This window comes from Arachis hypogaea, chromosome 15 (genome assembly GCF_003086295.3).
Source record: "Arachis hypogaea cultivar Tifrunner chromosome 15, arahy.Tifrunner.gnm2.J5K5, whole genome shotgun sequence".
NCBI lineage: Eukaryota > Viridiplantae > Streptophyta > Magnoliopsida > Fabales > Fabaceae > Arachis > Arachis hypogaea.
Window position 1 is genome coordinate 74,974,585 of NC_092050.1, and position 69,994 is coordinate 75,044,578.

Genomic DNA, 69,994 nt, shown 5'->3' on the forward strand with positions numbered 1-69,994 from the left:
AGCACTTTGAGGGGGCACGTTGCGGAAGACGGTTACCTGTTCGTGTCCACTCCCGAGGGGCAACGTGTCGTGCTCGCCCTACGTCTAGGGTCGACGTACGACGGTGCCCGATGCGGTGTGGGTTGGGCGTGTTGCTTAAGACGGTGCGACTGCTCGGCTATCGCCCGAAGCACCTCACGCATCTGGCTGTCCCTTGAATGTTCTTCGTCGCTTCCCCCGAACCCTGCCCAGCGGCGCTGACTCGGCTACCTCGTGCGCTTCCGCTTGCCTGCACGCGCCTAGGCGTGCGGGGCGCGGTTCGTCCGGGCGTACTGTGTTTGCGGACCGTGGTGGCGGATGAGCGGTGTGTGGGTTATGCGTGTGGCTTGATCTAGACGGTGCAGCTGTTCGGTTATTGTCCGAAGCGCCTGACGCTTCGGGCTGTCCCTCGAGTCTCCTTCGTCCCTTCCTTTGAAACCTACCCAGCAGCGTTGGCTCGGCCCTCCCGTATGCTTCCGCTTGCCTGCATGCGCCTAGGCGTGCGGGGCGCGGTTCGTCCGAGCGTGCTGTGTTTGCGGACCGTGGTGGTGGATGAGCGGTGTGTGGGTTGTGCGTGTGGCTTTATCTAGACGGTGCAGCTGTTCGGTTATCGTCCGAAGCACCTTAAGCTTCGGGCTGTCCCTCGAGTCTCTTTTGTCTCTTCCTTTGAAACCTGCCCAGCGGCGTTGGCTCGGCCCTCCCGTATGCTTCCGCTTTCCTGCACGCGTCTTGGCGTGCGGGGCGCGGTTTGATGGTATTTTTGTGGGAAAACGAATTTTCCAAAACACCTAAAACTAACCGGCAAGTGTACCGGGTCGTATCAAGTAGTAAAACTCACTTAGAGTGAGGTCGATCCCACAGGGATTGATGGATCAAGCAACTTTAGTGGGTGATTAGTTTAGTCAAGCTAACATTGAGTGAATTGTGTGAATTTGTAGCCAACAGAATGTAAATGACAAGGAATTTAAAATTGCAAAAAGTAAATTGGACAGAAACTTAAAGAGCAAGAAAGGTAAATTGACAGAATCTTAAATAGCAAGAAATGTAAATTGCAAGAATCTTAAATGACAAGAAATGTAAATTGCATAAATTGTAAAGGGAGTTGGGTGCAGAATATTTAAAGAGAGCAACAGATCAAATTCAAAACAATTACAGTAAAGGTAAATGTGCAGGAAAGTAAATTGAGAGTTGCAGCAAATCTAAACAGAAAGGAAAATTTTAGTGAAGGATCAAAACAGAAAAGCAGTGCTTAATTTGCAGCAATTTAAAAGAAGGTTGAAGATCTCAGGAGTGGAAGAGACTAGAAAACAAGTCTAGATCTCAAATCCTTCCTTGATCCAACAAGAAAACAATATTACAGAAGAAAAAGAAGATGAAAGCAATAAAGGAAACTCAGATTTTATGCAGAAGAGGAACAAAGAGATTTCAGATCAAGTGAAACAGAATTCCTTCAATTCTTGATCCAAAATTTAAAACAGAAATGAAAACTAAGAAAGAAAGCAAAATGAAAACTAAAGAGTGCACAACTCCCTATTGGAGCTAGCCTCTTTTCTAATCGAGCTCCCTAGTGAATTGAAGCAGATGCCTTTTTATATGCTTTTCACAAAATGAAAATGAAAAATGAAATTCTAAACAAATTACAATTAAAAATAAATTCCTAAGCTAACTTGTTCTTGTGCCTTGAAGTGATGGTGTGGGCTTTGCTTGCTTTGGATTTGAGGAGAAATGGGTTTGGTTGGCCTTGATTCAATTTGGTGAGGAATTGAATTTAAATGGAATTTTGGTTGAATTTTTAGCCCATGGGTGTTGCTCCCAGGGCAAAGCTCGGCTCTTGGCAAGAGCTTTGGCCAAGAGCTTTGGTTCCCTTCCTTGCCAAAGAGTGCGCACGTTCCTTCCTTGTGACAAGAGAACAAAGCTCTTTGCAAGAGCTTGAAAGCTCTTGGCAAGGGCTTTACTTGTCCTTGAGGTCCTTGGTTCAAGTCTTGGGTGGAGCACTTTGTGGAGCAAATTTCCTTGGCACAAGAGTAGCGCCTAGTGTCTTCCCTTGGTATCCCTCTTCGAATCCTGGTGGAAGCACTTTGATTCATTTTTGCTTGTTTTTGGCCCTTAAAGATGCCTTTCACCCGTGCCTCAATTCTATGTCAAATATGGATTGCCATATATCGCTGGAAAGCTCTGAATGTCAGCTTTCCAATGCAACTGGAAGCACATCAATCGGATATCTGTAGCTCAAGTTATAGCCCTTTGAAGGAGGCATGGTCATGCTGTGAGCGCCCAAGTTTAACTTAGCCAAAATTTTTGCTTCCAAGCTCATTTCCCTTGATTTTAACTTGAAGAAGCCCGAAAAAGCTCTTGGCAAGAGCTTGGCTTTTGATTATTTGAAGTAAAGCTCTCCACAAGAGCTCTAAAGCTCTCGGCAAGAGCTTTGTTCTCTTGCTCCTTGTTTTGAGCCACGCTTTTCTTCCTTTGGGCCACACTTTTAAAAGCATGGCCTAAGCCTCCAAAGTGTGCTCCAACTTCAAAGTGTGCCCAAAATTCCTCTTTTCTTCTTTTTAGCTTATTTTGTGCTCTTTTTTGCTTCTTTTTCTTCTTATTTCCTACAAAGTTTATCAAATCAAAAGATCAAAGAAATATACCATTTAAGCACCAAAGAATGCAATATTTAAGCACTAATCATATAAATTTCTTGTATAAAAAGGCATAGAAAAACATGACATGGTGACATGTCATCACAACACCAAACTTAAACCTTGCTTGTCCCCAAGCAAGAAAAGAATCATGCAATTAAGATTGACAATCCAAGGTAAGAAGAATAGCAAGTTAATGTTCATGGTAGGCTAGTTTTCTAAGCATGCTACAATCATAAAAGAGATGTAAATGATTGATGCTTCTATCTAGCTCAATTTATGAAATCTTTTCCTTATTTTTCTTCCTTGAAACAAGCTTTTGATTTTCTTATTAGCTTCTCCTTTTGGGTGCTTTGCCCCATGAGTTAATAACAAAGCTACGATTCTAAATGCTTTGTTTTCAAGTATTACCACTTGATACATAAGCACCACAAGCATTTGAATTAGAGGACTTCATTAAGCTCATTTTTCTTTTCTTTTCTTGACTCTCTAATCATTGATGCTCAGAACCTTGAGCTTTGAGGAAGTGCTTTTGCACTTGAGCCTAGCCTTGACTTCTAAGTGTTTTGTTTTCAAGCATTTGGCTTGATACATAAACACCACAAGTACTTAACATATTGTCATTGGTACTCAGAGCCTTCAGCTTTCTCATTCTTTCCCTTTTTCTTTTTTGCCTTAATTTATATTTGCTTCTTCAAGGTTTTCATGATTTTCAAAAGATTTCACAAAATGTACTAGATAAAAACTTCAATTAAATAAAATCCAATGCAATTGAGCAACAATTAATCATACTAGCTTTCCAATACTTGTATGCACATGCTAAGTTCTTCTTTAATGCCTTGTTTGTTTATGATCATGATGCTTTACTGCTTTAAGCTTTACAAAACTCAAGTTGGTAGTCGTAATGGCATGACAACATGTTACAAATCAATATTCAAGCTATGCTTATTCATACCACACATGCATACAGAGAATATAAAGACAATCATGCATTTTAAGTGTTGGAAACAAATGAGGAGAAAAGGAACTCTACAACCTTGTAGTTCATCTTCATTATTGTTGTCCTTTTTCCTCTATTCTTCCTCCTTCCCTTGCCAAACTCAGAATGCTTGCTCATTCTCAAGCAACAATTAGAACAATGGCTATGGGGCTAAGATGGATCATGAATGTCTTACACAATGAAAAGTTAGTAGTACATGTGTTCTAAGCAAGCAAAATTAAAGATAATAATCAAGGCACAAGAGACAGAGACATTGTGATTGCAAACTTAGGAAGGTGAGCATAATACTTTGCATAAAGAATAAGTGGCACACCAAACTTAGTGTCAACTTTCACTTGGAATTGATAATAATCTTGTAAGGATGGAAACCAAATTTTTGTTGCATAGCAACACCAAACTTAGAATGCAATCCTATGTCAATTTATTTGAATTAAAACTAAATGAAAAAAACTGTTATATGTTAAATACAATCACCAAGTCAAAAATCTGTCATGAATAAAGCTCTCTTGGTAATGTATTAACAAACACAGTAAATAAAAGAAAGCATTTAAAACAAGGAAATGACTAAAAACAAAGAGAAAACTAAATTTGTCTAACTAAAAGAAAGATAACAGTGAAAAGAACATTATGATTATGCAAACAAGTGGTGTTGCTGAATGATTCTAAATCTTGGTGTGTCACTTTCATTTTTTGATTTGATGCAATCATCCAAAAAGATTGAAAACAATTTGTTGCAAGGCAACACCAAACTTAGAATGTAACCATATGCCAATTTATTGAATTTAAACAAAGCAAAAAAGAAAACAAAGCAGAGAAGAAATGTTACCTACTGTTGGCATGTTGTTCTTTACCTTCTTCCTCTTCTTCCAGTTTGTTAAGAGGAATGACCTCAAGGGAGGAGAAGATTCAGCTATTGCCCCCTGTCTTGGTCTCTCCTCAGCAAGCTTCCTTTTGCAAATGGCTTGATTAATCTTGCTTGCTGGATCAGGGATAGGATTGGTGTTCTTGCTAATTGCCTTCACTCCTTTGAGTTTAAAACTTGGTTGATGTGTGATTATTGGAGTTATTTCTTCATCAAGAGCTTCTTGCATTGGTGGTTCCTTGAGCTCTTCCTTCATGTACTTCTCTGCCACACTTGAGTGTGAATTTTCTTGAATGACTTCCTCACCTTCTTGCTCCTTCACTCCTTTCTTTGCACCCAATATTTGACTTAATAGTTCTTTTATGGAGGAGGTTTGTTGTTCTTCCCAAGATTTCTTCATTTCCTCTTCATATTTTTCGATCACAGATTCAAGGAAAGTTTGTGAGGGTTGTGAATGTCCATGTTCCTTTGTCACCTCAAGTGCAGTTTCATTTTCAACCACCTCATTCTTCATTGAAAGTTTACTTGATGCAGTAGCCTCCTCATCTTGCTCTTCCACTTTATCCTTCACATCCATCAATTTGTCTTCATTTTCCTTGCTTCGTAGTTCTAAGTGTTTCTCCGTGTCCTCCAATTGCTCATCTGTCTCCTGAGAAATGATTTCTAGTTCTCTCCAGAATTGTTGTTGTTTCTCCACAAGTCTGTTGAACCTGGACTCAAACATTGAGAATCTTTGGCTCGTGGAAGTTTGTGTTGGTTGTGAGTCTTGGGATGGTTTTTGTGTTGAGGCATAGTCAAGTGATGAAGAATTTTCAGATGAAAAACTGGAAGGTGAGGTTGGACAATTTTGTATAAGTGAATTGAAGGCACGTTCAAGTGAAGATGGCTCTTGATAAGTGGAATATGGGCTCTAAAATGTTTTTTGGTTTTGCTCCTCCCAGCCACCATTAGAATAGCAGCTTGCATCATTTTGTGGTGGAGGAAGATATCCCATATGATTCTCTTGCTCATCTTGTGTTTCTGAAACAAATCTCCATGGATTGGAGTGCTCAGACTTTGTATTTTCTTGGTGATATTCCCAGCCACCATTAGAGATTGGTGGTGGTGGGTAATATCCCATAAAATTTGTTTGATCATACGATGAGTTGAACTCCATTTGAATTTTGGAACACACAACACCAAGGAAAATTGAAATTACTCATATCAGATATGAGAATTTCTTAGTGAGGCAAAAACTCAAAACACCTTGGTTTCAATCTAAAATAGAAAACAAAAATAAAGAAAATGCTTGTTCTAGACTTCTCACCCACTTAATCATTGTTGATCTAAATCAATCCCCGGCAACGGCGCCAAAAACTTGATGGTATTTTTGTGGGAAAACGAATTTTTCAAAACACCTAAAACTAACCGGCAAGTGTACCGGGTCGTATCAAGTAGTAAAACTCACTTAGAGTGAGGTCGATCCCACAGGGATTGATGGATCAAGCAACTTTAGTGGGTGATTAGTTTAGTCAAGCTAACATTGAGTGAATTGTGTGAATTTGTAGCCAACAGAATGTAAATGACAAGGAATTTAAAATTGCAAAAAGTAAATTGGACAGAAACTTAAAGAGCAAGAAAGGTAAATTGACAGAATCTTAAATAGCAAGAAATGTAAATTGCAAGAATCTTAAATGACAAGAAATATAAATTGCATAAATTGTAAAGGGAGTTGGGTGCAGAATATTTAAAGAGAGCAACAGATCAAATTCAGAACAATTACAGTAAAGGTAAATGTGCAGGAAAGTAAATTGAGAGTTGCAGCAAATCTAAACAGAAAGGGAAATTTCAATGAAGGATCAAAACAGAAAAGCAGTGCTTAATTTGCAGCAATTTAAAAGAAGGTTGAAGATCTCAGGAGTGGAAGAGACTAGAAAACAAGTCTAGATCTCAAATCCTTCCTTGATCCAACAAGAAAACAATATTGCAGAAGAAAAAGAAGATGAAAGCAACAAAGGAAACTCAGATTTTATGCAGAAGAGGAACAAAGAGATTTTAGATCAAGTGAAACAGAATTCCTTCAATTCTTGATCCAAAATTTAAAACAGAAATGAAAACTAATAAAAAAAGCAAAATGAAAACTAAAGAGTGCACAACTCCCTATTGGAGCTAGCCTCTTTTCTAATCGAGCTCCCTAGTGAATTGAAGCATATGCCTTTTTATAGGCTTTTCACAAAATGAAAATAAAAAATGAAATTCTAAACAAATTACAATTAAAAATAAATTCCTAAGCTAACTTGTTCTTGTGCCTTGAAGTGATGGTGTGGGCTTTGCTTGCTTTGGATTTGAGGAGAAATGGGTTTGGTTGGCCTTGATTCAATTTGGTGAGGAATTGAATTTAAATGGAATTTTGGTTGAATTTTTAGCCCATGGGTGTTGCTCCCAGGGCAAAGCTCGGCTCTTGGCAAGAGCTTTGGCCAAGAGCTTTGGTTCCCTTCCTTGCCAAAGCGTGCGCACGTTCCTTCCTTGTGACAAGAGAACAAAGCTCTTTGCAAGAGCTTGAAAGCTCTTGGAAAGGGCTTTACTTGTCCTTGAGGTCCTTGGTTCAAGTCTTGGATGGAACACTTTGTGGAGCAAATTTCCTTGGCACAAGAGTAGCGCCTAGTGTCTTCCCTTGGTATCCTCTTCGAATCCTGGTGGAAGCACTTTGATTCATTTTTGCTTGTTTTTGGCCCTTAAAGATGCCTTTCATCCGTGCCTCAATTCTATGTCAAATATGGATTGCCATATATCGTTGGAAAGCTCTGAATGTCAGCTTTCCAATGCAACTGGAAGCACATCAATCGGATATCTGTAGCTCAAGTTATAGCCCTTTGAAGGAGGCATGGTCATGCTGTGAGCGCCCAAGTTTAACTTAGCCAAAATTTTTGCTTCCAAGCTCATTTCCCTTGATTTTAACTTGAAGAAGCCCGAAAAAGCTCTTGGCAAGAGCTTGGCTTTTGATTATTTGAAGTAAAGCTCTCCACAAGAGCTCTAAAGCTCTCGGCAAGAGCTTTGTGCTCTTGCTCCTTGTTTTGAGCCACGCTTTTCTTCCTTTGGGCCACACTTATCTTCCTTGATTTGGTCATGGGCCATGCTTTTAAAAGCATGGCCTAAGCCTCCAAAGTGTGCTCCAACTTCAAAGTGTGCCCAAAATTCCTCTTTTCTTCTTTTTAGCTTATTTTGTGCTCTTTTTTGCTTCTTTTTCTTCTTATTTCCTACAAAGTTTATCAAATCAAAAGATCAAAGAAATATACCATTTAAGCACCAAAGAATGCAATATTTAAGCACTAATCATATAAATTTCTTGTATGAAAAGGCATAGAAAAACATGACATGGTGACATGTCATCACAACACCAAACTTAAACCTTGCTTGTCCCCAAGCAAGAAAAGAATCATGCAATTAAGATTGACAATCCAAGGTAAGAAGAATAGCAAGTTAATGTTCATGGTAGGCTAGTTTTCTAAGCATGCTACAATCATAAAAGAGATGTAAATGATTGATGCTTCTATCTAGCTCAATTTATGAAATCTTTTCCTTATTTTTCTTCCTTGAAACAAGCTTTTGATTTTCTTATTAGCTTCTCCTTTTGGGTGCTTTGCCCCATGAGTTAATAACAAAGCTACGATTCTAAATGCTTTGTTTTCAAGTATTACCACTTGATACATAAGCACCACAAGCATTTGAATTAGAGGACTTCATTAAGCTCATTTTTCTTTTCTTTTCTTGACTCTCTAATCATTGATGCTCAGAACCTTGAGCTTTGAGGAAGTGCTTTTGCACTTGAGCCTAGCCTTGACTTCTAAGTGTTTTGTTTTCAAGCATTTGGCTTGATACATAAACACCACAAGTACTTAACATATTGTCATTGGTACTCAGAGCCTTCAGCTTTCTCATTCTTTCCCTTTTTCTTTTTTGCCTTAATTTATATTTGCTTCTTCAAGGTTTTCATGATTTTCAAAAGATTTCACAAAATGTACTAGATAAAAACTTCAATTAAATAAAATCCAATGCAATTGAGCAACAATTAATCATACTAGCTTTCCAATACTTGTATGCACATGCTAAGTTCTTCTTTAATGCCTTGTTTGTTTATGATCATGATGCTTTACTGCTTTAAGCTTTACAAAACTCAAGTTGGTAGTCATAATGGCATGACAACATGTTACAAATCAATATTCAAGCTATGCTTATTCATACCACACATGCATACAGAGAATATAAAGACAATCATGCATTTTAAGTGTTGGAAACAAATGAGGAGAAAAGGAACTCTACAACCTTGTAGTTCATCTTCATTATTGTTGTCCTTTTTCCTCTATTCTTCCTCCTTCCCTTGCCAAACTCAGAATGCTTGCTCATTCTCAAGCAACAATTAGAACAATGGCTATGGGGCTAAGATGGATCATGAATGTCTTACACAATGAAAAGTTAGTAGTACATGTGTTCTAAGCAAGCAAAATTAAAGATAATAATCAAGGCACAAGAGACAGAGACATTGTGATTGCAAACTTAGGAAGGTGAGCATAATACTTTGCATAAAGAATAAGTGGCACACCAAACTTAGTGTGACACTTTCACTTGGAATTGATGCAAGTATCTTGTAAGGATGGAAACCAAATTTTTGTTGCATAGCAACACCAAACTTAGAATGCAATCCTATGTCAATTTATTTGAATTAAAACTAAATGAAAGAAACTGTTATATGTTAAATACAATCACCAAGTCAAAAATCTGTCATGAATAAAGCTCTCTTGGTAATGTATTAACAAACACAGTAAATAAAAGAAAGCATTTAAAACAAGAAAATGACTAAAAACAAAAAGAAAACTAAATTTGTCTAACTAAAAGAAAGATAACAGTGAAAAGAACATTATGATTATGCAAACAAGTGGTGTTGCTGAATGATTTGCATAGAAAAATAAGTGGCACACCAAACTTAGAATCTTGGTGTGTCACTTTCATTTTTTGATTTGATGCAATCATCCAAAAAGATTGAAAATAATTTGTTGCAAGGCAACACCAAACTTAGAATGTAACCATATGCCAATTTATTGAATTTAAACAAAGCAAAAAAGAAAACAAAGCAGAGAAGAAATGTTACCTACTGTTGGCATGTTGTTCTTTACCTTCTTCCTCTTCTTCCAGTTTGTTAAGAGGAATGACCTCAAGGGAGGAGAAGATTCAGCTATTGCCCCCTGTCTTGGTCTCTCCTCAGCAAGCTTCCTTTTGCAAATGGCTTGATTAATCTTGCTTGCTGGATCAGGGACAGGATTGGTGTTCTTGCTAATTGCCTTCACTCCTTTGACTTTAAAACTTGGTTGATGTGTGATTATTGGAGTTATTTCTTCATCAAGAGCTTCTTGCAGTGGTGGTTCCTTGAGCTCTTCCTTCATGTACTTCTCTGCCACACTTGAGTGTGAATTTTCTTGAATGACTTCCTCACCTTCTTGCTCCTCCACTCCTTTCTTTGCACCCAATATTTGACTTAATAGTTCTTTTATGGAGGAGGTTTGTTGTTCTTCCCAAGATTTCTTCATTTCCTCTTCATATTTTTCGATCACAGATTCAAGGAAAGTTTGTGAGGGTTGTGAATGTCCATGTTCCTTTGTCACCTCAAGTGCAGTTTCATTTTCAACCACCTCATTCTTCATTGAAAGTTTACTTGATGCAGTAGCCTCCTCATCTTGCTCTTCCTCTTTATCCTTCACATCCATCAATTGGTCTTCATTTTTCTTGCTTCGTAGTTCTAAGTGTTTCTCCGTGTCCTCCAATTGCTCATCCGTCTCCTGAGAAATGATTTCTAGTTCTCTCCAGAATTGTTGTTGTTTCTCCACAAGTGTTGAACCTGGACTCAAACATTGAGAATCTTTGGCTCGTGGAAGTTTGTGTTGGTTGTGAGTCTTGGGATGATTTTTGTGTTGAGGCATAGTCAAGTGATGAAGAATTTTCAGATGAAAAACTGGAAGGTGAGGTTGGACAATTTTGTATAAGTGAATTGAAGGCACGTTCAAGTGAAGATGGCTCTTGATAAGTGGAATATGGGCTCTAAAATGTTTTTTGGTTTTGCTCCTCCCAGCCACCATTAGAATAGCAGCTTGCATCATTTTGTGGTGGAGGAAGATATCCCATATATCCTCTTGCTCATCTTGTGTTTCTGAAACAAATCTCCATGGATTGGAGTGCTCAGACTTTGTATTTTCTTGGTGATATTCCCAGCCACCATTAGAGATTGGTGGTGGTGGGTAATATCCCATAAAATTTGTTTGATCATACGATGAGTTAAACTCCATTTGAATTTTGGAAGACACAACACCAAGGAAAATTGAAATTACTCATATCAGAGATGAGAATTTCTTAGTGAGGCAAAAACTCAAACACCTTGGTTTCAATCTAAAATAGAAAACAAAAATAAAGAAAATGCTTGACCTAGACTTCTCACCCACTTAATCATTGTTGATCTAAATCAATCACAGGCAACGGCGCCAAAAACTTGATGGTATTTTTGTGGGAAAACAAATTTTTCAAAACACCTAAAACTAACCGGCAAGTGTACCGGGTCGTATCAAGTAGTAAAACTCACTTAGAGTGAGGTCGATCTCACAGGGATTGATGGATCAAGCAACTTTAGTGGGTGATTAGTTTAGTCAAGCTAACATTGAGTGAATTGTGTGAATTTGTAGCCAACAGAATGTAAATGACAAGGAATTTAAAATTGCAAAAAGTAAATTGGACAGAAACTTAAAGAGCAAGAAAGGTAAATTGACAGAATCTTAAATAGCAAGAAATGTAAATTGCAAGAATCTTAAATGACAAGAAATATAAATTGCATAAATTGTAAAGGGAGTTGGGTGCAGAATATTTAAAGAGAGCAACAGATCAAATTCAGAACAATTACAGTAAAGGTAAATGTGCAGGAAAGTAAATTGAGAGTTGCAGCAAATCTAAACAGAAAGGGAAATTTCAGTGAAGGATCAAAACAGAAAAGCAGTGCTTAATTTGCAGCAATTTAAAAGAAGGTTGAAGATCTCAGGAGTGGAAGAGACTAGAAAACAAGTCTAGATCTCAAATCCTTCCTTGATGGAACAAGAAAACAATATTGCAGAAGAAAAAGAAGATGAAAGCAATAAAGGAAACTCAGATTTTATGCAGAAGAGGAACAAAGAGATTTCAGATCAAGTGAAATAGAATTCCTTCAATTCTTGATCCAAAATTTAAAACAGAAATGAAAACTAAGAAAGAAAGCAAAATGAAAACTAAAGAGTGCACAACTCCCTATTGGAGCTAGCCTCTTTTCTAATCGAGCTCCCTAGTGAATTGAAGCAGATGCCTTTTTATAGGCTTTTCACAAAATAAAAATGAAAAATGAAATTCTAAACAAATTACAATTAAAAATAAATTCCTAAGCTAACTTGTTCTTGTGCCTTGAAGTGATGGTGTGGGCTTTGCTTGCTTTGGATTTGAGGAGAAATGGGTTTGGTTGGCCTTGATTCAATTTGGTGAGGAATTGAATTTAAATGGAATTTTGGTTGAATTTTTAGCCCATGGGTGTTGCTCCCAGGGCAAAGCTCGGCTCTTGGCAAGAGCTTTGGCCAAGAGCTTTGGTTCCCTTCCTTGCCAAAGCGTGCGCACGTTCCTTCCTTGTGACGAGAGAACGCAAGAGCTTGAAAGCTCTTGGCAAGGGCTTTACTTGTCCTTGAGGTCCTTGGTTCAAGTCTTGGATGGAGCACTTTGTGGAGCAAATTTCCTTGGCACAAGAGTAGCGCCTAGTGTCTTCCCTTGGTATCCCTCTTCGAATCCTGGTGGAAGCACTTTGATTCATTTTTGCTTGTTTTTTGCCCTTAAAGATGCCTTTCACCCGTGCCTCAATTCTATGTCAAATATGGATTGCCATATATCGTTGAAAAGCTCTGAATGTCAGCTTTCCAATGCAACTGGAAGCACATCAATCGGATATCTGTAGCTCAAGTTATAGCCCTTTGAAGGAGGCATGGTCATGCTGTGAGCGCCCAAGTTTAACTTAGCCAAAATTTTTGCTTCCAAACTCATTTCCCTTGATTTTTCCTTGAAGAAGCCCGAAAAAGCTCTTGGGTAAGAGCTTTTAAGCTCTTGGCAAGAGCTTGGCTTTTGATTATTTGAAGTAAAGCTCTCCACAAGAGCTCTAAAGCTCTCGGCAAGAGCTTTGTGCTCTTGCTCCTTGTTTTGAGCCACGCTTTTCTTCCTTTGGGCCACACTTATCTTCCTTGATTTGGTCAGGGGCCATGCTTTTAAAAGCGTGGCCTAAGCCTCCAAAGTGTGCTCCAACTTCAAAGTGTGCCCAAAATTCCTCTTTTCTTCTTTTTAGCTTATTTTGTGCTCTTTTTTGCTTCTTTTTCTTCTTATTTCCTACAAAGTTTATCAAATCAAAAGATCAAAGAAATATACCATTTAAGCACCAAAGAATGCAATATTTAAGCACTAATCATAAATTTCTTGTATGAAAAAGCATAGAAAAACATGACATGGTGACATGTCATCACGGTTCGTCTGGCAGTGCTGGGTTTGCGGACCGTTTTGTAAGAAATAATATTGTTTGTCGTTCTGGATCATCACGAGCAATCATGAGTGATTAATTGGAATGAGCTCATTCTGGATTATTTATGGCAAAGCTTGTCATTGTTTACTGAAAATAGAATACAAGGTCTATTGGACGGTGAAACAGTGCAATATGGACTTAAAAAAGGTGGACATTGAGAGGAAGCTTCAATGGAAGGAATTGGCATGCCTAAGGCTAGAAGCTTATAAGAATGCTAGACTTTACAAAGACAAAGATCTTAACATCCGGAGAAAAAATTTCTCGGTTAGTGATGGAGTGTTGCTCTATGATTTAAGACTTTGGTTGAGGCCGAGCAAATTGAGATCAAGATGGGACAGGCCATATAAGGTAGAGAAGGTCATGCCTTATGGAGTAATAGAATTGAAACACCTTCAAGCGGAACAACAACTTTCTTAGTCATGGACTTCTAGTAAAACTCTACTACAAGCAAACATCACAATAAGGAAGTTGAGGTGTTTTTCTTGAAAAATACATCTAAGGAGATGCATTGAAATTTATGGATGTCCAACTTAAGAACAATAAATAAGCAAAAGTGTTAGGTGGAAGACATCTCATCATGGTAATATGGGCTATTACAGGATTTTTAGGAATTTTTAGGATTTACTAGGACTTTTTTGAATTTTCTAGAGTTTTTTTAGGGCTTTTTAGAATTTTTTAGAGTTTTTTAGAGTTTTTAGTACTTTCTAGGGTTTTTATGATTTTTTAGAATTTATTACGACTTTTTTGGATTTTCTAGAGTTTTTTTAGGACTTTTTAAAATTTTTAGGATTTTTTAAGGCTTTCTAGTGTTTTTAGAGTTTTTTAGGATTTTCTAAGATTTTTTTGGGTTTTGTAGAATTTTCTAGAATTTTTTAGGGTTTTTAGGGTTTTTTAGTTTTTTAGCGTTTTTAGGATTTTTAGGGTTTACTAGGAATTTTTTGGATTTTCTAGAGTTTTTTAGAGTTTTTAGGGTTTTTTGGGGTCTAGGATTTTTTTTTGGGTTTTCTAGAGTTTTTTTAGTGTTTTCTAGGGCTTTAAAGGGTTTTTTGATTTTCTAGAATGTTTTAGAGTTTTTTAGGTTTTTTAGGGTTTTAGGGTTTTCTAGGGTTTTTTAGGGTTTTCTACGGTTTTTTAAGGTTTTCTAGGGTTTTTAGGATTTTTTAGGATTACTAGGATTTTTTTGGGTTTTCTAGAGTTTTTTAGGATTTTCTCTGGTTTTTTAAGGTTTTTAGGATTTTCTCTGGTTTTTTAAGGTTTTTAGGATTTTCTAGGGTTTTCTAGGAATAGGATTTTCTTTAGTTTTCTAGAATTTTTAGGGCTTTCTAGGATTTTTAAGATTTTTTTTTTAGGGTTTTCTAGAGTTTTTTAAAGTTTTCTACGGTTTTTTAGGGTTTTTAGGATTTTTTAGGGCTTTCTAGGATTTTTAGAATTCTTTAGGATTTTTTAAGATTTTTATGATTTTCTAGGGTTTCTAGGGTGTTTTAGGATTTACTAGATTTTTTTTGGATTTTCTAAAATTCCTAATTTTCTTGAATTTTTTTAGAGTTTTCTATGGTTTTTAGCTTTTTAGGGTTTTCTAGAGTTTTTTAGACTTTTCTAAGGTTTTAGGATTTTTTTAGGGTTTTCTAAGGTATTCTAAAGTTTTCTCGGGTTTTTATGGTTTTCTAAAGGTTTTTTTATGGCTTTCTAGGATTTTTATGGTTTTCTAGGGTTTTTTAGTGTTTTTAGGATTTTTTAGCATTTACTAGAATTTTTTGGGTTTTCTATTTTTTAAAGTTTTCTCGAATTTTTTAGAATTTTTAGGATTTTTAGGGTTTTTAGGATTTTTTTAGGCTTTTCTAGGATTTTCAAAGTTTTTTAGAGATTTCTAGGGTTTTCTAGGATTCTTTTGGATTTTCTAGGCTTTTTATTTGGATTTTCTAGAGTTTTTCAGAATTTTTTAAGGTTTTCTAGGGTTTTATGGTTTTTAGGGTTTTCTATGGTTTTCTAGGGTTTTTAGGATTTTCTAGGGTTTTCTAAAGTTTTTTAGAGTTTTAGTTTTTAGAGTTTTTTAGGGTTTTCTAGTATTTTTTTATGATTTTGTAGGATTTTTTTATGATTTTCTAGGATTTTTTGAGTTTTCTAGGGTAAGCATTTTTTAGGATTTACTAGGTTTTCATGGATTTTCTAGAGTTTTTAAAGATTTTTTAGGGTTTTCTTGGATTTTTAGGGTTTTTTGGGGTTTTCTAGGGTTTTATAGGGTTTTTAGGATTTACTAGGATTTTTTAGGGTTTCGTAGAGTTTTCTAGGGTTTTAGGATTTTTTAAGATTTTATAGGATTTTTTAGGGTTTTCTAGGGTTTTTAGGATTTTTTAGGGTATTATAGAGTTTTTTAAATTTTTCTTGGATTTTTAAGATTTTCTAGGATTTTTAATGGTTTTCTAGGATTTTTATGCATTTTTATGGTTTTTTGGATTTTCGAGAGTTTTTTAGAGTTTTCTAAGATTTTTTAGAGTTTTCTAGAGTTTCTAGGGTTTTTTAGGGTTTTTAGGATTTTTTAAGGGTTTTTTTAGGGGTTTTTAGGGTTTCTAGGCTTGTTAGAGTTTTTCTAGGGGTTTCTAGGATTTTTTTTTTGTTTTCTAGCATTTTTTGGATTTTCTAGCGTTTTTCAGAATTTTTTTAGGAATTTCTAGAGTTTTTAAGTTTTTTACGGTTGTCTAGGATTTTTTAGAGTTTTCTAGGATTTTTAGGGTTTTTAGGATTATTTAGGGTTTTTTTAGGATTTTTAGGATTTTCTAGGCTTTTTAGTGTTTTTTCGGGGTTTCTAGGATTTTTTTTGGGTTTTCTAGCGTTTTTTGGGTTTTCTAGAAATTTCTAGAATTTTTAGGGTTTGTTAGGACCGTCTAGGATTTTTTAGAGTTTTTAAAGTTTTCAAGAATTTTTATGGTTTTTTAGGACTTTTTATATATTTTTTGGGGTTTTTTTTATAGTTTTTTTAATGGTTTTTTATGATTTTCTAGAGTTCTCTAGCATACGGAGAAAAAATTTCTCGGTTAGTGATGGAGTGTTGCTCTATGATTTAAGAGACTTTGGTTGAGGCCGAGCAAATTGAGATCAAGATGGGACATGCCATATAAGGTGGAGAAGGACATGCCTTATGGAGTAATAGAATTGAACCACCTTCAAGCGGAACAACAACTTTCTTAGTCATTGGACTTCTAGTAAAAAACTCTACTATAAGCAACATCACAATAAGGAAAATACCCCAAGGAGATGCATTGAAATTTATGGATGTCCAACTTAAGAACAATTAACAAAAGTGTTAGGTGGAACACATCTCATCATGGTAATAGTTTTTATAGGATTTTTCAGGATTTTCTAGGATTTTCTAGAGTTTTTTAAAATTTTCTCGGGTTTTTAGGGTTTTCTAGAGTCTTCTACGGTTTTTTATGGTTTTTGGGATTTTTAAGGATTTACTAGGACTTTTTTTATTTTCTAGAGTTTTTTTAGGGTTTTTTAGAATTTTTTTAGAGTTTTTAGGAGTTTCTAGAGTTTTTAGGATTTTTTAGGATTTACTAGGAATTTCTTGGATTTTCTAGAGGTTTTTTAGGGTTTTTTAGAATTTGTTAGAGTTTTTTAGTTTTTAGGACTTTCTAGGATTTTTAGAATTTTTTAAGGCTTTCTAGAGTTTTTAGGAATTTTTATGATTTTCTAGGATTTTTAGGGTTTTTTAGCATTTTCTAGGATTTTTTTGGATTTTGTAGAGGTTTTTAGAGTTTTTTTAGGGTTTTTAGGGGTTTTTAGGGTTTTCTAGCATTTTTAGGATTTTTAGGGTTTACTAGGAATTTTTTGGATTTTCTAGAGTTTTTTAGAGTTTTCTAGGATTTTTTAGGGTAAAGGGTATAGGGTTTTCTAGGGTTTTTAGGGTTTTCTGGGGTCTAGGATTTTTTTGAATTTTCTAGAGTTTTTCAAGGTTTTTAGAGTTTTCTAGGATTTAGGGTTTAGAGTTTTCTAGAATTTTTTAGGGTTTTTTAAGGTTTAGGGTTTTCTAGGGTTTTTAGGGTTTTCTAGGGTTTTTTAGGGTTTTCTACGATTTTTTATGGCTTTCTAGGGTTTTTTTCACTAGAATTTTTTTGGGTTTTCTAGAATTTTTTAGGATTTTCTCGAATTTTTCAAGGTTTTTAGGGTTTTTTAGGAATAGGGTTTTCTTTTAGTTTTCTAGAGTTTTAGGGCTTTCTAGGATTTTCTCTGTTTTTAGGGTTTTATACAGTTTAAGGGTTTAGGGTGAAAGGATTAACTATGATTTTTTTAGATTTTCTAGAGTTTTTTTAGGGTTTTCTAGGGTTTTTAGGATTTTTTAGAGCTTTCAAGGATTTTTAGAATTTTTTAGAGCTTTCAAGGATTTTTAGAATTTTTTTAGGGCTTTTATGATTTTCTAGGATTTCTAGGGTGTCTTAGGATTTACTAGAATTTTTTTAGAGTTTTCTAGAGTTTCTTAGGATTTTTTTAGGATTTTCTAGGGTATTAAAGAGTTTTTTAAAGTTTTCTCGGGTTTTTATGGTTTTCTAGGGGTTTTTTATGGCTTTTTAGGACTTTTTTAGCATTTACTAGGATTTTCTTGGGTTTTCTGTTTTTTAAAGTTTTCTCGAATTTTTTAGGATTTTAGGGATTTTTAGGATTTTTTAGGCTTTTCTAGGGTTTTTAGAGATTTCTAGGGTTTTTCAGGAATTTTTTAGGGTTTTCTAGGGTTTTTATTGTTTTTTAGGGTTTTTAGGATTTTTTAAGATTTTCTAGGCTATTCTAGGGTTTTCTAAATTTTTTAGAGATTTCTAGGGTTTTCCAGGATTTTTTAGGGTTTTCTAGGGTTTTTATTGTTTTTTAGGATTTTTAGGATTTTTTATGGTTTTCTAGATTTTCTATGCTTTTCTAGAGTTTTTCAGGGTTTTAGTTTTTGGAGTTTTTTAGGGTTTTCTATGATTTTTTGGGTTTTCTAGGGTAGTGTTTTTTTGGGTTTTCTAGAGTTTTTAAAGATTTTTTACGGTTTTCTTGGGTTTTTAGGGTTTTTTTGGGTTTTCAAAGGTTTTAGGGCTTTCTAGGATTTTTAGGATTTTCTAGAGTTTTTTAAAGTTTTCTCGGATCTTTATGGTTTTCTAGGGTTTTCTTGAGTTTTTAAGGATTCTTTAGGATTTTTTTGGGTTTTCTAGAGTTTTTTAGAGTTTTTTAGGGTTCTTTAGGGTTTTTAGGATTTACTAGAATTTTTTGGGTTTCATAGAGTTTTCTACGATTTTTAAGGTTTTTAGGATTTTCTAGGATTTTTAGGGTTTTTTAGGATTCTATAGGATTTTTTAGGGTTTTTAAGATTTTTTTGGGGCTTTTTAGGATTTTTAAGGTTTTTTTAGGCTTATTAGAATTTTCTAGGGGTTTCTAGGATTTTTTTATTTTCTAGCATTTTTTGGGTTTTCTATTTTCAAGATTTTTTAGGAATTTCTAGAATTTTTAGGTTTTTTACGGTTGTCTAGGGTTGTCATTATTGAGAGAAAGCTTCAATGTAAAGGAATTGGCATGCGTGAGGCTAGAAGCTTATAAGAATACTAGACTTTTTACAAAGACAAAGCCAAGATATTTTATTATCTTAACATCCGGAGAAAAAATTTCTCGGTTAGTGATGGAGTGTTGCTCTATGATTTAAGACATTGGTTGAGGCCGAGCAAATTGAGATCAAGATGGGACAGGCCATATAAGGTGAAAAAGGTCATGCCTTTTGGAATAATAGAATTGAACCACCTTCAAGCGGAACAACAACTTTCTTAGTCATTCGACTTCTGGTAAAACTTTACTACAAGCAACATCACAATAAGGAAGTTGAGGTGTTTTTCTTGAAAAATACAACCAAGGAGATGCATCGAAATTTATGGATGTCCAACTTAAGAACAATAAATTAACAAAAGTGTTAGGTGGAAGATATCTCATCATGGTAATATGGGCTTTTACAGTGTTTTTAAAATTTTTTAGGGTTTTTTATGATTTTCTAGAGTTTTTTAAAGGTTTCTCGGGTTTTATGGTTTTCTCGGGTTTTCTAGAGTTTTCTACGGTATTTTAGGGTTTTAAGGATTTTTTAGCATTTACTAGGACTTTTTTTATTTTCTAGAGTTTTTTTAGGGCTTTTTAGAGTTTTTTAGTGTTTTTTTAGAGTTTTTAAGATTTCTAGGATTTTTTAGGATTTACTAGGACTTTTTTGGATTTTCTAGAGTTTTTTTAGGACTTTTTAGAATTTTTTAGAGTTTTTAGGACTTTCTAGGATTTTTAGGATTTTTTAAGGCTTTCTAGGGTTTTTAGGGATTTTTAGGATTTTCTAGAATTTTTTAAGATTTTCTAGGATTGTTTGGGTTTTGTAGAATTTTTTAGAGGTTTCTAGAATTTTTTAGAGTTTTTAAGATTTTTAGGGTTTTCTCGAGTATTCTAGAGTTTTTTGGGTTTTTAGGGTTTACTAGGAATTTTTTGCGTTTTCTAGATTTTTTAGAGTTTTCTAGAATTTTTTAGGGTTTTTAAGGTTTTCTAGGGTTTTTCTAGAGTTTTTTAGGGTTTTCTGGGGTCTAGAATTTTTTTGGATTTTATAGAGTTTTTTAGTGTTTTCTAGTTTTTCAGGGTTTTTAGAATTTTCTAGGGCTTTAAAGGGTTTTTTAAGATTTTTTATTTTCTAGAATTTTTTAGAGTTTTTTAGGGTTTTCTAGGGTTTTTAGGAATTTTTAGGGTTTTAGGGTTTTTTTATGGTTTTTTATGATTTTCTACGGTTTTTTAGGGTTACTAGGATTTTTTTAGGTTTTCTAGAGTTTTTTACGGTTTTTTAGGGTTTTTAGGGTTTTCTTTAGTTTTCTAGGGTTTTAGGGCATTCTAGGATTTTTAGGATTTTTTTAGGATTTTCTAGAGTTTTCTAGAGTTTTTAGGGTTTTATACGGTTTAGGGTTTAGGGTTTAGGATTAACTATGATGTTTTTGGGTTTTCTAGAGTTTTTTAGAATTTTCTAGGGTTTTTAGGGTTTATTAGGGCTTTTCTAGGATTTTTAGGATTTTTTTAACATTTTCTAGGGTTTTCTAGAGTTTTTAGGGTTTTATACGGTTTAGGGTTTAGGGTTTAGGATTAACTATGATGTTTGGGTTTTCTAGAGTTTTTTAGAATTTTCTAGGGTTTTTAGGGTTTATTAGGGCTTTTTAGGATTTTTAGAATTTTTTAGAGTTTTTATGGTTTTCTAGGGTTTCTATGGTGTTTTAGGATTTACTAGAATTTTTTTGGGTTTTCTAGAATTTCTAGTTTTCTAGAATTTTTTTAGAGTTTTCTATGGTTTTTAGCTTTTTAGGGTTTTCTAGAGGTTTTTAGAGTTTTCTAGGGTTTCTTAGGATTTTTTAGGGTTTTTTAAGGTTTTTAGGATTTTTAGGGTTTTTTAGGGTATTCAAGAGTTTTTAGTGTTTTTAGGATTTTTTTAGCATTTACTAGGATTTTTAGGGTTTTTTTAGGGTTTTCTAGGGTTTTCTAAGTTTTTTTATAGATTTCTAGGGTTTTCTAGGATTCTTTTAAATTTTCTAGGCTTTTTTTGGATTTTCTAGAGTTTTTCAAGATTTTTTAGGGTTTTCTAGTTTTTTAAAGTTTTCTTGGATTTTTATGATTTCTAGGGTTTTTTATGGTTTTCTAGGATTTTTTAGAATTTTTTAGGTTTTCTAAGATTTTTTAGGATTTCTTTTTGTTTTCTAGCTTTTTTTTTATTCTTTAGCATTTTTCAGGGTTTTTTAGAAATTTCTAGAGTTTTTAGGGTTTTTTACGCTTGTTTAGGATTTTTTTAATTTTTCTAGGATTTTTAGGGTTTTTAGGATTATTTAGGGTTTTTTTATTATTTTTAGAATTTTCTAGGCTTTTTAGTGTTTTCTCGGAGTTTCTAGGATTTTTTTGAGGTTTTTTGGGTTTTTTTAGGAATTTTTAGAGTTTTTAGGGTTTTTTAAGGACCGTCTAGGAATTTTTAGAGTTTTTAAAATTTTCTATGATTTAGGGTTTAGGGTTTAGAGTTTTTAAAATTTTCTATGATTTTTATGGTTTTTTAGGATTTTGTGGGGTTTTTTATGATTTTTTTATGGTTTTTTATGGTTTTCTAGGATTCTCTAGAATTTTCTAGGATTTTTTTGGATTTTCTAAAGTTTTTTAGGCTTTTCTAGATTTTTTTAAGGGTTTTTTGGGATTTGTAGGATTTTTATGGTATTTTATGGTTTTTTATGGTTTTTTATGGGATATAATAGGATTTTTTTTCTAGAATTTTTTTAGAGTTTTCTAGAATTTTTTAGGGTTTTCTAGAGATTTAGGATTTTCTACGATTTTCGGGGATTTTTTTAGGATTTTTTAGGATATTTTAGATTTTTTTAGGGCTTTTTCTAGGGTTTTTAGAGTTTTAGGATTTTCTTCTATTTTTGGATTTTTTAAAGTTTTTTAAGATTTTCTAGAGTTTTCAGGGTTTTTTAGAAATTTCTAGGGTTTTTATGGTTTTTTAGAATTATTTAGGGATTTTGAGAGTTTTTTTAGGGTCTTCTATGGTTTTCTAGGTTTTTTATGGTTTTCTAGAATTTTTTCGAGTTTTCTAGGATTTTCTAGGGTTTTTATGGTATTTTAGGGTATTTTAGGGTTTTCTAGAATTTTTAGGGTTTTCTAGGATTTTTAGGAATTTTTAGGATTTACTAAGATTTTTTTTGTTTTCAAGATCTTTTTAGAGTTTTCTAGGATTTTTAGGGTTTTTTAGGGTTTCTCCATCTACGATTTTCTAGGGCTTTTTCTAGGATTTTCTAGAGTTTTTATGGTTTTCTCATATTTTTATGGTTTTCTTGGGTTTTTTAGGGTTTTCTAGGATTTTTAGGGTTTTCTAGGGTTTTTTAGAGTTTTTATGGTTTTCTTTTTCTCGGGTTTTCTAGGATTTTTTTTTATTTTCTAGAGTTTTTAGGTTTTTTCTAGGGTTTTCTCCATCTACGATTTTTTAGGGCTTTTCTAGGATTTTAGGGTATTTTATGGTTTTCTATAATTTTTAGGATTTTCTAGGGTTTTTAGGGTTTTTTAGGATTTACTAGGATTTTTTTTGTTTTCAAGATCTTTTTAGAGTTTTCTAGGATTTTTAGGGTTTTTTAGGGTTTTCTAGGGATTTTAGGTTTTTTCTAGGGTTTCTTAGGGTTATCTACGATTTTTTAGCACTTTTTCTAGGGTTTTTAGGATTTTTTAGGGTTTCTCGTTTTTATGGTTTTCTCGGGTTTTTATGGTTTTCTTGTATTTATCCGTTTTCTAGGATTTTAAGGGTTTTCTTGGATTTTTAAGGTTTTTTAGGATTTTATAGGATTTTTTTGTCTAGAGTTTTTAAGAGTTTTCTAGTATTTCTTAGGGCTTTTAGGTTTTTCTCGGGTTTTTAGCATTCTTTTAGGGTTTATAGGTTTTTAAGATTTTGTTAAAGTTTTCTCGTGTTTTATGGTTTTCTTGGATTTTTATGGTTTTTTAGGGTTTTTAGGATTTTTTAGGGTTTTTTAGGGTATTCTAGAGTTTTTAAAGTTTTCTCGAGTTTTATGGTTTTAGTTTTTATGGCTTTCTAGAATTTTTATGGTTTTTTAGAATTTTTTATGGTTTTCTAGTATTTTTATGATTTTTTGGGAATTTACCTTTTTTGGGTTTTCTAGTTTTTTTAGAATTTTTTAGGGTTTTTTAGGGTTTTTAGGATTTTTGTATGGTTTTTTTTTATGGTTTTTTAGGGATTTTTTAGGTTTTTTTTTATGGTTTCTTAGGGTTTTTAGGGTGAACGCGGATCGGATCAAAATTTTGCAATATTCGCAGTTTTAAGGTTTAAGGTTTTTTAGGGTGAACGCGGATCGGATCAAAATTTTTTTATGTTTACTCTTAAAAATAATATTAAACATATTTTTTTATTAAATAATAAATTAGAATAATACCAACATATATATGATAATTATTAGTTGAAATAAAATATAAAAAGAATAATTACTTATTATTTTTTTATTTTTGCGGATACGCGAATATGCGGATGCCAACACAAAATTCGCAATTCGATTCGATTAGTATGCAGATATCCGATCTGATCTGATCCGAAAGCTTTGCGGATCGGATCTATATCCACTGCAATTTTCATATCGAATTCGGATAAATACCGCAGATATGCGAATCGGATCCGATCCATGAATAGTGTTTCTAGAGTTATAAGAAACAAATTTACAGTGAATGAAAGATACATGTGACAATAAAATAAAGGGAAATAAAATACATATACCTGCTTGCTTGGAATTTTCTCGTACATAGGATGATGTCGAACCCATGGAATAGTCCGAAGAGGCCCAAGATTCTCTCCTACAGTGCTTCTTGCGCTATGATCTTCTCATCCGACTGGTTTGGGATGAAACCCTGCTGAAAGCTGCTCATTTCTGAAGGGCAATATGCTCTTCAAGTTCAAGCACGTCCATTTCTGTGGGTCCATTCCTGAGAGATGACTTCTCTGGAGAAATTTGCTTTTTGTTCAGAGTTTGCAATGAAGTTGTTGGCATGCAACTCCTTACCAATCAAAGGTTGCTCCACAGATCTGGTCCTTTTGCTTCCGATTTTACCTTTCCTTGAAAAGTTGAAAGATACAAAGAGTAAATAGGTGCACCTCCACAGAGCAGCAAATATAGCATTGATACGTGGAGTTATGTCAGTTGTTTCAGATCTCCTTTCATTCCTGGTGATTGCAGCATGAATTTTTTCAACTTTTGAGCCTAAACCCTAACAACTTGGTACTGATTAACCACAACATCCGGCACAATGGTCAAGTTGTAGGATTGCAACTGGGCCAAACTATGAATTTGTAGTCCTCTAACTTTGGATTCCACTCTGAGCTAAAACAATCGAATTTTGCTTTTTGCAAACTGGGTGAATTGATCAAAGTTGGCCCTTGCAAAATCTGAAAGTTGAGACGCTTCATAAGCCTCATACATGTATGATGAACCACCGGAGAATTGATGACTGAGATGGAGAGAACAGCAAATGAGAGGAGAATAATCAGACCAAAGCCAATTATTTCATAGAGAAGCGGCGCTTAGGGTTGGCTTCAATGGTTCCCTCTGCAGGACTTGGTTCATCAGAACTTTGGCTTTCCTTCCTCCATAACTGCCTCATCCGAAGAGACCTCCTCTGCTTCTTTCTGTGAAGCTTCTTCGGACTGAGAATCCTCAGAGAAGCTACCAGATATGATGATACTCTCACTGCAAAGTTCCGTCCTTGGTCTAGGTTTGTAATGAAGAGACTGCGGTCTAGGGAAGAGATAGTTTGTTTTAGGATCGTAAGGTGGCATCAAGAGGAGCTAAGATGGTTGCTGTAGACGAAGCTGGAGGTGGGGTAGGACTAAGCTTGATAGTTTCAAATGAAGGTTCTGTCTCAATTTTATCATCCTCTAGAACCAAAGGAACATTCAGATCATGTTCAGCCTCAAATGACAAATCAGTGTCATTATTTGGAACCAAAGGAACACTGATATCATGGACAGTTTCACTTTCATCACTCAAATCTTCCTCAGATGTCAAACTAGAGCGGCTACTAAGTGATTCCTCAAAATCTGGAACCCCATCAAATATAGAATCAGGTTTTCTCTCTTCTAGATCAAGGTGGTCTGATTGCAAGCCACCACATTCCAAGGGTTCTGCAAAAGTTACCTTGCGAACGTTGTTTTTGGCCTCTGCAGATGGAACAGAATCTGGAACTGGCCCATTCCTCTCAATCAGCACTTTTTTCCTCGGAGATTCAATAATCTTGCAGGAAGCAGAGATGGTCGGAGATATGAAATTCTTTGAGCCCTTCAAGCAAGCAGCTGGTGATCGAACCTTCCCGGGCTTCAATGTCTGATCTTTCCCATTTTCTTTGTCATCAACGTACCGCAAAGACCCCCCCCCCCCCTTTTCTCTGCCCGCAACACTGTTCCTTACCTGAAAATCTACAGGATACCAAAAGTCCAAAACCACAAATTGAAAATTAAGTAGTGAATCGGAAACCCTAAACTATTTTGACTTTTGAGAAAGCTAAAAATCTTTTGAACATAAATCTAAGCACATTTCAAACAACCAGTAATAAGTAAATAGGAGGGGAAAAAAATTAAAAGAGGGAAAGGAAAAAGGAAAGGAACCTGAAGGACTGTTGGCGGGAGTGTTGGGGAAAACGGATCTAGAACTAGTAGGGTTTGCGACTAGGGAGGGCATAGAGAATGGGTTTCCGGTAAAAACTCTTCCTCATAGGGTTGCTGATTTCTGAACTTCTTCTAGGGCTGGGCTAGGGTTTGAATTTGATGCCACTGATGGCAAGGACTTGTTGTTAGAAGGCATGGCCACGAATTGAGCAGGAACAGAATGATAGTGACGAAGAAGAAGGAGGAGGAAGATTTGAGAAATTCTGGACTGGGATATAATTTGTAACGTATATATTTTCCAAAGGAGAATTTAAATTTGAGTCTGGGAATTTAAACGGTCAACAAATCTTAACGGTTGGAATAAGCTAGCCGTTGGAGGAATAGAGGTGTTACGGTGGGTAACCGGAGATTAATGGGTTGGATGGCGTTGGTTGGCCCAAACGTATGAAGGAGGTGGCTTTCGAGTGGATTTGTTACTCGGTGCTCTCCTCCGTCCGACTTGTGCGTGTGAAAGAATGGGGAGTGGTACCTGCGAAGACACTCCGATGCCTAAGTTAGCAAGAGTGTGAGCAGGTTAGAGAATATTGGGACCTAGAGATACCTGAATGGTGTCAGTGTATTTATAGTGGTGAACCAATAACCACCGCTGAAGTAGTGCCACCTTTTTAGGTGGATAACCGTTCCCATATCTTAGGGAGGTTAAGATATGGCTCTATGAAATGGTTAGAGAGTTTCTAGGGGCAGTTACTCATTCGAATGAGTGTTATCTGCCAGCTAACCCTCGTGTCCGACTTCTTTGGAGCAGGTCGTGTTTAGTACCGACTTCTTGGGAGTAAGGCTGGTACTGGATGAAGGCCAACCCTTTGGGTTAGGCTTCTTTGCTTGGATCCTGGACCTTTATTATTGGGCCAGGGTATGAACAGTGCCCCTACTCGAACCCAATTTCTTTTTAGGATTTGGGTTCGAGTATTCAGCTCGGGGTCGTAGCCGATTTGTAAGAGGACCGACGTGATGATTTAAAAACCGACGTGATTTTTCGTGACCTTCTGATTCTGACAGTTACGTCTAATCAAGCGTCGTGTCCGTTAGGGGTGTGCATAGGGATTTAATGGCCTTGGTAACGGTGCATCTTCATTAATGATTGCCCCAATTTTACTATTATTCCCCTAACGTTCTTATAAATACTTTCCCTCTCTTTCGTTGTTTCGTTTCTGCGATCTTTCAAATTTCCCTTGCATTCGTTCGTGTTGCATTCTTGCGTTTTCGAAGGCTTTTGCTTCCAACCCTTATTTCCGGGTAAAGGTTAGTTCTTTAATATGCCCTTGTAGATAAATTTGATTTGCAGACTTTAGTTTCGCATCCTCCTCCCTTTAGAGACCGTGTTGGTGATTTTTCTTTTTCCCCTTGTAGGTTTTGTTACCCCCTTTTTTATAAAAAGAAATTGCTTCTGTAGATGCTCTCTCTCACTGGGTTGATGTCACGGTCTTAGGGGAGGAGCCCTCAGTCGATTCTGAATTCATTACCAACCTTCGCACTCATCATAGAATTTGTACTTCTGAGGATGACGAACCAAAATATGAATTGGTAGTCCCGGGTCCTGAAGACCGGGTTTGTTTTGGAAGAGTCAATGAGGCGGCCCCTCATTTTTTCTTTATGTATGAGTGCATGATCACCTGTTTGGGTGTTTTTCTTCCTTTTTCAAATTTTGAGATATCTGTTTTGCGTCACTGTCGAGTCGCTCCCACCCAGCTTCACCCCAACTCTTGAGGTTTTTTGAAAATTTATCAATTCATTAGCCAGGCTTTAGAGTTCCCGACTTCTTTAAAGATTTTTTTCCATCTTTTTCATATGACAAAACCCTTCAGTGGGCTAAACAATAAACAACAGTGGGTGTCGTTCCGAGCCATACAAGGTCGGAGAATCTTCACCCTTTTTGACGAATCCTTTCACGACTTCAAGAACTACTTTTTCAAAGTGCAAGTTGTAGAGGGTCACCACCCCTTTTTTCTGGATGATGATTCTTCTCCCCGATTTCCTTTATATTGGCTGGAGGCCTCCCCCTGCGAGAAATATGGTCTGGATGACCTAAATGAGGTAGAAGCAGCCATTGTGGAGTTCCTCCGAGAAGTGTGGGGGAGGGCCCCATACTTGGACACAAAAAAGTTTCTCCAGGGGTCTCCGACCTTTGTCCAGGCACAGCTAGGTAGCTTTTATTTGTTTGCTAGATTTCCGACTTGTCTTATCCGACTTGTCTAATCTATCATTTGTTGCTTTTTTCAGAGATGGTAAAGGCAAACGCTCAGGAATCTTACCAAAGGGTCCAGGAGGCTAAAGCAAGGTCTCGCGCCAGGACTGGTGGCGCCAGGGCAGTTATCTCTCCTCCTCCTCCTCCTCGGAATGTTGGGACTCCCTCTCAGCCCATTGTAATTTCTTCTTCAACTTTCTCTCAGCCACCCCCTGCTCGACCTTCTTCTGAACCAGATAATAAGAAGCGCAAGACCTTAGAGTCTGGCTCTTCTGGTGAGGCGAAGGCGGATGCTCTTGCATTCGTCCGAAAGAACATCTATCCCAACGTTCGCATAAACATGGATGATGTTTCTGTTCGGCGCCACCTTACCACTCTGGTTGAGGAGAGCCTGAAGGCGGCGGGGGTTTGTGGCAAACTCTTGGATATTTTCGAGAAGGCCCCTCTCAGCTCTTTAGGTATGACCTCGAGGGTCGAAGAGCTGGAAGGAAGGCTTCTCATATATCAGGAGCATGAGGGGAAGCTGAAGGAGGAAGTCGCCAAGCTGAGGGAGGAGAGAGATAATCTCCGGGAGAGTGGGAGGAAGTTGCAAGCCCAATGCAACATGGAGGTGGATTTGAGGAAGGCAGCGCAAGCCAGCTACAACAGTTTATTTGATGATCTTGTGTCTGTAAAGAATGACTTGCTGAATGCCCGGAAGGCCTATACCGAGTTAGAGGACTCTATTGCAGATGGTGCTGATGAGGCTTGGAGGGTTTTTAAGGAGCAGGTCGGAGTCATTGCTCCTGACTTGGACCTTTCTCCTTTGGACCCTGATAAGATTGTTATTGATGGTGCCATCGTGGATCCTCCTGTCCCCATGGTGGAGTCCGAGTCCGATTTGAAGACTCGGGGGCAGAGGATCATAGAGTCCCCTCCTCGCTCTAAGGACGCTCCGGGTTCTTCTACTGCTCCTCCGACTTCCTCTCCAGCCCTTGCTCCTGGCGTTCCTTCCGACTCTGCTGGTGGTGCTCCTTCTATTCCTCTTGCTAAGAAGTGATTTTGGCTATTGGGCCCGGCCTGTGGGCCCCTCTTTTTAAACTCTTTTATATTTATTTGTTGATGTTTGCAACAATTTTTTGGCCTTTTAGGGCCGTAAACAAAACAAATTTTCGATACCCTTTTTAATAAGGGTTTAATTTAGCGTTTAAATAAATGCTCTTTTTTGGATAAGGGTTTTGAGTTACCTTATGCGCGCATGCTTTCCTATTCGTGGTTCTTTTGACTTTTTGATCTTTTCTGGAAAAAACCTTTTCTTTTTGGGGCTTGCCTGCTTTTCTGAATCTTTTTTGATCTTCAAGGCAGCCTTATAACTTTTTCTTAGTTTTTCTTATCTCTTTTTGTTATTCCTAGTACTCAATTTTGTTTCTGTTACAGTGGGTAACCGGAGATTAATGGGCTGGATGGCGTTGGTTGGCCCAAACGTATGAAGGAGGTGGCTTTCGAGTAGATTTGCTACTCGGTGCTCCTCCGTCCGACTTGTGCGTGTGAAAGAATGGGGGGTGGTACCTGCGAAGACACTCTGATGCCTAAGTTAGCAAGAGTGTGAGCAGGTTAGAGAATATTGGGACCTAGAGATACCTAAATGGTGTCAGTGTATTTATAGTGGTGAACCAATAACCACCGCTGAAGTAGTGCCACCTTTTTAGGTGGATAACCGTTCCCATATCTTAGGGAGGTTAAGATATGGCTCTATGAAGTGGTTAGAGAGTTTCTAGGGGCAGTTACTCATTCGAATGAGTATTATCTGCCAGCTAACCCTCGTGTCCGACTTCTTTGGAGCAGGTCGTGTTTAGTACCGACTTCTTGGGATGAAGGCTGGTACTGGATGAAGGCCAACCCTTTGGGTTGGGCCTCTTTGCTTGGATCCTGGACCTTTATTATTGGGCCAGGGTATGAACAGTGCCCCTACTCGAGCCCAATTTCTTTTTAGGATTTGGGTTCAAGTATTCAGCTTGGGGTCGTAGCCGATTTGTAAGAGGACCGACGTGATGGTTTAAAAACCGACGTGATTTTTCGTGACCTTTTGGTTCTGACAGTTACGTCTAATCAAGCGTCGTGTCCGTTAGGGGTGTGCGTAGGGATTTAATGGCCTTGGTAACGGTGCATCTTCATTAATGATTGCCCCAATTTTACCATTATGCCCCTAACGTTCTTATAAATACTTTCCCTCTCTTTCGTTGTTTCGTTTCTGCGATCTTTCAAATTTCCCTTGCATTCGTTCGTGCTGCATTCTTGCGTTTTCGAAGGCTTTTGCTTCCAACCCTTATTTTCGGATAAAGGTTAGTTCTTTAATATGCCCTTGTAGATAAATTTGATTTGCAGACTTTAGTTTCGCATCCTCCTCCCTTTAGAGACCGTGTTGGTGATTTTTCTTTTCCCCTTGTAGGTTTTGTTACCCCCTTTTTATAAAAAGAAATGGCTTCTGTAGATGCTCTCTCTCACTGGGTTGATGTCACGGTCTTAGGGGAGGAGCCCTCAGTCGATTCTGAATTCATTACCAACCTTCGCACTCATCACAGAATTTGTACTTCTGAGGATGACGAACCAAAATATGAATTGGTAGTCCCGGGTCCTGAAGACCGGGTTTGTTTTGGAAGAGTCAATGAGGCGGCCCCTCATTTTTTTTTAAGTATGAGTGCATGATCACCCGTTTGGGTGTTTTTCTTCCTTTTTCAAATTTTGAGATATCTGTTTTGCGTCACTGTCGAGTCGCTCCCACCCAGCTTCACCCCAACTCTTGGGGTTTTTTGAAAATTTATCAATTCATTAGCCAGGCTTTAGAGTTCCCGACTTCTTTAAAGATTTTTTTCCATCTTTTTCATATGACAAAACCCTTCAGTGGGCTAAAAAATAAACAACAGTGGGTGTCGTTCCGAGCTATACAAGGTCGGAGAATCTTCACCCTTTTTGACGAATCCTTTCACGACTTCAAGAACTACTTTTTCAAAGTGCAAGCTGTAGAGGGTCACCACCCCTTTTTCCTGGATGATGATTCTTCTCCCCGATTTCCTTTATATTGGCTGGAGGCCTCCCCCTGCGAGAAATATGGTCTGCTTGACCTAAATGAGGTAGAAGCAGCCATTGTGGGGTTCCTCCGAGAAGTGTGGGGGAGGGCCCCATACTTGGACACAAAAAAGTTTCTCCAGGGGTCTTCGACCTTTGTCCAGGCACAGCTAGGTAGCTTTTATTTGTTTGCTAGATTTCCGACTTGTCTTATCCGACTTGTCTAATCTATCATTTGTTGCTTTTTTCAGAGATGGTAAAGGCAAACGCTCAGGAATCTTACCAAAGGGTCCAGGAGGCTAAAGCAAGGTCTCGCGCCAGAACTGGTGGCGCCAGGGCAGTTATCTCTCCTCCTCCTCCTCCTCGGAATGTTGGGACTCCCTCTCAGCCCATTGTAATTTCTTCTTCAACTTTCTCTCAGCCACCCCCCCTGCTCGACCTTCTTCTGAACCAGATAATAAAAAGCGCAAGACCTTAGAGGCTGGCTCTTCTGGTGAGGCGAAGGCGGATGCTCTTGCATTCGTCCGAAAGAACATCTATCCCAACGTTTGCATAAACATGGATGATGTTTCTGTTCGGCGCCACCTTACCACTCTGGTTGAGGAGAGCCTGAAGGCGGCGGGGGTTTGTGGCAAACTCTTGGATATTCTCGAGAAGGCCCCCTCTCAGCTCTTTAGGGATGACCTCGAGGGTCGAAGAGCTGGAAGGAAGGCTTCTCATATATCAGAAGCATGAGGGGAAGTTGAAGGAGGAAGTCGCCAAGCTGAGGGAGGAGAGGGATAATCTCCGGGAGAGTGGGAGGAAGTTGCAAGCCCAATGCAACATGGAGGTGGATTTGAGGAAGGCAGCGCAAGCCAGCTACAACATTTTATTTGATGATCTTGTGTCTGTAAAGAATGACTTGCTGAATGCCCGGAAGGCCTATACCGAGTTAGAGGACTCTATTGCAGATGGTGCTGATGAGGCTTGGAGGGTTTTTAAGGAGCAGGTCGGAGTCATTGCTCCTGACTTGGACCTTTCTCCTTTGGACCCTGATAAGATTGTTATTGATGGTGCCATCGTGGATCCTCCTGTCCCCGTGGTGGAGTCCGAGTCCGATTTGAAGACTCCGGGGCAGAGGATCATAGAGTCCCCTCCTCGCTCTAAGGACGCTCCGGGTTCTTCTACTGCTCCTCCGACTTCCTCTCCAGCCCTTGCTTCTGGCGTTCCTTCCGACTCTGCTGGTGGTGCTCCTTCTATTCCTCTTGCTAAGAAGTGATTTTGGCTATTGGGGCCCGGCCTGTGGGCCCCTCTTTTTAAACTCTTTTATATTTATTTGTTGATGTTTGCAACAATTTTTTTGGCCTTTTAGGGCCGTAAACAAAACAAATTTTCGATACCCTTTTTAATAAGGGTTTAATTTAGCGTTTAAATAAATGCCCTTTTTTGGATAAGGGTTTTGAGTTACCTTATGCGCGCATGCTTTCCTATTCGTGGTTCTTTTGACTTTTTGATCTTTTCTGGAAAAAACCTTTTCTTTGGGGCTTGCCTGCTTTTCTGAATCTTTTTTGATCTTCAAGGCAGTCTTATAACTTTTTCTTAGTTTTTCCTATCTCTTTTTGTTATTCCTAGTACTCAATTTTGTTTCATTGAGTTTTTCGTGACTTAGGCTACTTTTGCGATTCATTTTAATTTTACTCGGCTTCGCTTTCCGACTTATGAGTCGGACTGCTCCCGAGTTTATCATGATCGACTTCTATAGCATCTTTACGCCGACTTGTACCTCGTCGTTTTATCCTGACGACCATCTAGGTCGGTTCATGGGATTTTCACGTTTTGTCGAGCTTAAATCGGCGCGTTTCGTAGAAAGAGAATAAAAAGGGAATTTAAAAGAGATATTTAAAATGAAAGAGATCTTTATTAATTGAGGAGGTACCTTATTGCTACTAAGGGCTTTTGATAATTTATTTTCCCTTAGCCCCTACTATGATGCCTCGTTAAAAACCCTTCTCCAGAAAAAACCCTTTAATTTTGGGAAAAAATCATGAAGTTAGGAAAAGAGTACATCAGGGAGTAGGGTTCGCTTTTTAGCTGTAGTACCTTTTCATATTAAAAGCATGCCATTATCTTGGTAACTCGTTGCCGTCAAAGTTGGTTACCCTATAATAGCCTTTTCCTAAGACCTCGTTGATCTTGTATGGTCCTTTCCAATTTTCAGCGAGCTTTCCTTCCCCAGATTTGTTGACTCCAATGTCGTTTCTGATTAAGACCAAGTCGTCTGGGGTGAAACTCCTTCGAATGACTTTTTTGTTGTATCTGGTAGTCATCCTTTGCTTCAACGCTGCTTCTCTTATCTGTGCTTCTTCTCGGGCTTCGGGGAGCAAGTCAAGCTCTTCTTTGTGCCCCTGTATATTTCCGATCTCGTCGTGGAAAATCACTCTTGGACTTTGCTCATTAACCTCTATTGGGATCATGGCCTCTACACCATAAACTAGTCGGAAGGGTGTTTCTCCAGTGGCGGATTGGGGGGTTGTTCTGTAAGCCCATAGTACTTGTGAGAGCTCTTCTGCCCAAGCTCCTTTTGCATCTTGTAATCTTTTCTTCAGTCTTGCTAGTATGACTTTATTGGCTGCCTCGGCTTGCCCATTGGCTTGTGGGTGTTCCACTGAGGTGAACTGGTGTTTGATGTTCATACTGGCTACTAGGCTTCTAAAGGTGGAGTCGGTGAACTGGGTTCCGTTATCTGTGGTAATGGAATAAGGTATCCCATACCTTGTGATTATATTTTTGTAGAGGAACCTCCGACTTCTTTGTGCAGTGATGGTGGCCAGTGGTTCTGCTTCTATCCACTTTGTGAAATAATCTATTCCCACTATTAGGTACTTGACTTGTCCTGGCGCCTGGGGAAAAGGACCTAACAAATCCATTCCCCATTTTGCAAAGGGCCATGGAGAGGTGATACTAATGAGCTCCTCTGGGGGGCCACGTGGAAATTTGCATGCATTTGACATGGTTGGCACCTTTTCACAAAGTCTGTGGCATCTTTTTGCAAGGTTGGCCAGTAGAATCCAGCTCGGATCACCTTTCTGGGTAATGACCTTGCTCCGAGATGGTTCCCGCAGATTCCACTATGTACCTCCTCTAATACCTCGGTGGTTCTTGAGGTCGGTACACACTTTAACAATGGTGTTGATATCCCCCTTCTATAGAGAATATTTTTCACCAAGGTATAGTGTTGGGCTTCCCTTCGAATTTTCTTTGCCTCTTTTTCCTCTTTGGGGAGGATGCCGAATTTCAGAAATTAGACTAAGGGGTTCATCCATCCGAGGTTCAATCCGACCACTTCGAAGACTTCTTGTTTGTCTTCTATTTTTACCACTGAGGGTTCCTGGAGAGTTTCTTGGATCAGGCTTCTGTTATTTCCTCCTGGCTTGGTACTTGCTAACTTGGATAGGGCGTCTGCTCTGCTATTTAGGTCCCGAGTTATGTGCGTGACCTTGGTTTCTGCAAAGCGCCCAAGGTGTTCCAGAGTTTTTTCCAAGTATCTCTTCATATTTGGGTCTTTTGCCTGATACTCTCCACTTATTTGGGAGGTCACCACTTGAGAGTCACTGTATATCATCACCTTCGTAGCACCGACTTCTTCTGCCAGCTTCAATCCTGCAATCAAGGCTTCATATTCTTCCTGATTATTTGAAGCTGGGAATTCAAACTTGAGGGAAACCTCTATCTGGGTTCCCCTTTCGTCTACCAATATTATGCCTGCGCCGCTTCCTGTTTTGTTGGAGGATCCATCTACATAGAGTTCCCATGTAGTTGGTTTATCCTCTTGATCTCCTGCATATTCTGCAATGAAGTCGGCGAGGCACTGGGCTTTAATCGTCGTCCGAGTTTCGTACTTCAAGTCGAACTCGGAGAGCTCTATTGCCCATTGAACCATTCTTCCTGCAACATCCGTCTTTTGGAGGATTTGCTTCATGGGTTGGTTCGTGCGGACTCTTATTGTGTGAGCTTGAAAGTAAGGTCGTAGCCTTCGTGAGGCTACTACTAAGGAGTAGGCAAACTTCTCTAGTTTATGGTACCTTAGCTCAGGGCCTTGCAGAACTTTACTGATGAAGTATACTGGGTGCTGACCGGCCTTGTCTTCTCTTATCAGGGCGGATGAGATGACCTTGTCTGCTACAGATAAGTATAGTACAAGGTCTTCTCCAGCCATAGGTCGGGTCAAAATAGGAGGCTGGCTCAAAAATTTTTTGAACTCCTGGAACGCCTCCTCACATTCAGGAGTCCATTCAAACTGGTGTCCCTTTCTCAGCAGGGAGAACAGTGGAAGGGATCTTAGTGCTGATCCTGCCAAAAATTTGGAGAGAGCTGCTAGCCGGCCATTCAGCTGTTGAACCTCTCTCAAACAAGTCGGGCTTTTCATTTCCAGGATAGCTCTACACTTGTCGGGATTGGCTTCGATTCCTCTTTGTGTTTGCATGAATCCTAGAAATTTTCCTGCCTCCACTGCGAAGGCGCACTTTGCAGGATTTAGTCTCATCCCGTGCAACCTTATGGTGTCAAAGACTTGTGAAAGGTCAGACAAGAGGTCGACTTCTTTCTTGGTCTTTACCAGCATATCGTCGACGTACACTTCCATTAAGCTCCCTAGGTGAGGGGCAAACACCTTATTCATCAGCCTCTGATATGTGGCCCCTGCATTTTTCGATCCAAATGGCATGACCACGTAGCAAAAGTTAGCTCTAGGCGTGATGAATGATGTTTTTTCCTGGTCTGGTTCATACATCGGGATTTGGTTATACCCCGAGTAGGCGTCCATGAACGACAAGTATTGATACCCCGAGCTAGAGTCTACTAGGGCGTCAATGCTTGGTAGTGGATAAGGGTCCTTGGGACATGCCTTATTTAAGTCGGTATAGTCGACGCACATTCTCCATTTGCCGTTTTGTTTTTTGACTAGCACTACATTGGCTAGCCATGTTGGATACTTGACTTCTCTGATGAAACCGGCTTCTAGGAGCGCTTGTACTTGCTCCTCTACTATTAGAGCTCGCTCTGGACCGAGCTTGCGTCTTCTTTGTTGTACAGGTCGAGATCCCGAGTAGACCGAGAGCTTGTGGGACATGAGCTCGGGATCTTTCCCAGGCATGTCGGAGGCCTTCCAGGCGAAGAGATCGGAATTATCTCTTAGGAGCTTAGTCAACTCTTGTCTTAGGGTTTCCCCCAGGTTGGTTCCTATGTGAGTGTTTTTTCCTTCCTCTTCTCCGACCTGAATCTCCTCGGTTTTTCCTCCGAGTCGTGGTCGCAGCTCTTCTTTAATCCTTGCTCCACCGAGCTCTATTGTGTGAACTTCTTTGCCTTTTCCTCTCAGGTTTAGGCTTTCATTGTAGCATTTTCTTGCCAACTTCTGATCTCCCCTCACCGTTGCTATCCCCGCTGAGGTCGGAAATTTCATGCAGAGGTGGAGTGTCGATACCACCACTCCGAGTCGATTAAGGGTAGCTCTGCCGATTAAAGCATTATAGGCCGACCCCACGTCGATGACTATGAAGTCTATACTCAGAGTCTTTGATTTTTCCCCCTTTCCAAAGGTGGTGTGGAGGGGCAAAAATCCTAGTGGCTTTATTGGCGCGTCGCCTAATCCGTACAAGGTGTCGGGGTAGGCTCTTAACTCTTTCTCATCTAACCCTAGTTTGTCGAAAGCGGGCTTAAAGAGGATGTCCGCTGAGCTTCCTTGGTCTACTAGTGTTCTGTGGAGATGGGCATTTGCCAGGATCATGGTAATTACTACTGGGTCGTCGTGCCCAGGGATTATTCCTCGCCCATCTTCCTTTGTGAATGAAATGGTTGGAAGGTCGGATGACCCCTCTCCGACCTGGTAAACTCTCTTGAGATGTCTTTTATGAGAAGATTTTGTGAGTCCCCCTCCCGCAAACCCTCCTGAGATCATATGGATATGTCTCTCCGGAGTTTGTGGTGGTGGGTCTCTTCTATCCACGTCATCTCGCTTTCTTTTTCCATGATTGTCCGACCTTTCTATAAGATATCTGTCAAGCCGACCTTCTCTGGCCAGCTTTTCTATCACATTTTTAAGGTTGTAACAGTCATTTGTGGAGTGCCCATATATCTTATGGTACTCACAGTAATCACCGCGGCTCCCCCCTCTTTTATTTTTAATGGGCCTGGGAGGGGGCAGCCTTTCGGTATTGCAAATTTCTCTGTATACATCCACTACAGGAACTTTCAGTGGAGTATAAGAGTGATATTTTCTTAGCCTATCGAGGCCGAGTTCTTCCTTCTTCTTAGCTTCCCTCTCCCTCTCTTTCGTTGAGGGAGGGTGACCAGGTCGCCAACTCGGGTCTCTTAGCCTAGCATTTTCTTCCATGTTGATGTACTTTTCAGCTCTTTCCTGTACATCACTTAAAGAGGCGGGGTGTCTTTTTGATATGGACTGTGAGAAGGGACCTTCTCTAAGACCATTGACTAGCCCCATGATGACTGCCTCGGTAGGCAGGTCTTGAATCTCCAAACATGCTTTGTTGAACCTTTCCATATAGGCCCGTAAGGACTCCCCGACCTCCTGTTTTATTCCCAGGAGACTTGGTGCATGTTTTACTTTGTCTTGGAGAACCTCATCAAGAACTTCCTTGAGAGGTCTTCGAAGCTGGTGACAGATCTCGGGGGGAGACTGTCGAACCACTTCATTGCTGCTTTTGACAAAGTCGTCGGAAAGGCTTTGCATCTCGTAGCGTCAGAAGCGTCAGCCAGATACATTCGACTTTTAAAGTTGCTCAGATGATGCTTTGGATCAGTGGTTCCGTCGTAGAGGTCCATATCGGGGCTTCTAAAGTTTCTCGAAACTTTTGCCCTCATTATGTCCTCACTAAAAGGATCTTTCTCCCCTAAGGGCGAATCTTCTCTACCGTCGTGGGAGTTCTGACCTTTGAGGGAGGATTCTAACTTTAAGAGTTTTCTTTCTAACTCTTTTCGTCGCTCCATTTCCTCTTTTAGGTTCTTTTCGGTTTCCTTTTGTCGTTCCCGTTCCTGTTCTAGCTGCTCGAGGCGACTGTGGACTAATCCCATGAGCTCAATTGCGTGGATGGTCCTTCTTTTTCTGATTCGCGCCCCTCTGAGGAATTTACCTTCGGGTTTTTGATTCCGGAGGTACCTTCCCTGTGTTGATCATTGGCTTCCTGGTGAAGGGTCTGGTCTGCCTCATTGTTTCCAGTGTTCAGATTCTCTTGCTCAGAATCCGTCTCCACATGACCCTCTTCAGGGGATCTATCCGCCATTACTGGTTGATCTCTCGGGTCCCCGGCAACGGCGCCAATGTTACGGTGGGTAACCGGAGATTAATGGGCTGGATGGCGTTGGTTGGCCCAAACGTATGAAGGAGGTGGCTTTCGAGTGGATTTGCTACTCGGTGCTCCTCCGTCCGACTTGTGCGTGTTAATGGGGGGTGGTACCTGCGAAGATACTCCGATGCCTAAGTTAGCAAGAGTGTGAGCAGGTTAAAGAATATTGGGACCTAGAGATACCTGAATGGTGTCAGTGTATTTATAGTGGTGAACCAATAACCACTGCTGAAGTAGTGCCACCTTTTTAGGTGGATAACCGTTCCCATATCTTAGGGAGGTTAAGATATGGCTCTATGAAGTGGTTAGAGAGTTTCTAGGGGCAGTTACTCATTCGAATGAGTGTTATCTGCCAGCTAACCCTCGTGTCCGACTTCTTTGGAGCAGGTCGTGTTTAGTACCGACTTCTTGGGATGAAGGCTGGTACTGGATGAAGGCCAACCCTTTGGGTTGGGCCTCTTTGCTTGGATCCTGGACCTTTATTATTGGGCCAGGGTATGAACAGTTTCATTGAGTTTTTCGTGACTTAGGCTACTTTTGCGATTCATTTTAATTTTACTCGGCTTCGCTTTCCGACTTATGAGTCGGACTGCTCCCGAGTTTATCATGATCGACTTCTATAGCCTCTTTACGCCGACTTGTACATCGTCGTTTTATCCTGACGACCATCTAGGTCGGTTCATGGGATTTTCACGTTTTGTCGAGCTTAAATCGGCGCGTTTCGTAGAAAGAGAATAAAAAGGGAATTTAAAAGAGATATTTAAAATGAAAGAGATCTTTATTAATTGAGGAGGTACCTTATTGCTACTAAGGGCTTTTGATAATTTATTTTCCCTTAGCCCCTACTATGATGCCTCGTTAAAAACCCTTCTCCAGAAAAAATCCTTTAATTTTGGGAAAAAATCATGAAGTTGGGAAAAGAGTACATCAGGGAGTAGGGTTCGCTTTTTAGCTGTAGTACCTTTTCATATTACAAGCATGCCATGATCTTGGTAACTCGTTGCCGTCAAAGTCGGTTACCCTATAATAGCCTTTTCCTAAGACCTCGTTGATCTTGTATGGTCCTTTCCAATTTGCAGCGAGCTTTCCTTCCCCAGATTTGTTGACTCCAATGTCGTTTCTGATTAAGACCAAGTCGTCTGGGGTGAAACTCCTTCGAATGACTTTTTTGTTGTATCTGGTAGTCATCCTTTGCTTCAACGCTGCTTCTCTTATCTGTGCTTCTTCTCGGGCTTCGGGGAGCAAGTCGAGCTCTTCTTTGTGCCCCTGTATATTTCCGATCTCGTCGTGGAAAATCACTATTGGACTTTGCTCATTAACCTCTATTGGGATCATGGCCTCTACGCCATAAACTAGTCGGAAGGGTGTTTCTCCAGTGGCGGATTGGGGGGTTGTTCTGTAAGCCCATAGTACTTGTGGGAGCTCTTCTGCCCAAGCTCCTTTTGCATCTTGTAATCTTTTCTTCAGCCCTGCTAGTATGACTTTGTTGGCTGCCTCGGCTTGCCCATTGGCTTGTGGGTGTTCCACTGAGGTGAACTGGTGTTTGATGTTCATACTGGCTACTAGGCTTCTAAAGGTGGAGTCGGTGAACTGGGTTCCGTTATCTGTGGTAATGGAATAAGGTATCCCATACCTTGTGATTATATTTTTGTAGAGGAACCTCCGACTTCTTTGTGCAATGATGGTGGCCAGTGGTTCTGCTTCTATCCACTTTGTGAAATAATCTATTCCCACTATTAGGTACTTGACTTGTCCTGGCGCCTGGGGAAAAGGACCTAACAAATCCATTCTCCATTTTGCAAAGGGCCATGGAGAGGTGATACTAATGAGCTCCTCTGGGGGGGCCACGTGGAAATTTGCATGCATTTGACATGGTTGGCACTTTTTCACAAAGTCTGTGGCATCTTTCTGCAAGGTTGGCCAGTAGAATCCAGCTCGGATCACCTTTCTGGCTAATGACCTTGCTCCGAGATGGTTCCCGCAGATTCCACTATGTACCTCCTCTAATACCTCAGTGGTTCTTGAGGTCGGTACACACTTTAACAATGGTGTTGATATCCCCCTTCTATAGAGAATATTTTTCACCAAGGTATAGTGTTGGGCTTCCCTTCGAATTTTCTTTGCCTCTTTTTCCTCTTTGGGGAGGATGTCGAATTTCAGAAATTCGACTAAGGGGTTCATCCATCCGAGGTTCAATCCGACCATTTCGAAGACTTCTTGTTTGTCTTCTATTTTTACCACTGAGGGTTCCTAGAGAGTTTCTTGGATCAGGCTTCTGTTATTTCCTTCTGGCTTGGTACTTGCTAACTTGGATAGGGCGTCTGCTCTGCTATTTAGGTCCCGAGTTATGTGCGTGACCTTGGTTTCTGCAAAGCTCCCAAGGTGTTCCAGAGTTTTTTCCAAGTATCTCTTCATATTTGGGTCTTTTGCCTGATACTCTCCACTTATTTGGGAGGTCACCACTTGAGAGTCACTGTATATCATCACCTTCGTAGCACCGACTTCTTCTGCCAGCTTCAATCCTGCAATCAAGGCTTCATATTCTGCCTGATTATTGGAAGCTGGGAATTCAAACTTGAGGGAAACCTCTATCTGGGTTCCCCTTTCGTCTACCAATATTATGCCTGCGCCGCTTCCTGTTTTGTTGGAGGATCCATCTACATAGAGTTCCCATGTAGTTGGTTTATCCTCTTTGATCTCCTACATATTCTGCAATGAAGTCGGCGAGGCACTGGGCTTTAATCGTCGTCCGAGTTTCGTACTTCAAGTCGAACTCGGAGAGCTCTATTGCCCATTGAACCATTCTTCCTGCAACATCCGTCTTTTGGAGGATTTGCTTCATGGGTTGGTTCGTGCGGACTCTTATTGTGTGAGCTTGAAAGTAAGGCCGTAGCCTTCTTGAGGCTACTACTAAGGAGTAGGCAAACTTCTCTAGTTTATGGTACCTTAGCTCAGGGCCTTGCAGAACTTTACTGATGAAGTATACTGGGTGCTGACCGGCCTTGTCTTCTCTTATCAGGGCGGATGAGATGGCCTTGTCTGCTACAGATAAGTATAGTACAAGGTCTTCTCCAGCCATAGGTCGGGTCAAAATAGGAGGCTGGCTCAAAAACTTTTTGAACTCCTGGAACGCCTCCTCACATTCAGGAGTCCATTCAAACTGGTGTCCCTTTCTCAGCAGGGAGAACAGTGGAAGGGATCTTAGTGCTGATCCTGCCAAAAATCTGGAGAGAGCTGCTAGCCGGCCATTCAGCTGTTGGACCTCTCTCAAACAAGTCGGGTTTTTCATTTCCAGGATAGCTCTACACTTGTCGGGATTGGCTTCGATTCCTCTTTGTGTTAGCATGAATCCTAGAAATTTTTCTGCCTCCACCGCGAAGGCGCACTTTGCAGGATTTAGTCTCATCCCGTGCAACCTTATGGTGTCAAAGACTTGTGAAAGGTCAGACAAGAGGTCGACTATTTTCTTGGTCTTTCCCAGCATATCGTCGACGTACACTTCCATTAAGCTCCCTAGGTGAGGGGCAAACACCTTATTCATCAGCATCTAATATGTGGCCCCTGCATTTTTCAATCCAAATGGCATGATCACGTAGCAAAAGTTAGCTCTGGGCGTGATGAATGATGTTTTTTCCTGGTCTAGTTCATACATCGGGATTTGGTTATACCCCGAGTAGGCGTCCATGAACGACAAGTATTGATACCCCGAGCTAGAGTCTACTAGGGCGTCAATGCTTGGTAGTGGATAAGGGTCCTTGGGACATGCCTTATTTAAGTCGGTATAGTCGACGCACATTCTCCATTTGCCATTTTGTTTTTTGACTAGCACTACATTGGCTAGCCATGTTGGATACTTGACTTCTCTGATGAAACCGGCTTCTAGGAGCGCTTGTACTTGCTCCTCTACTATTAGAGCTCGCTCTGGGCCGAGCTTGCGTCTTCTTTGTTGTACAGGTCGAGATCCCGAGTAGACCGAGAGCTTGTGGGACATGAGCTCGGGATCTATCCCAGGCATGTCGGAGGCCTTCCAGGCGAAGAGATCGGAATTATCTCTTAGGAGCTTAGTCAACTCTTGTCTTAGGGTTTCCCCCAGGTTGGTTCCTATGTGAGTGTTTTTTCCTTCCTCTTCTCCGACCTGAATCTCCTCGGTTTTTCCTCCGGGTCGTGGTCGTAGCTCTTCTTTAATCCTTGCTCCACCGAGCTCTATTGTGTGAACTTCTTTGCCTTTTCCTCTCAGGTTTAGGCTTTCATTGTAGCATTTCCTTGCCAACTTCTGATCTCCCCTCACCGTTGCTATCCCCGCTGAGGTCGGGAATTTCATGCAGAGGTGGGGTGTCGATACCACCGCTCCGAGTCGATTAAGGGTAGCTCTGTCGATTAAAGCATTATAGGCCGACCCCACGTCGATGACTATGAAGTCTATACTCAGAGTCTTTGATTTTTCCCCCTTTCCAAAGGTGGTGTGGAGGGGCAAAAATCCTAGTGGCTTTATTGGCGCGTCGCCTAATCCGTACAAGGTGTCGGGGTAGGCTCTTAACTCTTTCTCATCTAACCCTAGTTTGTCGAAAGCGGGCTTAAAGAGGATGTTCGCTGAGCTTCCTTGGTCTACTAGTGTTCTGTGGAGATGGGCATTTGCCAGGATCATGGTAATTACTACTGGGTCGTCGTGCCCAGGGATTATTCCTCGCCCATCTTCCTTTGTGAATGAAATGGTTGGAAGGTCGGATGACCCCTCTCCGACCTGGTAAACTCTCTTGAGATGTCTTTTACGAGAAGATTTTGTGAGTCCCCCTCCCGCAAACCCTCCTGAGATCATATGGATATGTCTCTCCGGAGTTTGTGGTGGTGGGTCTCTTCTATCCACGTCATCTCGCTTTCTTTTTCCATGATTGTCCGACCTTTCTATGAGATATCTGTCAAGCCGACCTTCTCTGGCCAGCTTTTCTATCACATTTTTAAGGTCGTAACAGTCGTTTGTGGAGTGCCCATATATCTTATGGTACTCACAGTAATCACCGCGGCTCCCCCTCTTTTATTTTTAATGGGCCTGGGAGGGGGCAGCCTTTCGGTATTGCAAATTTCTCTGTATACATCCACTACAGGAACTTTCAGTGGAGTATAAGAGTGATATTTTCTTGGCCTATCAAGGCCGAGTTCTTCCTTCTTCTTAGCTTCCCTCTCCCTCTCTTTCGTTGAGGGAGGGTGACCAGGTCGCTAACTCGGGTCTCTTAGCCTAGCATTTTCTTCCATGTTGATGTACTTTTCAGCTCTTTCCTGTACATCACTTAAAGAGGCGGGGTGTCTTTTTGATATGGACTGTGAGAAGGGACCTTCTCTAAGACCATTGACAAACCTCATGATGACTGCCTCGGTAGGCAGGTCTTGAATCTCCAAACATGCTTTGTTGAACCTTTCCATATAGGCCCGTAAGGACTCCCCGACCTCCTGTTTTATTCCCAGGAGACTTGGTGCATGTTTTACTTTGTCTTTCTGGATGGAGAACCTCATCAAGAACTTCCTTGAGAGGTCTTCGAAGCTGGTGATAGATCTCGGGGGGAGACTGTCGAACCACTTCATTGTTGCTTTTGACAAAGTCGTCGGAAAGGCTTTGCATCTCGTAGCGTCAGAAGCGTCAGCCAGATACATCCGACTTTTAAAGTTGCTCAGATGATGCTTTGGATCAGTGGTTCCGTCGTAGAGGTCCATATCGGGGCTTCTAAAGTTTCTCGGAACTTTTGCCCTCATTATGTCCTCGCTAAAAGGATCTTTCTCCCCTAAGGGCGAATCTTCTCTACCGTCGTGGGAGTTCTGACCTTTGAGGGAGGATTCTAACTTTAAGAGTTTTCTTTCTAACTCTTTTTGTCGCTCCATTTCCTCTTTTAGGTTCTTTTCGGTTTCCTTTTGTCGTTCCCGTTCCTGTTCTAGCTGCTCGAGGCGACTGTGGACTAATCCCATGAGCTCAATTGCGTGGGATGGTCCTTCTTTTTCTGATTCGCGCCCCTCTGAGGAATTTACCTTCGGATTTTTTATTCCGGAGGTGCCTTCCCTGTGTTGATCATTGGCTTCCTGGTGAAGGGTCTGGTCTGCCTCATTGTTTCCAGTGTTCAGATTCTCTTGCTCAGAATCCGTCTCCACATGACCCTCTTCAGGGGATCTATCCGCCATTACTGGTTGATCTCTCGGGTCCCCGGCAACGGCGCCAATGTTACGGTGGGTAACCGGATATTAATGGGCTGGATGGCGTTGGTTGGCCCAAACGTATGAAGGAGGTGGCTTTCGAGTGGATTTGCTACTCGGTGCTCCTCCGTCCGACTTGTGCGTGTGAAAGAATGGGGGGTGGTACCTGCGAAGACACTCCGATGCCTAAGTTAGCAAGAGTGTAAGCAGGTTAGAGAATATTGGGACCTAGAGATACCTGAATGGTGTCAGTGTATTTATAGTGGTGAACCAATAACCACCGCTGAAGTAGTGCCACCTTTTTAGGTGGATAACCGTTCCCATATCTTAGGGAGGTTAAGATATGGCTCTATGAAGTGGTTAGAGAGTTTCTAGGGGCAGTTACTCATTCGAATGAGTGTTATCTGCCAGCTAACCCTCGTGTCCGACTTCTTTGGAGCAGGTCGTGTTTAGTACCGACTTCTTGGGATGAAGGCTGGTACTGGATGAAGGCCAACCCTTTGGGTTGGGCCTCTTTGCTTGGATCCTGGACCTTTATTATTGGGACAAGGTATGAACAAGTACAAAATAATCGAATAATTCGTGCATTGAAAATAATTTTATTATGATTAGAATAACTCATGCCATTAGCATATTATTATCATATCATATTATTATCATATCATATCATATCATATTATATTATATCATATTAATTTGATATAATTATAATAAAAACAGTTTTTTAAATTAGTATAATTATATATCATTTATTAAATATTAATTATAATATAATTATATTAATTAAAGATATTTTTTTAAAATAAATTTAGAAGAGCGAATAGTATAATAATTTTGGAGAAAAAATGGATTAATGAAAAAATGATACCTCACCATCATAAATTAGAAAAAAAATTCAATTTTAGTATATTAAGTAAAAGTAGATGTTTATTTATAAATTCTTAAAGAGGGTTCTAAGAATAATAAAAATTAATAATTAAAGAAAAAGAATTGTGATCAGATGCACGTTACATTGCTTAATGTGAATGTATGGTATTTCTATATCATCATCATCTAATAAACGTAATTAAATTTAGGCGGTGGCGGTTATCTAAAACAGGGTGCTGGGTCCTCATCTCATGAGTTATGCATGCCTCTTTTCTATGAAGTTCTTTCAGGTGTTATACTGAAGAAGGAAGACGAGCAAGAAAGAAGAAACAAGAGTGCCACAGTTACAAACCCCATAAACAATAAAAGGCAACACAAGCTACCTTGTCTTTTTTATCCGGTATGCCTCTATTCTTATTTCTTTCTCTCTCTCTTTCTTCTTCCCCTCAACCCAGGGATATTAACCAATTGGATATTTATAATATACGAACAAAAGAAGGGTAATCTTTTTAGAGTAAACTATTAATTTAATCATAAAAGATATTTTGTCGCAGAATGTCTCTTTTTACTGTTCAAAATTGTTGGAATATTTCACTGAAAATGTTTTCGTGGCTAAATTGTGAAAGTCATCGTTTATTTTCCGGGACTAAATTGATAATTTATTTTTTATTTTAAATTTCATTTTATACGTTGTAGTGCCGTACAACTAAATCCAGGAAACACGAAAACGAAATAGCGAGTGAAGTTTCCTATAATTAATTATTTTTTATTTATTTATTTATCTGATACTACAGTAGAAAAGTGAGATAGCTGGGTAGACTGAGAGTTAATGTTTTGAGATGGACTTTGAATTTTGAAATTCGAATCAATTAGTGAGTCTCATTTCGAGAACAAAAGAAGAAAAAACACTGCGTATTTTCCAAAGATAGGTTTTGCGCGTTAGAAAAAATAAAAAAAGGATACGATTCTTCTTCTGCTACATTTTCTTCGAAATCGCGTTCTGATTAGGTGGTTACAGTTACAGTCACAAAGAAAAGTGTGTGTGTGTGAAGCGTTGTGTTGTGTTATTGTAATAGTGGCTGTTATGGTTTGGTACGAAGCAAAGAGATTGTTGTTGAAACTGTATTGTTGAGAAAGTGTGATTTGACGGTGCCATCTCTCCTGCGACAGTTACTCCGATGAGTTACGCGAATGGCTCGCCGCACCGGCCGCCGCTTCCGGATACTGACTTGGAGGCGGGGCCTCCAACAGCACGCTCCGGCGACTTCGACGACGGCGATGTCTCTGATCCGTTTGACATCACCAGGACTAAGAACGCCTCGATTGAGCGACTCAGACGTTGGAGGGTTCGTCACTCTTTCTCTTCTTCTACTACACTCACTCTTGCACACGTTTCCTTTTTGTTTGTTTGTTTGATTTTCGGTTTGTTTTATGTTTTCGGGTTTGTGCTGTTGGATATATGTCTGTATATGTTCTCTGTTTTTTGATTTGTTTTGCTGTCACTCTGTTCCTGCTGATTAGTATTGTGATTTACTATATTCTAGTTGAATTTAGGGTTTATTGAGTACTGGTTATTCCTAATTATTAGCGTAGGGAGTGAGCAACTTTTTCTCTTCTTCTACACACACAATCTTGCACAGTGTTATCCTTTTTTTATATTTAAGTTTTCGGTTTATTAATGTTTCCTTCGGTATATCTATATATATGTTTATATCTGTTTTGGTATTGTTCGTTGCCCGCTGTTCTTACTGGTTAGTGTTGTCATTTGCTATATTTTAGTTGAATTTAGGGTTAATGGGAGTACTGATTATTCCTAATTATAAGTGTAGGGCTAGAGGAATAATTGGTCTGATATGATTTTCGTGTGATGGAGAAAACTGAGTATCAACACTGTGGTGGATTACACTAAATTTAGTGGTGATTAGTTTCAAGTTATGTTTCGGGGATATTGTATATTAAACACGTATATCTGCAGAATTTGGATCCTCTAAGCTGGAGCCTTGTACACTCACAAAATGAAGTACGTGTCAATAACATAGTATTATTGGACTCTCTCAATGAGGAAAGTTTGTAGCGATATAGTGTGAGATAGATTTAGAGGGAAAATTTCAGTCAGCGTGTGGTTTCTGTAGAGTTTGCACTTATTTGTAGGAAAGGAAACATTTTAATTTCCAGTGTGGGTTAGATGCAAAATAACCTAACAGAATCAACAATTCATTCTGTGTGTAAAAAGCTAAATGAAATGCATCAGAACATACTGCAGAGATTCTCCCCAACAGTGGCACAATAATTCTCAGCTTCTGATCCTTCTGGAGAAGAGCTTGTTAGGTTTAATCTCAGGCTTATGAGGCCACTTTTGGGAGCCTTTGAGTTGTATCCTGGTGGAGGAGAAAAGTTGAGTGGTAGATTGGGTTGCATTCATTCCTAGTTTTATCATAATATGAGGTGTAGGGAAAGGAAGATGGAGGATGGGTTCCTGTCTCTATGTTGACCGAGTTGTGATTGGAAATGAAGCGATTGACTGAATGGAAACTATTGTTCAAAGGGAAGTGAGGATAATGCATCAGTTGGAATCTTCAGTGAGATCTAAGCCTTATTTTTTGTGTAAAGTAACTTTTTGAATGATGTGCTTTACATATCAGAAACAGACAAGAGAGGATCCAGCCCTTCTAGGATTTGATTTCTACGCTGTCATTCGAAAGTTTTCACGTTCCATGGAACAGCCATTTTCTTTTCTCGAGTTGATTATTGGAGGTTAAAGAAGACAACTTCAGGGTTAAGGATTCGGTTATGGCTTTAATAGATTTGTATTCTAATTACGAAGTAGTTGCTGGATTTCATGGGTGCTTCCTGCAGGATGTAAATGGAAAAAAGAGTACAGCAAGATTTATCTTCAAAGTTTGAATGATAACGATAAGTGCTTTGATGTAATTTGGGGCTGGAAAAGGCAAGAACGGAATTTGAAATTAGGATGTTGTTTCATGATGGGGCGCAATTGCGTCGTTTGATCCATGTAGCCAACCCCACCTACTGGGATGAGGCTTTGTTTCTGTTGTTGTTTGTTTCAGTACAGCAATGTGAACCCTAGAAGAGAAGTGAGGAGAAAGAAAGAATTGTTCTCTCAATCTGTATGAAGGAAATAACCCATTATTGAAAGGGATGTTTGTGAGGATAAGAGTTCTTTAAATGCTTGGAGATATTCTGACATTATTGGAAGGGAGTAACTATTTAACTATGTGAAACTGAATTTGATTTCTGGTTGAAGTAGCTGTTGTAATTTGAAAGTGGGGCTTGAAGATGACAAGCGTGCATGCGACTTGTAGCCTCTGGATGCCCGCGGTTGTCATATTCCAACTATTCTATTTATATTCTTTCTCATGAAAAATTGAAAAAAAATTTTAAAGCTAAGTATTCCTTTTATACTCGAGGCACTTCAAAATAGACTACACCATATCATCCAGCCACCTTTACCTTTTCAGCTTTATGTTCAAATATTTAATTTTGTTGTATAAGTATATTTAGTCTAACATATGTTCAAATATAATTTTTATATATCTTACTATTAAATTTATTTATTGTGTTTCTTTTAGTGTGTGGGAGAATTAAATTATTTTGATCATAAATTAAATATATATTAATGTTCCTTTCTATAATTATACTTGTATACATCTCATGTTCTTATAAACTTAAACAAAAAATTCCCTGTTCAATCCCACTCCTACGTCTTATTTGGTTTCAAGAATTAGTTTTGTTTTCTGCTCCATGTGTTTTAAATGAAAAAAAAAAAAACACAGAGTCTGTTGTGAAAGACTGATGTGTCAATTACTCTGTAGTAAGATGGTTGTAATATTGGCTACTGCCACATACCTTTTTGAGAATGTAGTATATTTGGATTCTTCTATTTTTGAGTAATGCTTCAATTGCGAGAGTTTGCTCCCGGTAGATATTTTGACTTCTGCCATTAATTTGAAGAGTCAAGATAAAATTAAACATATCAGTTTCGTTCGTCCCATTTTGGATCTATTTTATAAGGTTTGACAACATTTTATATTGGCCGTTGACTGTCTAATATAAAGGTCTACCTTTATCCAGGCTTGAGACGGGCTATTTTACCCTTTTCCAGGTGAAGTTATTAAAAGAAACCTAGACTTTTAAAGGCTCGAACGGAGAAGACTGTAGATGCCCAAGTAAGGAGAGAGTAAATGAAACGAAGGGTAGTTTAGTAACCATAGGTAGAGGAAGACTTAGAAGAAGAATCATAGGTGAAGTTACTAAAAAGAAAGGGAAACTTGACTTAATGCTTAAATGCGAATAACTGAATATGATTCATGATCGAGCACTTTCGCCTGATTAGGACAAGACTTCATTGTTGTTGCTGTTCATGATGAGTTTGACTTGTATGAGATTCAAAGGAGCACAAGTAATGCAAACTTCTGCTCTCAAAATTTGCTTGAGGAATTATAACGAATTTCTTCTCATTTTTGTTTATTCTATCTGATGGAGTGTTGTTTTTCTTAGTATTATATTGAGCAAAAGTATTTGACTAAGTTTCTTTGTCATTCTTGAGCTGTGTGTGTGTGTTACTTGGGAGGTGACTTTTTCTTAAATAATGAGAGGAGAAATCCTTTTTTTTTATATTTTATTTATCTTTAGCAAGCAGCACTGGTGCTTAATGCTTCTCGTCGATTTCGTTACACCTTGGACTTGAAAAAACAAGAAGAGAAGACACAAATATTGAGAAAGATTAGAGCTCATGCACAAGCCATTAGGGTATGCTTCCTTCAACTGGAATGTCTATCATTTTGGTGTTACAAAAATTTAAGTGTACTGAATAGGCATTTTGGCCTTCGAGGCAGCATATCTTTTCAAAACAGCCGGGGATGGTCAAGTGATTGGTGAGTAATCAGATCATGCTCATTGTTATTTTTGGATACTTAAGTATGGTGTTTCCCAATACTTACAAATAAATAATCATCTGGATGAAAGTTCCTGTCATGATCATCATCTTGGACTTGAATTTTTTTGGCTAAATGTTTGTTTTCAATTTATTAATGTTAATGTTAATATGAGAAGGGTTGATGTCCAATTTTTACCCTAAAATACCCTTCATTATATATAACCTATTAAACATTTATTTTTTGTTATATCAAAGATTTGAACCCAAAACCTTTTAATCAAGTTATATGGGAGGGGTTTGATTCCCCCCCCCCCCCCCACAAAAAACAAAACCCTGTGGGCACGCGCGCGATACCCTTTGTAGTATATGTCTCCATGAAAAAATATATTTTTTGGGTATCTCAAAACTTAAAACTTGAGATCTTAGAGTGTAAAATAGTCACCATCTTGACTAATTATGCATGTTTAATAAATAAATGGGAAAAAGGGGATTTTTTATTTTTTGGTGTCCAATTTTTGTTCTGTGAACTACCTCCCTTCTTATTCTTGAAAAACCTATACAATATATTAAGGGAAATCCCCTTTTTGGTGTCCAATGATTTAATGGAATATAAATTTTTTTTTTTCCCGTTCTCAAAGACTTGAACCCAAAATCATTTGTATTAATGCCAACATACTACCTCAACTAATCTCACATTTGTTACTATTTTACACATTGAATAAAGGATAGATTAGTGCCGAGTAATCCACTAGTGCAATTCAATGTTTGAAGGATTTATATAACTATTTCTGGGTAGTTCCAAGCTGTATTTTATTTTCATCTGATATGATGTGGTTGGACATTTATCGATGATGAATGCATTTTAATTACTGGTAGAAACCACAAAGCCTCCTGCGGCCTCTGCTGGTGAATTTCCAATTGGACAAGAGCAACTTGCTTCAGTTTCAAGGGAGCATGATACCGTTGCTCTTCAGCAATATGGAGGGGTAACACTGCTGTGGACCTTCCTTCTCTCTCAACTTTGTAATGATGTTGATCACTCTTTTTTGTTCTGAATCACTATCAGGTTGCTGGGATATTAAATTTGTTGAAAACCAATTTAGAGAAGGGGATTCATGGTGATGATGCTGACTTACGAAAACGAAGGAATGCATTTGGTTCCAATGATTATCCTCGAAAGAAAGGAAGAAGTTTCTGGGTAAATTTTAGCGCATTATGAACCATTGGATCCTTAATGCTTCTGTAGTATCCGATGTTATTGGCCGAGTGATATTGTAGTGACCTATTTGTTTCGGTTTCCTTCTACAGATGTTTATGTGGGATGCTTGCAAGGATCTGACTTTGATTATTTTAATGGTAGCTGCAGCGGCTTCATTGGCATTGGGATAAAATCTGAGGTGAGCTTTGGTGGCAAAATTATGATGCAATAATTTGTTTAGTGTGGGGATTGACACTGTAACTTGGCCTGTTTTTTCCCTCTATCTGCATGCAAATATTATACTTAAATATTTATTCTGGTCTTCACATACTTCCTTTTATTACCAGCTCAGTCTTGCTGACTTTGACTGGAAATTTGAGTTTTTCTTCTCTCGTTTCGTTGTTCTTCTTGCTTCTTGGTAGTTTTATATTATGTAAATAATACAACTGTTAGTAGCCTGTTCAGAGCTACTTTCAATCCCTCCCTTACTCTCAGAGTATACTGGTGCATATCATGGTCTATCTTGATTTAGCCTTCAGCAGAGCTACTTTTCTGTTTCAGGGTATTGAGGATGGATGGTATGATGGGGGAAGCATTGCTTTTGCAGTTATTCTTGTCATTGTTGTCACAGGTATATAATTTTGTCTTTGTACGGAGAGCAACGCGTATAGCTTTAATTAAATGTTTGGACTCTTATCCACAATTTACAGACGTTCATGGTCCACTTCATCTTTTATTGTGGAGGTTATTAGAATAATTAAACATATAGTAATTTTCCCTTCATCTTGCTCATTTCATTAATTATTTTCTCCTGGCTTTGTAGCTATAAGTGACTATAAGCAGTCTCTTCAGTTTCGGAACCTGAATGAAGAGAAGAGAAATATCCATTTGGAGGTTTGTGTTCTCGTGCTTCGTTTTTTTTTTTCTTTTATTTTTTGGTGTTTTACCCGCCGCCGGGGGGGGGGGGGGGGGATGTAGCTCAGTTAAACATCTTGATCTTATTTTACGACACACATCATGCAGAGAAGAGAAATATCCACTTGGAGGTTTGTGCTCTCGAGTTTTGTTTTGTTTTTTGTTCTTTTTTTACTTTTATTTTTGGAATTGTTTTTTTGTTTTTTTTTTGGGGGGGGGGGGGTAAGATGTAGCTCAATTGAACATCTTGATTTTATTTTGTGGCGCGCACACACACACACACGTATGTTTGTATGTATTTATTTTGCATTTTTCCTTTCATATTTTAAACTAAACTAGTGTTCGGATTTGAGTAGGTTATCAGAGGTGGTAGAAGGATTGAAATCTCTATAGAGATTGTTGTTGGTGATGTTATACCCCTCAATATTGGTAACCAGGTACAAGCCTTTTTTGTTCCTTAATTTTAAACTTTCCTGATGATTGCCTTTACTTTTTGTGATTGAGTTATGATATGCTCTTTTTAGGTCCCTGCTGATGGAATTTTGATCACTGGTCACTCTCTTGCAATTGATGAATCAAGTATGACTGGGGAGAGCAAAATTGTAAGTGTTTATTTATTTCTGTCTAATGGGGAAATCAAATAATAACCAAATTAACATTTTCTCCTCATATAATCATTTTGCCTCCAGGTCCATAAAGATTCTAAGGACCCTTTTTTGATGTCTGGGTGTAAAGTTGCAGATGGCAGTGGTACTATGCTGGTAATATATAGACTTGCTTTTCATTTACTTTTTCGTTTTTTGTAGTTTTTATCTTGTTAATAGGTGGTGGAATGCTTCCTAATTGGATTTATTCATTTAAACCATTTTGGTAAGAGTGTGTGTGTATTCTCCTCCTCTCTCCCTAAACACTAAACCTCTTCTTTTCTTTTTATTCCTTCTGGTCAGTATTGAACTTTTGTTTTTATTCTCATTTTGAAGTATTTTTCTTGGGATTGAGACAAAGAAATCGGATGCTGGAAAATGTATACTGACCTGTTCCGAACTTGTTTATATTTATTTTTTTGAAACCTCTGCATTAAATTTCTTATATATATTTTGTAGTTTTCCCAAATATTCTATATTGGTTGATCATGTAATTTGTTGGTTTCAGATTTTATTGGTTAATATTTTTCTAGGTAACTGGTGTTGGTGTTAATACTGGTTTATTGTTCTGATTGTGCTACTGGCCAGGTCATTAGATATTGGTTTATGGTTTTCCATTTGTTTTCTTGTGATAATAGCTTTTATTATGCATGCCTCTGACAAGATTAATTTTTAGCAGATTTTTCTCCGGCAATACCAGAGATGCAAGTGGCAATGTTCAATTTAAAGCAGGGAAGACTAAAGTTGGTGATGCTATTGACGGGGCAATTAAGACTACAGTTGGTGATGCTATTGACGGGGCAATTAAGATAGTAACTGTTGCGGTATGTGCCTTGATGAAGTCTAAATTGTGGGAGAAGTCATGATGATGCAATCCAACATACTTTTGTCTATATTTTATATAGTATGATTGTAACCATTGAATATTTAGGTCACTATTGTAGTGGTTGCAGTACCAGAAGGGCTCCCGTTAGCAGTTACCTTAATTCCCTCTGACCTAGTACTTTTACTTCATTCTGTTGCTTAGTCTTGGTTTTAGCTGACCTTTTTTAGTTAAAAACAGAAGGAACAGTTTATATTGTATAGTCTGAATGATGTGTTACTGTTGGTGCCAGAAAATGTGGTGGTAAAATTTTGCTGTTATGCTTGTATCTCATTATATTTTATAATTTTGATCCCTTTAAATTTTTTTTTGAAGTACTGGCTGTATTTTTTGATAAAAGATAAAGATTTATCCGTACCTAGTATTTGTTAATTTGCTCTTTGGAATATTATATATTATTTTTCCTTATCTCTTACGCATCATTTCTTGACTATGTTATAGACTGGCCTACTCAATGAGGAAAATGATGGCGGATAAAGCTGTATGTCGGTGTTTGTTCTTTGATTGGATATTGACATACATGTGAATCTCTGTTAAATCTGAAGCATCGAATTGCAGGTGAGGAGGCTTTCCGCTTGTGAGACAATGGGCTCTGTAACAACCATTTGCAGTGATAAGACTGGCACGTTGACCATGAATCCTATGTTGGGATGTATCATTTGAATTTTCATTGGATTCTGGTTTTAGGCAATTTTCATAAATTTTCTGGAGATCACACTTCAAGCTGTTTCTGTTTTAGTGGTTCAGCAATCAAATACATGCTTGGTGGGGTTTTAAAACCTTCGTCTGCACACTTCACATGGATTTTGACATACCGGACTTATCAATATTCTCACTAGTGCTATTTTAGCTGTGAAAAGTGAAAACGCTAAAAAATTCTAAAAAAAATTAGAAACTTCTAAAAAATTCTAAAAATTCTAGAAAATCTTAAACATTCTAGAAAACTCTAAAAAAAATTATAAAAATCCTAAAAATTCTAAAAAAAAATCTTAAAAAAATTCTAAAAAAACTCTGAAAAAACTAAAAAATTCTAAAAAATCCTAGAAAATCCTAAAAATTATAAAAATCCTAGAAAATCATAAAAAATCGTAAAAATTCTAGAAAATCTTAAAATTCTTAGAAAATCATAAAAATTTTAGAAAATTTTAAAAAATTATAGAAAATCCTAAAAAATCCTAAAAGCCCTAAAAATCTTACAAAACTCTAAAAAATCCTTCAAAAAAAAAATCCTAAAAATTCAGAATACCCTAAAAAGTCCTAAAAAAGCATAAAAATCATAGAAAATTAAAAAAAAAACTCTAGAAAATTCAAGAAAACTTTAAAAATCCTAGAAAATAAAAAAAACACCCTAAAAATCCAAAAAACTGTAGAAAACCCTAGTAAACACTATAAAAATCCTAGAAAATCCTAAGAATCCTAGAAAACAGTAAAATTCCTAGAGAACTTTAAAAAATTCTAAAAAAATCCTAGAAAATCCTAAAAATTCCTAAAAATTCTAGAAAACCTTAAAAATCATAAAAAAAACCCTAAAATCCTAAAAAAATCCAAAAAAGGTAGAAAACCCTAAAAACAAAAAAAAATCTTGAAAAACATTAGAAAATCTTAAAAACTCTAGAAAATCATCAAAATCCTAGAAAACTTAAAAAAACTATAGAAAACCCTGAAAATCTTAAAAAATCCTAGAAAATCCTAAAAAACTCTAGAAAATCTTAGAAATACATAAAACACCCTAAAAACCTTAGAAAATCGTAAAAATCTTAGAAAACCCTAAAATCCCTAGAGAACCATAAAAAAATCATAAAAATTCTAGAAAACCATAAAAATCATAGAAAATCATAAAAATCCTAGAAAACTTTAAAAAATTCTAGAAAAACCTAAATCTTCTAAAAAATCTTAAAAAACTCTAAAAATTCTTTTTTTTAGGATTTTCTAGGGTTTTCTAGAGTTTTTTAAAGTTTTCTAGGATTTTTGGGATTTTTTATGGTTCTAGGGTTTTTTAGGATCTTCTAGGATTTTTCAGAGTTTTTTAGGGTTTTCTAGTGTTTTTCAGAGTTTTTACCCTAAAAACCCTAGAAAATTCTAAACATTCTAAAAAAGCCTAAAAAACCCTAGAACCATAAAAAATCCTAAAAATTCTAAAATATCAAAAAATTTCTAGAAAACTTTAAAAAACTCTTGAAAACCCAAAAAAAACTTTGAAAAACACTAGAAACCCTAAAAATCTTAGAAAACTCTAAAACTCCTAAAAACCCTAAAAACTGTAAATATTCTAGAAAACCATAAAAAATCGTAAAAACCCTAGAAAACCCTAAAATCACTAGAAAATCATAAAAATCCTACAAAAATAAAAAAAACCCTTCAAAACAATAAAAAAATCTTAAAAATTCAGAATATCCTAAAAAATCCTAAAAGCCCTAGAAAAGCATAAAAATCCTAGAAAACTTTAAAAAAACTTTAAAAAATCCAAGAAAACTCATAAAACCCTAGAAAATCATACCATAAAAGCACCCTAAAAATCCAAAAAAAAACCTAGAAAACTGTAAAAAATTCTAAAAATCCTAGAAAACTCTAAAAAATCCAGAAAATCCCTAAAAACAAAAAAAAATCCTGAAAAACACTAGAAAATTTTAAAAATCCTAAAAAACCATCAAAATCCTAAAAAACTTAAAAAAATTATAGAAAATAAAATCCCTAAAAAAAATTCTAGAAAATCCTAAAAAACTCTAAAAAATCTTAGAAATCCCTAAAACATCCTAAAAATCTGAGAAAACCATAAAAATTCTAGAAAATCCTAAAAGCCCTAAAAAACTTTAAAAAATTGTAGAAAATCCCAAACATTCTACAAAATCCTAAAAAAATCCTAGAAGCATAAAAAACAAAAAAAAAATCCTAGAAAACTTTAAAAAACACTAGAAATCCTAGAAAATTCTAAAAAACCATAAAAAAATCGTAAAAACCTCTAGAAAAAATACTAGAAAATCTTAAAAACCCTAGAAAACCATCAAAACCCTAGAAAACTTAAAAAAAATATAGGAGACCCCTAAAAATCGTAAAAAAATTCTAAAAAATCCTAAAAAAATCGTAAAAACCTCTAGAAAAAATACTAGAAAATCTTAAAAACCCTAGAAAACCATCAAAACCCTAGAAAACTTAAAAAAAATATAGGAGACCCCTAAAAATCGTAAAAAAATTCTAAAAAATCCTAAAAACTCTAGAAAATCCTAAAATTCCTAGAAAGCCATAAAAATTCTAGAAAACTTTAAAAAACTCTAGAAAGCCCTAAAAATCCAGAATACCCTAAAAAATTCTAAAATCTAAGAAACCCTTGAAAATCATAAAAAAAAATCCTAAAAATAAAAAAAAATCCTAAAAAAACTAGAAAACTATCGAAACCCTAGAAAAATTAAAAAAATTATAGAAAACCGTAAAAATCCTAGAAGATCCTAAAAGTCAAAAAAATCCTAAAAAACTAAAAAACTCTAGAAAACCCTAGGAAACCCCAAAAAAATTCTAAAAAACCTTAGAAATCCTAAAAAAATCTTAAAAGCCCTAAAAAATTCCTAAAAATTGTAGAAAATCCTAAAAACTGTAAAAAATATTTGAAAACCATAAAAATCGTAAAAATCCTAGAAAATCTTAAATACCCTAGAAAACCATCAAAATACTAAAAAATCCTAAAAAATTCTAGAAAATCTTTGAAATTCCTAAAACACCCTAAAAATTTTAGAAAATTGTAAAAATCGTAGAAATCCCTAGAAAACCATAAAAACTTTGAAAAACCCGAAAAAAACTAAAAAAATTCTAGAAAATACTAAAATTCCTAAAAAAACATAAAAAAATCGACCTATAAAACTTTAAAAAATCCAAAAAAGCCCTAAAAATCCTACAAAATTGTAAGAATCCAGAATACCCAAAAAAATTCTAAAAGCCTTAGAAAAGTATAAAAATCCTAGAAAATATTAAAATTCCTAGAGAACTCTAAAAAATTCAAGAAAACCTAAAAAATCCTAAAAAATTCTAAAAAGGTAGAAAACCAACTCCTATCTAGAAAATCTTAGAAATCTCAAAAACACCCTAAAAACCTTAAAAACCCGTAAATATCCCAGAAAACCCTAAAAAATTCTAGAAAATCATCAAAATCCTAGAAAACTTAAAAAAAACTATAGAAAACCATCTAAGGTTTTTAGGATTTTTTAGTTTTTTTTCAGAATTTTTTTTGGATTTTTAGTTTTTTTTTTTTTTGGATTTTCTAGGATTTTTTTGGGTTTTCTAGAGTTCTTTAAAGTTTTTTAGGGTTTTTTATGATTTTCTAGGGATTTTTGGGTTTTCAAGGATTTTTGGAGTTTTCTAGGGATTTTTAAAATTTTTATAATTTTTAAGGTTTTTTTAGGGTTTTTAGGATTTTCTGGAGGTTTTTAAAGTTTTTTAGCACATTTAGGATTTTTTAGATTGTTCTGTTTTTTTAGGGTATTTTTATGGTTTTTAGGCTGTTTTTTAGGGTTTTTTATTTCTAGAAAATCCTAGAAAATTCTAGAAAACCATAAAAAACGCCAGAAAATTCTAAAAAATTTTAAAAAATTTCAGAAAATCCTAAAGTTTTTCTAGGTTTTTCTATAGTTTTTTAATATTTTTTTACTGTATTCTAGCATTTTTAGGGTTTTCTTTATGATTTTTTAGGGTTTTTAGGGTATTATGGGATTTTTAGTGATTTTTATGGTTTTTAAGGTTTTTTTTGGGCTTTTTAGAATTTTCTAAGATTTTTAGGGTTTTCTAGTATTTTTCTAAGATTTTTAGAGTTTTCGAGGATTTTTCACGATTTTTTAAATTATTTAGGATTTTCTAGTGTTTTTAAAATTTTTTAGGATTTTCTAAGGTTTTTAAAGTTTTCTAGAATTTTTTTTGGTTCTCTATTATTTTTATGGTTCTAGGATTTTTTTTAGAATTTTTAAAGTTTTTTCGGTTTTTTATGCTTTTTTAGGGATTTTAGGGTTTTCTAGGACTTTTCGATTTTTGAGGGATTTCTAACGTTTTTAGGATTTTTTGGGTTTTTAGGGTTTAGGGTTTAGGATTTTTTTAGGAATTTCTAAGATTTTCTAGAGTTTTTTAGGGTTTTTTTTGGGATTTTTGTGTGTTTTCGAGTTTTCTACGTTTTTAGCCGTTTTTTTAGGATTTTTAGGGGTTTTTTATGGTTTTAGGGTTTTTTAGGAATTTATAGGGTTTCCTAGAGTTTTTTAAACTATTCTAGGAATTTTATTTTTTTCTAGGGTTTTTAGGGTTTTTCAGGATTTTTTTTGGGATTTTTTGGGTTTTTTAGAATTTTTTTGAAGTTTTCTAGGATTTTTATGCTTTTCTAGGGTATTCTGGATTTTTAGGGTTTTTTTTATAGTTTTCAAGGATTTTGTAGACTTTTCTAGGGTTTTTTAGGATTTTCTATGGTTTTTATGATTTTCTAGAATTTTTACAGTTTTTAGGGTTTTTTAAGATTTTCTTGGATTTTTAGGGTTTTCTAGGGCTTTTAAGGTTTTCTAGGGCTTTTAAGGTTTTTTAGGGTTTTTAGGGTTTTATAGGGCTTTAAAGGGTTTTTTTGATTTTTATAGTGTTCTTCAGAGTTTCCTAGGATTTTTAGGGTTTTCTACCGTTTTTAAAGTTTTTCTAGGGTTTTTTATGATTTTCTATAATTTTTGGGATTATTTAGAGATTTTTAAAATTTTTTAGGATTTTTTAGGGTTTTCTAAAGATTTTTAAAGTTTTCTAGGATATTTATGCTTTTCTAGGACATCTAGGATTTTTTAGACTGTTCAGTGTTTGTAGGGTATTTTTATGGTTTTTGTTTTTTCTAAAAATAAAAAAAATCCTATAAAATACTAAAAAATCCTAAAACCCTAAAAAATAATAAAAAATACCTGAAAATCATAGAAAAATTTAAAAAACTCTAGAAATTCATAAAAATCCTGAGAAACTCTAGAAAAATTCTAAAAACCCTATAAAACTTTAAAAAACTCTAGAAAACACTAGAAAATCCTAAAAAGCACTAGAAATCTTAGAAAATCCTAAAAAATCCAAAAATACTAGAAAACGCTAAAAATCCTAGAAAACCCTTAAAAAGTCCTAGAAAGCCCAAAAAAAATCCTAAAAAACAATAAAAATCATAGAAAACTTTAAAAAACTCTAAAAAGCCCTAGAAAACCTTAAAAAATCCTAAATATCCTAGAAAACTGTAAAAAAATCTTAAAAAACAATAAAAATCATAAAAAACTTTAAAAAACTCTAGAAAACCCTAAAATCCATTGAAAACCATAAAAATCCTAAAAACTCTAAAAACGCCAGAAAATCCTAAACCCAAAAAAATTCAAAAGTTTTTCTAGGTTTTTCTATAGTTTTTTAAGGTTTTTTTAGGGTTCTCTAGTGTTTCTATAGTTTTTTAAGGTTTTTTTAGGGTTCTCTAGGGTTTTTAGGGTATTCTGGGATTTTTAGTGGTTTCCTAGAAAACCTTAGAAAAATCCTAGAAAACCATAAAAAAAACTCTAAAAACCTATAGAAAATACTAAAAAATCCTAAAAATCCTAGAAAACTATAAAAAAACCCTAGAAAAAACTATAAAAAAAAACTCCTAAAAACCGTAGAAAACCCTGAGAACTCTAGAAAACCCTAAAAAAACCCTAAAAACCCTAAATATCTTAGAAAATCTTAAAAAATCCTAAAAATCCCAAATATCCTGAAAAACCTAAAAAACCTTAAAAATCTTTAAAAACTTTAAAAAGCTCTAAAAAAACCCTAGAAAATTCTAAAAATCCTAGAAAACACTAAAAAACGCTAAAAAAAATTAGAAAACATTAAAAAATTCTAGAAAACCCTAAATACGCCAGAAAACCCTAAAAACCCAAAGAAAACTCTAAAGTTTTTCTAGGATTTTCTATACTTTTTTAAAGTTTTTTTAGGATTTTTAAAGGATTTTTTAGGATTTTTTAGGGTGTGTAGAGTTTTTTTTTATAGTTTTCTAGTGTTTTTCAGGGATTTTTTTGAGTTTTCTAAGGTTTTTAGGATTTGTCTGAAATTTCTAGGGTTTTCTAAGTTTTTAGGGTTTTTTAGAGTTTTCTAGAGTGTTCTTCACGGTTTTTTAGGATTTTCTAGGGTTTTTTGGATTTTCTAGATTCACGATTTTCTAAGATTCTCTAGGGTTTTCTAGAGTTTTTTTAAAGTTTTCTAGGATTTTTATAGTTTTTCTAGGATTTTTTGGGTTTTCTAGAATTTTTGGGATTTTTTAGGGATCTTTAGGATTTCTTAGGATTTTCTATGGTTTTTAGGGTTTTCTAGAGGTCTTTAAAGTTTTCTAGGATTTTTTAGGATTTTTTAGAGTTTTCTAGGGGTTTTCAGGATTTTATAGGGTTCTAGGATTTTTGGAATTTTTTAAAGTTTTCTAGGATTTTTTTAGAGTTTTTCGGGTTTTCTAGGATTTTCTAGAGAGTTTTTTAAAGTTTTCTGGGGTTTTTTTGGTATTCTACGGTTTTTAGGGTTTTTTAGGGTTTTCTAGAAAATTTTTAAACTTTTTTAGGATTTTTTAGGGATTTCTAACATTTTTAGGATTTTTTTGGCTTTTTAGGATTTTCTAAGGTTTTTATGATTTTTTAGGGATTTTTAAGATATTCTAGGATTTTCTAGGGTTTTTTATGAATTTTTATGGTTTTCTAGTGTTTTTTATGATTTTTTTTTTGGATTTTTGGGTGTTTTAGGATTTTTTGGGATTTTTTGGGGTTTTCTAGAGTTTTTAAAGTTTTCTAGGATTTATGGTTTCCTAGGGATTTTAGGATTTTCTAGGGTTTTTACGGTTTTTTATGGTTTTCTAGAAGTTTTTAGGGTTTTCTAGGGTTTTTAGGGGTTTTTACGGTTTTCTTGGATTTTAGGGTTTTTTAGAGTTTTTTTTAGGATCTTCTAGAGTTTTTTAAAGTTTTCTAGGATTTTTTTGATTTTTTGGGGTTTTTATGGTGCTAGGGTTATAGTACTTTTGTGGTTTTTTAGGATCTTCTAGGATTTTTAGAGTTTTTTACGGCTTTCTAGGATTTTTAAGATTTTCTAGTGTTTTTCAAGGTTTTTTTGGGATTTTATTGTTTTCTAGGGTTTTTTAGGGTATTCTGGGTTTATAGGGTTTTTTGGATTTTTCAGGGTTTCTAGGCTTTTAGGGTTTTACTTGGATTTTGTAGAGTTTTTTTAAAGTTTTCTAGGATTTTTATGCTTTTCTAGAGCTTTTAGGGTATTCTAGGTTTTTAGGATTTTTTAGGATTTTTTTTTCATTTTTAGAGTTTTTTATGATTTTCTAGGGGTTTTAGGATTTTCTTGCATTTTCTTGAGGTTTTTTTTATTTTTCTAGGATTTTTATGCTTTTCTAGGGTTTTTTTTTTATAGTTTTGAAGCGTTTTTTAGGGTTTTGTTGGATTTTTAGCGTTTCTTAGGTTTTTTAGGGTGAGAGCTGATGACGTTATGGACCACACACCTTTCTTCCTTGACCTGGGGTTTTAGGGTATTCGGTGTTTTTACAGTTTTTTATAGTTTTGAAGGGTTTTGTCGGATTTTTTAGAGTTTTCTAAGGTTTTTTAGGACTTTTAGGGTTTTCTAGGCTTTTCTAGATTTTTTTAAAGTTTTCTACTTTGATTTTTTTGGTTTTCTACTGTTTTTAGGGTTTTTTAGAATTTTTTAAAGTTTTCTACGATTTTTATGGTTTTCCAGGGTTTTTTAGGATTTTCTAGGATTTTTTTCGATTTTTTATGGCTTTCTACTGATTTTAGGATTTTCTAAGATTTTTATGGTTTTTTATGGATTTTTAAGATTTTCTAGGGTTTTTTAGGAATTTTAGGGGTTTTCTAAGGCTTTTATGGTTTTTTTAGGGATTTCTAAGATTTTCTAGAGTTTTTTAGGGCTTTCTAGGCTTTTTTTTTAAATTTTTTTTTTTAAGTTTTCTAGGATTTTTTATGGTTTTTTAGGATTCTTAAGATTTTCTAGTGTTTTTCAGGGTTTGTTTGTGTTTTAGGATTTTCTAGGGTTTTTCAGAATTTTCTAGAGATTTTTAAAGTTTTTCAGAAAATTTATTGTTTTCTGAGATTTTTTAGGGTTTTCTAGAGTTTTCTAGGGGTTTTCAGGGTTTCTATGGTTTTTAGGGTTTTCTAGAGTTTTTTTTTAAGTTTTCTAGGATTTTTATGCTTTTCTAGGGCTTTTAGGGTTTTTAGGGTTTTCTAGGATTTCTTGGTTTCTTATAGTTTTGTAGGATTTCTAGGGTTTTTAGGGTTTTCTAGGCTTTTCTAGAGTTTTTAAAAATTTTCTGGGATTGGGTTTTCTAGGATTTTTAGGGGGTCTTAGGATTTTTTAGGGTTTTCTAGAGTTTTTTAAAGTTTTCTAGGATTTTTTTGGTTTTCTAGGATTTTTAGGATGTTTTAGGATTTTCTAGGATTTTTAGGGTTTTCTAGGGTTTTTACGATTTTTTATGGTTTTCTAGGATTTTTACAATTTTTAGTGTTTTCTACGGTTTTTAGGATTTTTTAAGGTTTTCTTGGATTTTTAGGGTTTTAAGTGTTTTCTAGGATTTTTGGGTTTTTTAGAGCTTTCTAGGATTTTCTAGGATTTTTTGAGTTTTCTAGTGTTTTTCAAAAATTTTTTTGGGTTATTTTAGGGTTTTCTAGGGTTTTCTAGAGTTTTTTAAAATTAGAGTTTTTTAGGGTTTTCTAGAATTTTTTTGTTTTCTAAGATTTTTAGGGTTTTCTAGATTTTTTAAAGTTTTTTATGGTTTTTTAGGATTTTTATGGTTTTCTAAGGTTTAGGGTGTTATAGAAATTTCTAAGATTTTCTAGAATTTTTTAGGATTTTCTAAGATTTTTTTTAGGATTTTTAGGGTTTTCTATATTTTTTAAAATTTTCTAGGATTTTGATGATTTTTAAGGGTTTTTAGGGTTTTCTACCTTTTTAGGATTTTTTTTTAGGATTTTTAGAATTTTTTTATGATTTTTAAGGTTTTCTAGGATTTTTAGGATTTTTTCTGATTTTCTAGGCTTTTTTTAAAGCTTTCCAGGAATTTTATTGTTTTATAGGATTTGTAGGGTTTTCTAGGGTTTTCTACGGTTTTTATGATTTTTTAGAGTTTTCTAAGGTTTTTCAGTGTTTTTTAGGATTTTTTGAATTTTTGGGGTTTTCTTTATAGTTTTCTAGGGTTTTTAGGGTTTTCTTGGATTTTCTAGAGTTTTTTTTAAGTTTTCTAGTATTTTTATGCGTTTCTAGGGCTTTTAGGGTATTTTGGGTTTTTAGGATTTTTCATAAATTTGAAGGGTTTTTTAGGGTTTTGTAGGATTTTTAGGGCTTGTAGGATTTTTAGCGTTTTTTAAGGTTTTCTAGGATTTTTATGTTTTTCTAGCGATTTTAGGGTTTTCTTCGATTTTTAGGATTTTTTAAAGTTTTTTTAGACTTTTCTAGAGTTTTTAAAAAGTTTTCTAAAATTTTATTAGTTTTTTAGGATTTTTAGGGTTTTTTAGGATCTTCTAGGATTTTTAGAATTTTCCAGAATTTTTTAAAATTTTCTAGGGTTTTTACGGTTTTTTTATGGTTTTTTTCTAAGGTTTTTATGGAAAATCCTAAAAACCCAAAATACCCTAAAAGCCCTAGAAACGCATAAAAATACTAGAAAACTTAAAAAAAAACTCTAGAAAATCCAAGAAAACCCTAAAAACCCTAGAAAACTATAAAAAAAACCCCAAAAATTCAAAAAATTCTAAAAAACACTGAAAAACCTTAGAAAACTCTAAAAATTTGAAGGGTTTTTTAGGGTTTTGTAGGATTTTTAGGGCTTGTAGGATTTTTAGCATTTTTTGGGGTTTTCTAGAGTTTTTTAAAGTTTTCTAGGATTTTTATGTTTTTCTAGCGATTTTAGGGTTTTCTTTAGTTTTTAGGATTTTTTAAAGTTTTTTTAGAGTTTTCTAGGGTTTTCTAGAGTTTTTAGAAAGTTTTCTAAAATTTTATTAGTTTTTTAGGAATTTTTAGGGTTTTTTAGGATCTTCTAGGATTTTTAGAGTTTTCTAGAATTTTTTAAAGTTTTCTAGAGTTTTTACGGTTTTTTTATGGTTTTTAGGATTTTTTAGGATTTTTCTACGATTTTTAGGGTTTTTAGGATTTTTTAGAGTTTTCTAGGGCTTTTAGGGTTTTTTTAGGGTATTCTGGGTTTTTACGATTTTTTTTATGGTTTTGTAGGATTTTTAGGGCTTTTAGGATTTTTTATTATTTTTACGGTTTTTATGGTTTTTTAGGGATTTCTAAGATTTTTTAGAGTTTTTTAGGATTTTTTATTGGGATTTTTGGGTGTTTTAGGGTTTTCTACGTTTTTTAGGCGTTTTTAAGAATTTTTAGGGTTTTTTTTATGGTTTTCTAGGATTTTCTATGGTTTTTAAGATTTTTTAGAGTTTTCTAGGGTTTTTTAGAATTTTTTGGGTGTTTAGGATTTTTTATGGTTTTCCAGAGTTTTTTAAAGTTTTCTAGAATATTTAGGATTTTCTTGGGGTTTTAGGGCTTTAAAAGAGTTTTCTAGGATTTTTTAGGATTTTTTTGGTTTTTTTTTTTTTTGCTTTTAGTTTTCTACGATTTTTAGGGTTTTTAGTTTTCTAAGGTTTTTATGGTCTGTTAGAGTTTTTTAGAGTTTCTCAGGATTTTTTATATAGTTTTCTAGAGTTTTCGAGGTTTTCTAGGATTTTAGGGTTTTCTAGGGTTTTCAACGGTTTTTAGGAGTTTTTTTTTTATAGTTTTCTAGGGTTTTTTAGGATTTTCTTTCGGTTTTTAAAATTGAAGGATTTTCTTTGTTTTCTAGGGTTTTTTATGGTTTTCTAGGACCTTTAGCATTTTTTAGGGTTTTCTAGGGTTTTTTAGGAAGCCTAAAAACACTAAAAATAAAAAAAAATCCTGAAAAATACGAAAAAACCCTAAAACCTTTAGAAACCCATAAAAATTCTAGAAAATTTTAAAAAACTCTAGAAACCTTAAATTCCGGAAAAATCCGAAAAACTAAGAAAATCCAAAAAAATCCTGAAAAACACTAGAAAACTCTAAAAAACCCTAGAAAACCAAAAAAATGCTAAAAGCCCTAAAAATCCTACAAAAGTCTAAAAAAACCCTTGAAAACTATAACAAACCCTAAAAACCCATAATACCCAAAAAAAATCCTAAAAGTCCTAGAAAAGCATAAAAATCCTAGAAAACTTTTAAAAAACTCTAGAAAACCCTAAAAACCCTAGAAAATCATAAAAATCCAAAAAATCCTAAAAAATCCTAGAAAACTCTAAAAAATCCTAAAAATACTAAAAACCATAGAAAACCCTAGAACACCCTAAAAAATCCTAGAAAACAATAAAATTCTTAGAAAACTTTAAAAATTTCTAGGATTTTTTATAGTTTTCTAGAGTTTTCTAGGATTTCCTAGAGTTTTTAGGATTTTGTAGGGTTTTTTTTATGGTTTTTTAGATTTTTTTAGGGGTTTTCTAGTATTTTTAAGGTTTTCTAGGAATTTTATGCTTTTTAAGGGTTTAGGGTTTAAGGGTTTAAGGGTTTTTAGGATTTTCTAGGATTTTTAGGGTTTTTTAGGTTTTTCTAGGCTTTTCTAGGGTTTCTTAAAGTTTTCTCGGATTTCTTGGGTTTTTAGGGTTATTTAGGGTTTTCTAGAGTTTTTAAAAGTTTTCTAGGGACTTTAGGGTTTTCTAGGGGTTTTACAGTTTTTTTATGGTTTTCTAGGATTTTTAGGATTTCCTACGGTTTTTAGGGTTTGTTAAGGTTTTTTAGAGTTTTCTAGTGTTTTTCATGATTTTTTTGGGTTTTTAGGATTTTTCTGGGATTTCGAGAGTTTTCTAGATTTTTTTAAAATTTTCTAAGATTTTTATGGTTTTCGAGGGTTTTTAGGGTTTTCTAGGATTTACTAGGATTTTTTACGATTTACTAGGAATTTTAGGGTTTTTTAGGGTTTTTAGGATTTCTTAGGGTTTTCTAGGGTATTCTAAAGTTTTTTAAAGTTTTCTCGGGTTTTATGGTTTTCTAGGGTTTTTTAGAGTTTTCTAGGGTTTTCTCGAGTTTTTAGGGTTTTTTTAGGGTTTAGGTTTTTAGGATTTTGTTAAGTTTTCTCGTGTTTTTATGATTTTCTAGGATTTTTGGTTTTCTTAGATTTTTAAGGTTTTTTAGGATTTTCTAGGATTTTTTTGGGTTGGGTTTTTAGGGTTTTGTTAAAGTTTTCTCGTATTTTTATGGTTTTCTAGGGTTTTTAGGGTTTTTTAAGATTTTTTTAGGATTTTTCTGGGTTTTCCAGAGTTTTTTAGAGTTTTTTAGGGTTTTTCTAGGATTTTTAGGATTTTTTTTTACGATTTACTAGGATTTTTAAGGTTTTTAGAGTTTTTAGTTTTTTATAGCTTTCTAGGGTTTTTTAGGTTTTTAGGGTTTTTTTTGGATTTTTATGATTTTTTAGGGTTTTTTAGGGTATTCTAGAGTTTTTTAAAGTTTTCTCGGGTTTTATGGTTTTAGTTTTTATGGCTTTCTAGGGTTTATATGGTTTTCTAGGATTTTTAGGGTTTTTTGGGTTTTCTAGTTTTTTAGAGTTTTCTAGGATTTTTTAGGATTTTATTATGGTTTTTTAGGGTTTTTAGGGTTTTGAACGCGGATCGGATCGAAATTTTGCAATATCCGTAGTTTTTTAAGGTTGGATGTTTGAGGATCGGATATCGGATATATCCGCAAAACACAAAAATATTTCTAAAATTAAAAAAATATCAATAAAATTCGTTTTTTCCATTCTTTTAAATATGTTTACTCTTAAATAATAAATTAGAATAATACAGCATATATATGATAATTATTAGTTGAAATAAAACATAAAAAGAATATTTACTTATTATTTCTTTATTTTTGCGGATACACAGATATGCAGATACCAACAAAAAATTCGCAATGCGATCCGATTAGTGTGCTGATCCGATCCGAAAGTCTTGCGAATCGGATCCATATCCGCAATTTTCAGATCGAATTCGAATAAATACGGATCCGATCCATGAATAGTGTTTTTAGAGTTTTTATAAGAAACAAATTTATAGTGGATGAAAGATACATGTTTTGTTAGGTTTTGTGACAATAAAATAAAGGGAAATAAAATACATACCTGCTTGCTTGGAATTTTCTCGTACAATATTAAGCTTCCATAGGATGATGTCGAACCCATGGAATAGTCTGAAGAGGCCCAAGATTCTCTCCTATAGTGCTTCTTGCGCTTCTTCTCTACGCTATGATCTTCATCCGACTGGTTTGGGATGAAACCCTGCTGAAAGCTGCTCATTTCTGAAGGGCAATATGCTCTTCAAGTTCAAGCACGTCCATTTCTGTGGGTCCATTCCTGAGAGATGACTTCTCTGGAGAAATTTGCTTTTTGTTCAGAGTTTGCAATGAAGTTGTTGGCATGCAACTCCTTACCAATCAAAGGTTGCTCCACAGATCTGGTGACCCTTTTGCTTCCGATTTTACCTTTCCTTGAAAACTTGAAAGATACAAGAGCAATTATAAGTGCACCTCCACAGAGCAGCAAATATAGCATCATACGTGGAGTTATGTCAGTTGTTTCAGATCTCCTTTCATTCCTGGTGATTGCAGCATCTACTGTTGCATAAATTTTTTCAACTCCTGAGACTAAACTAGGCAAATTCTCTAGACCTTCGTTACTTGGTTTTTCAATATTGAACCTGGCACCATCTCCTAGTGAAAGAGGTAAGAAAAAACTGAAGAAGTGAGCATCCTCTTCTTGTAAATGCATTGCTTCTGAAATTTCTGCTTCAGCCAGTTGCAAAGCCTACCTGCTCTGGTAATTCCTGCTTAGCCCTTAAGTACTTCATCCAATTCTGAAACACCTTCAACATTGAAATAAACGTTGCCTTCTTGTTCTTGCTTTGCATCTGAATTTCCCGCTTCAGTCAGTTGCAAAGACTGCTCTGGTTGTGGAGCATCTAAAGCACTTTCAGCATCAATCTCGGCATCAACAACTTCATTTTTGCCCCTACGAAATACATGGTACTGATTAACCACAACATGATCCGGCACAACGGTCAAGTTGTAGTATTGCAACTGGGCCAAACTATGAATTTGTAGTCCTCTAACTTTGGATATCAGCTCAGATCGTTAAGGACTTAATAAACCGGATTCCACTCTGAGCTAAACAATCGAATTTTGCTTTTGCAAACTGGGTGAATTGATCAAAGTTGGCCCTTGCAAAATCTGAAAGTTGAGACGCTTCATAAGCCTCATACATGTATGATGAACCACCGGAGAATTGATGACTGAGATGGAGAGAACAGCAAATGAGAGGAGAATAATCAGACCAAAGCCAATTATTTCATAGAGAAGCGGCGCTTAGGGTTGGCTTCAATGGTTCCCTCTGCAGGACTTGGTTCATCAGAACTTTGGCTTTCCTTCCTCCATAACTGCCTCATCCGAAGAGACCTCCTCTGCTTCTTTCTGTGAAGCTTCTTCGGACTGAGAATCCTCTGTAACTGCGGTCTAGGGAAGAGATAGTTTGTTTTAGGATTGTAAGGTGGCATCAAGGGATCGGCATCAAGAGGAGCTAAGATGGTTGCTGTAGATGAAGCTGGAGGTGGGGTAGGACTAAGCTTGATAGTTTCAAATGAAGGTTCTGTCTCAATTTTATCATCCTCTAGAACCAAAGGAACATTCAGATCATGTTCAGCCTCAATGACAAATCAGTGTCATTATTTGGAACCAAAGGAACACTGATATCATGGACAGTTTCACTTTCATCACTCAAATCTTCCTCAGATGTCAAACTAGAGCGGCTACTATGTGATTCCTCAAAATTTGGAACCCCATCAAATATAGAATCAGGTTTTCTCTCTTCTAGATCAAGGTGGTCTTTGATTGCAAGCCACCACATTCCAAGGGTTCTGCAAAAGTTACCTTGCGAACGTTGTTTTTGGCCTCTGCAGATGGAACAGAATCTTGAACTGGCCCATTCCTCTCAATCAGCACTTTTTTCCTCGGAGATTCAATAATCTTGCAGGAAGCAGAGATGGTCGGAGACATGAAATTCTTTGAGCCCTTCAAGCAAGCAGCTGGTGATCGAACCTTCCCGGGCTTCAATGTCTGATCTTTCCCATTTTCTTTGTCATCAACGTACCGCAAAGACCCCCCCCCCCTCTTTCTCTGCCCGCAACACTGTTCCTTACCTGAAAATCTACAGGATACCAAAAGTCCAAAACCACAAATTGAAAATTAAAAATCTTTTGAACATAAATCTAAGCACATTTCAAACAACCAGTAATAAGTAAATAGGAGCGGAAAAAAAATTAAAAGAGGGAAAGGAAAAAAGGAAAGGAACCTGAAGGACTGTTGGCGGGAGTGTTGGGGAAAACGGATCTAGAACTAGTAGGGTTTGCGACTAGGGAGGGCATAGAGAATGGGTTTCCGGTAAAACTCTTCCTCATAGGGTTGCTGATTTCTGAACTTCTTCTAGGGCTGGGCTAGGG

General features: G+C 36.4%; 3 protein-coding genes across 3 annotated transcripts; 2 read left to right on the forward strand and 1 right to left on the reverse strand.

Moving 5' to 3' along the window:
* Positions 1–23,083: 23,083 nt before the first annotated feature.
* LOC112748432 (uncharacterized) lies at positions 23,084–25,584 on the reverse strand. Its single transcript, XM_025796670.3, has 2 exons — positions 25,261–25,584; positions 23,084–25,071 (listed from the first exon to the last, which is right to left on the reverse strand). The coding sequence occupies exons 1-2, from the start codon at positions 25,331–25,333 to the stop codon at positions 24,416–24,418; spliced, it is 729 nt and encodes a 242-aa protein (XP_025652455.1). The 5' UTR covers positions 25,334–25,584; the 3' UTR covers positions 23,084–24,415.
* A 20,311-nt stretch (positions 25,585–45,895) lies between these two features.
* Positions 45,896–50,932, forward strand: LOC140178939 (calcium-transporting ATPase 10, plasma membrane-type-like). The gene is made up of 4 exons (XM_072216373.1): positions 45,896–46,277; positions 49,585–49,701; positions 49,784–49,826; positions 50,705–50,932. Exons 1-4 carry the CDS (start codon positions 46,110–46,112, stop codon positions 50,881–50,883), a joined length of 507 nt encoding a protein of 168 aa, XP_072072474.1. The 5' UTR covers positions 45,896–46,109; the 3' UTR covers positions 50,884–50,932.
* An 11-nt stretch (positions 50,933–50,943) lies between these two features.
* On the forward strand, positions 50,944–53,782 carry LOC140179239 (calcium-transporting ATPase 8, plasma membrane-type-like). Its single transcript, XM_072217911.1, has 9 exons — positions 50,944–51,026; positions 51,075–51,225; positions 51,588–51,657; positions 51,850–51,920; positions 52,298–52,378; positions 52,466–52,543; positions 52,631–52,702; positions 53,119–53,173; positions 53,265–53,782. Exons 1-8 carry the CDS (start codon positions 50,944–50,946, stop codon positions 53,155–53,157), a joined length of 645 nt encoding a protein of 214 aa, XP_072074012.1. The 3' UTR covers positions 53,158–53,173; positions 53,265–53,782.
* The last annotated feature ends 16,212 nt before the right edge of the window (positions 53,783–69,994 follow it).

Coding starts and splice junctions, on each gene's coding strand:
- LOC112748432 (XM_025796670.3), bottom strand. CDS start 25,333: ATGCCCTCCCTAGTCGCAAACCCTACTAGTTCTAGATCCGTTTTCCCC. Junction 25,072..25,260: donor TCCCGCCAACAGTCCTTCAG/GTTCCTTTCCTT, acceptor GGTATCCTGTAG/ATTTTCAGGTAAGGAACAGT.
- LOC140178939 (XM_072216373.1), top strand. CDS start 46,110: ATGAGTTACGCGAATGGCTCGCCGCACCGGCCGCCGCTTCCGGATACT. Junction 46,278..49,584: donor AGCGACTCAGACGTTGGAGG/GTTCGTCACTCT, acceptor ATTTATCTTTAG/CAAGCAGCACTGGTGCTTAA. Junction 49,702..49,783: donor CTCATGCACAAGCCATTAGG/GTATGCTTCCTT, acceptor TTGGCCTTCGAG/GCAGCATATCTTTTCAAAAC.
- LOC140179239 (XM_072217911.1), top strand. CDS start 50,944: ATGGTGATGATGCTGACTTACGAAAACGAAGGAATGCATTTGGTTCCA. Junction 51,027..51,074: donor AGAAAGGAAGAAGTTTCTGG/GTAAATTTTAGC, acceptor ATGCTTCTGTAG/TATCCGATGTTATTGGCCGA. Junction 52,379..52,465: donor CCCTCAATATTGGTAACCAG/GTACAAGCCTTT, acceptor TGCTCTTTTTAG/GTCCCTGCTGATGGAATTTT.